Source organism: Pezoporus flaviventris, unplaced genomic scaffold (assembly GCF_033815535.1).
Source record: "Pezoporus flaviventris isolate CSIRO_AGI_PZ_B2104156 unplaced genomic scaffold, CSIRO_AGI_Pfla_v1 ptg000035l, whole genome shotgun sequence".
NCBI lineage: Eukaryota > Metazoa > Chordata > Aves > Psittaciformes > Psittacidae > Pezoporus > Pezoporus flaviventris.
In genome coordinates this window covers 4,211,246-4,273,526 of record NW_026892583.1, presented here as the reverse complement: position 1 = coordinate 4,273,526, position 62,281 = coordinate 4,211,246, and the positions used below count along the sequence as shown (strand labels likewise).

Here is a 62,281-nt window from a genome sequence, read left to right as displayed (position 1 = left end):
GAAGGACACACAGAAACATAAGACCAGCCAAAGGCAAGGGGAATGGTTCCTGCAGGAAGCCTGTTAGATAGGCTGGGATTCATCCACTGAAAACTTCCCAGGTGAAAGGATAAAGGTGGGTAGAATTGTGTGACAAATGAGTGGAGGACAAGTGTTCACTGTTTTCAGTAACGTTTAGGACAGGGCATGTGCCATTGCACTACAAGCTGGCAGTTTGAACACGGCTGCACCTTCATTAGTTTTTGCAGTAACTTTTCCTTAGTTGTGGCTGCTGACAGTTGAAGTTGAAAATCATGGGGAGAGAAAAAGCCACCAGGGACCATTAGTGAAGATACCATCTTTGTTTTAGGAAGGAGCAGAGGATTGGTGCAGGCTGAGATGGAGGAAGCGGCATGAAATGGATGCCAGTCTGGGGCTTTCCATTTCCTGGGATAATGGCCTTTTTCTGTGTCTCAGGGCTAGGTGGCAATATCTGACCTGAAGCAGGCAGTGTGAGCTCTGCCTGGGAAGGGGGAGAAGTAGTGAGAGTAGTGGCTTTCAGGACGTTTCCCAGGGTGATGTGGAGGCTCCTTTCAACTGAGGGGGTGAGCACTTGAGCGGGGGAGTGCTGTGAAGCTGTGGGTCGTGACTGGTGTTAACACCAGCCAGCCATTGAGTACCACTCAGCTGCTCGCTCCCTTCCACTCCCCAGTGGGATGGAAAGGAGAATCAGAGCACATGTAAAACATATGGGTTGAGATAGGAACAGCTTAATAATTGAAATAAAAGTAAAATATAATAATTAGAGGAAGGAATAAACATCACCCCCTGAGAACGAAAGTGGTGCATAGTACAGTTGCTCACAGCCCATTGACCAATGCCCATCTCAAGCAGTGATTGGTGGCTCCCAGCCAACCCCCCCTCCCACCTCTGTTTACATACTGGGCATGATGTGCTGTGGTATGGAATATCCCTTTGGCTAGTTCGGGTCAGGTGTCCTGGCTGTGCTTCCTCACGGCTTCTTGTGCCCCTCCTCACTGGTAGAACATGAGAGACTGAGAAGTCCTCTATCGGGGTAAGGGCTATTGAGCAACAACTAAACCGTCAGTGCATTACCAATGTTATCTTCAGGCTAAAGCCAAAACAGCACTGCACGAGCTTCTAGGAAGAAAATTAACTCCATCCCATCTAAAACTAGGACACGTTTGTCAGCAATTGAGCTTTTTCTCTTGCAGTTCTTAAGCTAACTCACGAACTGATACTAAAATCACCATGACTTAGCAGTCTAGTAACTAGCTAGGACACAGTTGAAGTCCTGCTTGTGCTTCCTGCCATCCTCCTTGGTGCTCCTGTGTGTAGACCCAGTTACTGAACCCTATTTTTTTCTCTTTGGAGAATTACCTGAGGTATGTTACTTTCTTGGCACCCAGCAAGACTTTAGGAAGTGCAAATTGTCCTGCAGTTTCTTGTCCAGGTTTGTCAATGGGTCTGATCCAGAACAGCAGCACGAGAGCCTCAGCTGGGTATGTCCAGGGAGCATCAGTCTAAAGACCAGCTAAGTGGTTATTGCAAACATCTAACAAAGCCAAGACACAGCTTAAAAGTACTTCATGTACATAAGCATTGAAAATTTGGAGTCTGCTTTGCTGGGCAAGTTTGAGATGCAAAAGGGAGGTTTTGGAGATGGTAAGTTCAGGTGTTTCAAAGAGGTGCTGGAGATAAAACAGTATGCTTGTCTGTGAGAATACAATGTGTGCAGTGCGCTGGTTAACTGAGTGGGGCTGGGGTCAAGGCTCTTGCTGTTGCTGAGCTGTTGTCTTATCAATGGCAAGGACCTTGTGGGCTTGAGGAAGTAACACTTCAGTGCTTGAAGTGGCTCGTGCATGACAAAAAGCCAGTGCTATGGAAGATGGAGAGGCAGGATGATGGCAAACTCAGTCCTGCTTTCCCTACCTGGAGTGTAGTAACGTCAAATAGACCTGGAGAGGTTGGGTTTGAAGCAGCCTGCACTGGCCAGAACATCTGTTCTCCCTGTCAAAGGAATGACGGTGATGCGGCTAAGGATGGAAACTGGCTAACCTTGGATTTCTAGCAGAGAGAGATGGCCTGCTGCCTGTGCCGGTGGTTGGGGAAAATCCCCCTTGTTCTCTTCTGTCTGCACAAAGAAGGAGCTGGAGCAGCTTTGGGAGGGGTTAGGTGAAAGGTTTGGAAGTGGAAAACACACCTGGATGTGAAGAGATGGGAGCTGGAGCTCTGGAGGGGAAACTGGAGCAGTGAGCAGGATGGCTGATGGAGAGAGCAGAGTGCTGGTCTGGTATCACAGCTGCGTCTAGGGTGAGGTGAGGAGGTTCAACAGGTGGGGAGAAGCAGGAAAACCTCTCTGCACACATAATCTCTCCTCAGACTTAAGGCTGAGAATAGTTTCTATGAAGTGAACTTGATGTTCAGTTGGACAGTTTGAAAGAGACAAATAAGATGGGAGATGCCTTAAAGCCGGGAGATGCCTTGTGAGCAGAGGCGGGGGCTAGGACAGAAGTGTGGTCTCTGCAGGAGATGGACATGCGCTCTCGCAGAGCCCATGGGCTCTGCTGTGCACGTAAGGAGATGGATGTGACCAGTGATAGTGCAGCCAGAAAGGCCAAAATGGGGCTCCTGGCAGGCCAGGGCTGGGATGAGAGGCCTGATGACCAAGCTGGGGGGAGCTCTTGGTGTCCCAGCGGAGGATAAGATGCATTGGTGGTGATGTGGCTGCAGGGGGAGGAGGCAGCCTTAAGGCTTCTGCCTTCAGCTTCTGCCCCAGCTCAGAAGCCAAAGCACAGGGGAGGCTGCAGAGGAATCATGGTAGCCAGGGTTTACACTTCGAGATGGAGCTGTGTCAGAGCCCTGGAGGAGCACTGGTGTGTCTCTTGAGTCCTGCATGCAAGACAGTTCACTGTGTGTGTCCAAACTGCACAGGGGACACCTCACCCCCACCCAGGATGTTGCCCCTGGTGCTGTGTGTGGTGACCCTGTGGTGTGTGCTTGTTTCCACCCTGACCCAGGACTAACGTCTCTTTCAAGCTAGTCTGGCAGGAGACCAAGGCTCTGAGAGAGAGCAGGGCTGTGTGCCTTGGAGGGCTCTGCTTGCTCTCCTCTGGAGGACCAGCTGACGGCCTGGGTCTTGGCCAACGACTAATACGATTGCTCAATGACAGCTCTGTGCTTTGAGAAACACTGGTGTGATCTGCTGTCTTTAAACTGTGCTAAAGCAGTGCCTTGCTCCCTATCCAGAACTGCCGCAGCAGCATGGTGGGCATGGAGGGAGTACAAAACATTCTCCTGTTCAGGCACAAGAAGTGGCCTTGGCACCTAAAAATACCGATGTTACCTATTCCTGTGCACAGCACAACCTGTACTCTTCTTCTGCCTGCAAAGGATGTGGAGGAGAGGCAGGGGAGGGAAACCTGGTGCGGAAGAGTAGCAGCAGAGAACCTTCACCCAAGATGAGATGCTCCCTGGGACATCTCTGGATGCCTGTTCTGGGAAGAGACCTGCAACCTCGAGACGTGCATTTCCCTGCCTCATGCCTGTAGAACGTGTGTTCAAGCTGCTTTTCCACTTCCCCTCGCGGTGCTCGCAGCCCTGACAAGCTTCCTCAGGGACAGGGTCTGTGCCGGGGCTGCAGACCTGTTGCCAGCAGGGTGCTGCCAACCCGCGATGGGGGGAGAGCGCAGCCCGGGTTTCGCTCTGCACCTCCCGCCTCGGGCACGTCCCCGCTGCGGAGGAGACCCTCGACAGCGGCCCTGAGTGTCCAGCCCGTGCCTGGGGGAGACCCGGCTGCAGTGGGTCCGCTGAGGCACATCTGCCTGCGGGGCTGTGCCTCCAGCTGCGGACACAGCCGGGGGGGGGGGGGGGGTGCGGGTGTAATTCCAGCTGCGGGCACATCTGCCCCGCCGGCCCCGGCGTTTCCCATGGCCTGCGCGGGGGGGAGGGGGATGCGGGTTGTCGCCTCCAGCTGCGGTCACATCTGTCCTGCAGCTGCCGCTGGGGGCCGCGGAAGGAGCCCCCCCGGCCGCGCCCCGCGCCCCCCCCTCTCCCCGGCGGCAGGTATGTCCCTCCCCGCCGGCACCACAGCATCCCCCTCCCTCCATCCCTCCTTCCCTGCCTCCCTCCCTCCCGCCCGCCCTCCGCCTGCATGGAGAGAGCCACAGAATGGCGGAGCGAGAGAAAGGAGCCGCATCCCCGCCCGCCTCCTCCCCGTTCCTGGGGCTGCACCTCGCCTCGCCCCCCAATTTCAGGTACCGGCTGCATCCCCCCACACCCCTCCCGGGACCCCCGCGGGCTGCCCCCTGCTCCCCTTCCCCAAGCACCGCTCCCCATCTGCTGCAGCACCACCCCCCCCTCACCGCCCCACACCGCCGCGCCGGGCCCCCGCTGCCTCCTTGCGCATCCTTCGCTCCCCACCCAACCCTGTGCCCCCCATCCCGGGCACCGCTGGACCCCACCGCATGCATCACTCCAGCCTCCCCCCCCCCCCCCATATGTTGCTTCAGTGTCAGCCTCTCCCCCCCATTCGTTGCCCTCACCCCACATACCACTGCAGGTCCCACCAGACCCCTGCTTGTCCCCCTCCACCCCCCGGCCTCCTCACCTGGCTGATCTGCTCTTTAAACACCTTTTCCTCATGTGAAAACCCTTCATTTCTTTCCCACCCCCAGTAAAGCCTTTTTCTAGCCCTTTCCTAGAAATCTCAGGTGTTCCCCCTTCCTCCCCACCCCTGCGAAACCAGAATCCCGAGTGAGATGATGGGAGAGTGCCAGGATTGATCTGCTCGGCAATGCTAAGCGCTCCCATCGATTTGGGATGCAGGGGCTGTGTCTCCTCCAAAACCCAGCAGGGCTGGTCACAGGGACTTCCGATGGCAGGAGCCAGGCCAGGGATGGCCTGGGGCTCTGGAGGCTCCGGCTCTGGGACAGGGATGCACTGGGTGGGTAAGGGGATGCTGTGCCCGGTGTTGTTTGCTTGTCATTGGTGTGATGCTCACTGCTTCTGGTGCCCGCGCCATCAGCCGTCGCTCTCTGCTTGCCTCTGGCACCCAGGGGTGCTGTAGGGGAGCTGGCTGAGATGAGGGGATTGGTACTGGCTGCTTTATGTGGTGAGATTTTGGGCAGGGAAAGGAAGGGCTGGTCCACACTTGGGGCCACAGCTAAGCTGCCCCTTACCTATAGCAGGCCCCATCCCCCTGTGGTGTGGGAATCAGCAGATCCCTGTGAGGAAGCGGGAAGGTGCAGTCGAGCTGTGGTGGCTTTCAGGCCATTTACCCCTGATGGGCTCTGCTCCTGGAGCCCTTTTCTGTGGCTCCAGGGCTTCAGCATCTTCCTCCTCTTGCAGAGCTGCCTGCAAGAGCTGCTGGGAGCTGCTACAACATGGCTGGTGCATCCTGCAAACCCAGCCGTTAAACACTGCCTCTGGCAGCATCCACCATGGAGAGGGGGCTTGGCCACTGAGCCAGGGGCTGGAGCTTGAGGGCTGCACTGAACAGCAGCTCCGGGCCTGTGAGAGGGTCAGGCTCATCACACAGCGCTGTCCTGGATGCTGCGGCCGTCCCCAGGGCACCCTCCTGCTCCCCAGCAAACAGTGATGCTCTGGGAGGAGGATTAGGCTCTGCTGCTTGCTGTGCTCCAGGGGAGAGGCAACCTCCGTGGTCCAGAGCGCTGGGTACTCGAGGCAGGGGTGCAAGAGCTTTCCCATGCACCCACCAAGCCTGGGGTATCAGCCTTGAAGTGGAAGGAGATGCCAGTGATATCCCTGAAGCCTGGGGCAGGGTCTGGTGGATCAGAGGCAGTGTTATGGCATGGAGCGTGGTGCGAGGAGGGAGCTCTGCTTGTGAACTGGTTGTGAGCTGGGTTACAGTGGTTGTGCCTGTCTCAGGTCCTGGGTCCCTGCTCAGCGAGGAGCCATTCCCCATGGACAGCAGTGATGAGTGTGGCTCAGGGTGAAGGCTCAGCCCGTGGCTGGTGCTGAGGTCCTGGCTAAGCCCTCCACTCTGCTTCTGCTTCCTGCCTGCAGGACAAGGGATTTCAGGTTTAATGCTCTCTGGTACGTTTGCCTGCCCATCCAGCTCCCTGAGTGGTGATGCGCTGGCACAAGTGTTAGATGGTTTGAACCAAGAGAGGACTCGGTCCGGTCCTGGCCAGCAAGTATTCCAATGGGGTCTTTAAGCTCTGGGGAGGCCAGGAATGGTGGCCTGGCAGGTCCTCATTGCTGGTGATGGTTTGGTGCTGAGATAAGGGGAGGTCTTGGATGCTGCTGCATTCAGAAGGTGCAAGAGTGGGCAGCAGGAAAATCTCCAAATGTGCACCAGACAGGCTGGGGGTTTATGTTGTTTATGGTCAGGTTGGATTGGGATTGGAGCAACCTGCTCTAGTGGAAGGTGTCCCTGCGCGTGGCAGGGGGTTGCGACTGGATGAGCTTTAGGGTCAATTCCAACACAAACCATTCTATGATTCTATGAGGCAGGAGGAGAAGAATGGTGAGGTCCTTTAGCCATGAGGACCTCCAGAGGTGGCTGCTCATCACAAGAACAACAGCACAGTAGTAGACAGCAACATAAATTTCTTCTCACCCAGCCTCCCTGTTGTCCATAAACCTCCCAAAGGCTCCCACTGTGGGCTGCGCCTCGCTGGGACTCCTTAGCATCTTCCTCTGGGACACTGTGATGCAGCTCCTCACCCTGCCAAGAAGCGTTGCCAGTGCTTTGGGGCCAGGCTTTCCTGCGAGAGGCTCTCTGGGGCTGGGGGTCCCTCTGCCCCGCACAAGAAGGGCAGGGAGGGTTGGCACAACTGGGGTGTGAGCAGTGCTTGTGCTGCCTGCTCCACTGCCCCCAGGAGTGCGGCTCTGGTGTAGCTGGGACCTGTGTGTGTGTCTGTGAGCACATCCGCCTTCTGGTCTCCCTAATGAAAGCAAAGAGCATCCATGGAGCTGCTGAGGCTGGAAACCTCCTCAGGAAGGAAACGCTTAGGGAGCTATTTGCATGGGTCAGGAGAGAGGGGGAATTACCTCGCTCCTCTGGGAGCCCTATGGGAAATCACAGCCCTTTCCATGCCATTGCTGGGGCCTCAGGAGGGGAGGAGGTCTTCAGGGGAAGGAGAGGCCTCCAGCTCCTCAGAAGTTCAAAGCAGCACCTTCAGGCTGATGCACAAACCAATGCTAGCAATGTGGGTTGTTTTATGTGTCTGCTGTGCTCATCTGAGCCATCAGAAGAACCTGTTTGGAGGCGATGAGCTGGGTTTTGCAGTAGGGATACCTGTCTTCCTGTGAGGGGGAATGAAAGGGCTGTCTTCTGATGGAGATGGAGGCAGCTTCTCCTTGGTTCAATTAAGAGCATCTCTGGGCTTTCCCCCAGGGCCAGCCCAGTGTAGGGTAGTAGTATTACTCCCACTGATGCTGGTGACAGCACTTGCACATAGCGCTGCTGGGAGCAGAGGGTTGGAGTGCTGCCCGGGTACCCAGGCTTGCTGGAGCCCCAGCTCCACCACATGTGTTGCCATGGCCCGGTCCCTGTGTGGGAATCCCATGCAGCGGCAGTGGGCTGGCGAGGTGATGCTGCAGATCCCCTCTCCCCTGGCAGGGGATGGAGATGAGGGAGGCACAGCAGCCAGGCTTGGTGCTAAGGCTGCTATAAGCAATGTGTTCAAGCTGCTCCTTCTGTAGGTGGATAACACCCATGTGTGCTCCATTGCTTGTCCCGAGTTTATCAGTTCTCATGTGCTCAGCAGGGCTGCAGCCTCTGGGTGCCTCTTGGCACATCCTTCGTAACCTCTGCAGATACAGGGCTCTTCCATCCTTGCGTCTGGGGCCAACCTCCCATGTACCTGCCATGCTGTGATGCCCACCTACAGGAGCACTGTGCCTCCGTTGCTGCTGCTGGTGAAGGATGTTGGCCAGAATACCCACGTAGGTCCTGCTCAGAGTTGTACTGGCAGAGATGGAGCTGAGGGGAGTCAGAGCTGTTGCATTTTGCTGGTATTTTTAGCCTCTTTGAGAAGCAAGAGAGAAAAGCAGGGGTGTTTCCAGCCCTGGGAGTGGGGGGTGCTAAGGGAGAGCCTTCCTTGTATCTCCTGGGAAGTCCTGAAGCATCCATATGAGAGAAGAAAAGGGGGGGAGTAATACGGAGATAGAGATTTCTTTATTCATAGCATTAAGCAAGGAGGTTTCGAGCAGACGAGGTGCCTCCAGGCAGAGCTGATAGGGAAGATGGAGCCCTGGATACCGTTATCGGGTACAATGAACACAGTATCATGAGTGATGATGGTGGAGGATGATAGTCCACTGTGCCAAGTTTGTTGGCAACACTTGGCAGCCTCTCCTGGGAAAGGTCCTACCCTCCTTAGGCAGCAGGAGAGGGGTGGGAGCTGGCAGAGCAGCTCACCAGGTATTTCTCTGCCCCTTAACAGGGGGTAGAGGTTGGGGAAGCTCCTGAAGCAGGAGCAGGGGTAGATGGGGAAGGAGCATCACTCCCAGCACTGCTCTGTGCCAGCCAGGCTTGCCCCTTGGTGAAGGTGCTCCTCTTGCTTCCCTCTGCTCAGGGAATGCAGCCAGACATGATGCCAGTCCCGCTGCTGGAATCACTGCGGCCCTTGCACTGAAAGCATCCCTGCCCTGCCTGGCGGGAAGCCGGACGGATGCTCCCGTCTCTCTCAGGATCTCATCACATCCCTGCAGTGGGGCAGAGAGGAGCAGAGCCCCTTGACCCTGGCTTAGCAAGGGCAGGAGGAGGCCGGGCAGCATGGGCGCCCGTGCTGGGGTAAGCAGATCCCGCTGCGGGTGCTGGGGAGCGGTGCTGGAGCAGGACCAGGAGCCGGGCTGGCTGGCTGGCAGGGAGGCAGTCAGCATCCCCAGCAGAGAGCAGGGACTTGGCACTGCCCCAGTGGTGAGGTTATGGTTTTTTTCCCCTCCAGGACAGCTGATTCCATCTATTTTTAATGAGCTTCCCCAGGTTGCGCAGTGAGGAGACAGAGCAGTGCCGGCAGCCACAGACTGCGACGGGGCAGGCGGACAGGCAGCGGGCACCCATCACCTCCTCACTCCTCCCTGCCCCAGGCACGGGGGTTTGCTTATAGGGTGGGAGCGCGTCCCTCAGCGAAGGGGGTTCCTCCTCAATGCAGCTGCCCTTGAAAATGGAGTCGAGCACCGAGGAGGAGAGCTGGCTGGAAGATCAGTGGGAGAAATGGTAGGGGACCGGCCGGGGGCTTGGGGATGAGGGGGGCTGTCCTGTGGGTGTGCAGGGTGATGAGGAGCAGCCCTTGGGCACATCACCCTTCTCTGAGCGATGGCCACAGGACAGGAGCAAACTTGGCACGCAGCAGAGCCCAAAGTTTTGCCTGGCTGCACAGGGAGCTGCGTGGCAAAGTGGTCCAGCAGCATCTGCAGGTAGGACCAGCGCTGGAGACCTGCGCATCCCTGGAAGTGCAGGCAGGGCTGCTGGTCCCCGTCCCGGCGTGGGGGGCTCTGCACACCAAGGCAGATGGAGTCCCTGAGCATCATCGACTGATGATGTCCCACCCTGGTGACCTGTGTAACCGGAGAAGAAATCGATCTGTGCTTTGCAGGCTCGTCATGAGCCTCCTGCTCTGCAGCAGCAGGAGATGGGCAAGGGGGGGTCAGGACATCCCACCCTGTGATGAAGGCTGTGTCCCTGCCCATCATGGGGGCTGGAGCCCATGGCCACAGTGGTTTTTGCCTCCCTTAACCCAAGGAGCCAACCATTGATGGGGTCATTGGAAACATGGATGGGCGATGCTGCTCCCCCCATAGGCTTCTCCTGCTCCTTCCCTACCTCTGAGGACCAGGATAAGGAAGTGTTACCTTTCCATGGCACTGGCTTGGTGCCGCTGCAAGGGGGAGACCTAGGGTGTGCGAGTGATGTTTGAAGTGAGGGTGGGAGCTCTGCAGGTCACAAAATACCCTCCTCCTTCCTTCCCTGCCAGTGAGGGCAAGGCCAGAGAGGGGTGATGGGCTCAGCATAGTGCTTTCACCCAAGCATCTCCCAGCCCAAGGAGCTGAGAGCAATGGAAGTGGTGGCACACAACATAGGTTAGCAGAGGACTTTCAAGCTGGGCTTCTTTATTTACCCCATGGTAATGAATAAGCAAGAGGATCATTGTGGTACCACCACGGAGAAAGGTTTTAATGCTCAGAAACCAGGAACTCCCTGCTGGTCCCCAGGGATGCGATCAAGCACATGAGGAACTCACCCATCAGCACATTTCCAGCTGCTAGAAGGATATCTCTAAACTTTCTGAAGGGGTGCAATGAGCCTGTGCAGCTCACAGCCATAAGGGACCCCAACCAGGCAGGCTTGGCAGCACCAACGGCCATGGGGATACCCACAGGCACCCCAGGGAGTGATTTGGGTGCTGCCCTCTCCTACTGCAGTACCTGACCCAGGACACCCCTCCCAGCCAGAGCTTGAAGGTTGGTTGTGCCTCCTGCTCCAGGACATGGGCAAGGAAGAACAGGGAGAGCCTGGGCTCGTGGGCTGTGTGTGCTGAGGGAAGGAGGGGTAACTGGAGGCAAAACCAAAGGCAGGTTTGTGGTGCTTGCAAGGTCTGTGGGTCTCAATGTGATCACTACCCCAGCTGGTCCATCCTCCAGCTGTGCCCTGCCAGGACCCCGAACCCTTCCCTATAACACTGGTCTTTGCCCTGTTGGGTGTCTGGAACAACCCCAGAGCTTCCCTGGGATGGTGGGAGCCAAACATCCTGGCTTGGGTTTGGCTCTGCTGCCTGTCCCATGCTCTCCCAGCCTGCACATCCCTGCTGCCTCTGGGACCAGTGGCTGGCTTGGGGCACTTTCCTCCTGCCTCCCCACAGCTGCAGACCATGCCAAGCTCAGCCATTCAGTGGGGACAGACCCATCCCCTCTGGAAGGAGCCCCCTTCCTGGTCTTTCTTCCCAGTAAAGACCTGGAGAGCCTCTCCAAGGCAGGCAGTGCTGCTCCTGCCCGTGGGCAGCATGCCACCCTGCACATCCTGCCCATGCCCCATGCAGTGGGTGATGGCACCATCTCTGCTCCCTCCAGGCTCACCCATGACATCAGCCTCGAGGAGTTTGAGGATGAAGACCTCTCCGAGATCACCGACGAGTGTGGAATCAGCCTGCACTGCAAGGAGAGCCTGGCCACCCGGGTGAGCGCGATGGGGATGGGGACAGCGCTGGGGATGGGATGGGCAGAGCGTGCTGGTGGGGATGGCTGGACCATCAGTACCCATGCAGGAATACCAGGTCTCCAGGCTGGTGATGCTACCTCAAGGTGCCCATTGTCACAACCGCAATGCCCTCTGCTTGGCAGTGCCCTCTCCTCTCCATGGCACAGCACAGACCCTTTCTGAGCCAGCCAAACAAGGGGCATAAAAAGCGTCTCAAAGACAGTGCCTTTTGGTTCCCATTGCTCTGGGGAGGTTTGAGTTTGTTCCTCAGGGATGCACACAAGGATTTGGCCGTGCCCCCATTTGAGTAGGATGACCAGCGAGCTTCTGGCACTTGATGAGCATCCTTGGGAAGTGAGGACGTGTGAGGTGGCACCGAAGGTCCCACATGGGCTGTGCCTGCTGCTCCCCACATGCGTCCCTGGGTCTGGAGGTGCAGTTTGGCTTGGCATGGTGAGATCCCTCCTCCTCTTACCCAAAGCATTCCTTCTGGCTTGTAAGGGCTGAAGGAAACTGGCCTTTAGAACGTGTTTAGGGGGTGGGAGACCTGGAGGCTGGAGAAACAGGGATGGAGGAGGTGGCTCTGACCACAGCAGGTGAAATAAAAATGGGAGCTGGGAAATCTATGCAGGTGCTGTAGGAGGATCTCCCATCCACATTAAGCACCCTGAGGTACATTGTGGAGACCCAACAGGGTTCACACCACTATTAGAACTGCACAAGGAGGCCACGGGAGCAGAAACTTGGAGATAAACCGAGAACGACGCTGGATTTGTAAATACGCAGGGATTCTGCATTTTACCAGTGTGTTTCATGCTAAAGGGATGCAAATGCTGGAGGAGCAGCCAAATGGTTTGGGAATAATTTCATCCCTCAGGAGAAGTGTTTCCTGTGCAGAGCTGATGAAGGCCCAGCGAGGAGGGGCGAGGCACAGGAATTTGTTGCAGATTTAAAATTAGCAAGTGAATTTGTGGTGTTGGGAATCCCCCGTTGCCGGCAGGAAGGCACAGGCAGATCTCATCCATGGAGTCCTGATGTCTCCTGGGCTGATTCGGGACCTTCCCAGCAGAAATTCAGCTGCTTCCAGAGGTGCAGCCACTGCTCCGCATCTCTGCTGTGGCCACAGCCTCCTCCTGCTCCCACCCCTCTACTCTGCTCTTGTGAGACCTCACTTGGAGCACTGTGTGCAGTTCTGGTGTCCTCAACATAAAAAGGACATGGAACTGTTGGAACAAGTCCAGAGGAGGCCACGAGGATGATCAGGGACTGGAGCACCTCCCGTATGAAGACAGGCTGAGGAAGCTGGGGCTGTTCAGCCTGGAGAAGAGAAGGCTGCGTGGAGACCTCATAGCAGCCTTCCAGCATCTGAAGGGGGCCTATAGGGATGCTGGGGAGGGACTCTTCATTAGGGACTGTAGTGACAGGACAAGGGGTAATGGGTTAAAACTTAAACAGGGGAAGTTTAGATTGGATATAAGGAGGAAGTTCTTTACTGTTAGGGTGGTGAGGCACTGGAATGGGTTGCCCAAGGAAGTTGTGAATGCTCCATCCCTGGCAGTGTTCAAGGCCAGGTTGGACAGAGCCTTGGGTGACATGGTTTAGTGTGAGGTGTCCCTGCCCATGGCAGGGGGGTTGGAACTGGATGAGCCTTAAGGTCCTTTCCAATGCTAACTATTCTGTGATTCTATGACTTTATGGCCAGGGAAGGACAAGGAGAGCCTGGGCTCATGAGCTGCGTATGCTGAAGGAAAGAGGGATAAATGGAGGCAAAACCAAAGGCAAGCCCAGTGCCGAGTCTCCATGTGAAGGCAGGGCAGTGGGAAGATCCTCCTGCCTGCAGTCGATAAATCGGGCAAGGGCTGTGTCCAGCCATGCTGGACTCTTCCTGTTGGGCATCCCAGCTCTCTGCTGCCAATAGCACCACCAGGCTCTTAAGGACAGGATTTCTTTCTTCTTTATGGGCCACCAGCCCTTTGCTGAGGTTTGGTGAGGAGGGTAAGGCTGGAGGAGACAGCTTGCAGCTCAACTGCTGCAACCCTTCATGGACAGTGAGTAGAAATAGGCTGTTTGCCTATTTAAAGCAGTTTACTGAGGGGTTTCTGTGTTGCTGCAGAAACCTGACCCTCAGTAGACACAGGAGACAGCCCCAGGGTGCTCTGCGTGAACGCCTGGGTGCACTGAGAGCGTGCTGGTGTGGAAGGGGGATGCGCGGCTGCCCCCTGGGAAGCAGCGAGTTATTCATAAGCACAGCAAAGGAAGAAGCCTACCACGCTCAGGGGAAAAAAAGTGCCTGCTAAAAATATGTCTGAATGGTTTATATGGGGTGTGGAGGATTGCCCGAGGAGCAGGAGCGAGAGTGGTGACAGCAATAGCAAAGAGGGGGGTTTCAATCCCTAACGCCGCAAGAACCAGGGAGCTTTCCAACCCGATTGATGTCTGGAGCGAGTTGGAGGTGATGGGAGTGCAGGATCTGCCTGATGGATGCAGCCAGGCCCAGAGGGAGCAGTTGGCTGGGTCTGTGCACAGCGCAGGGGCCAGCAAATCCCTCCTGACCCGCGGCCGGCGTCAGCAGCTTATTGCATCACATGGGGATGGATGGCTTGGCAAAGGGGGCCAGGGCTGGGGGGGGCCCATGATGGAGTCCTGCCCATGGTGAGCTCTGGTGCCAGTGCTGCAGAGCACCCGTGGTGGGTAAGGGTTGGTACCTGCTCATTCCAGAGTGATGGGCAGCTGGTGAGAGCCCTGCGATGGAGAGAGGGATGCAGGGGTAGAGCGGGCTGGTGGCTGCGGGGTCACACCGGAGCGGGAGTGATGGGGAAAGGGGAAGCATGGGCTCCGGGGAATGTGGTGAGCTGCTCCAGGCTTCCTGATCCAGCAGCAAGTCTCCAGAGAGATGGGCAGAGCCAGCAGCAAGCAGGAAAGCAGCAGGAAGGAGCAATGGGACAAAGCCTGCTGGAGGGATGGGAAGGAAGCTGCTGGGTGGGGGCAGCTTCCAGGATCCAGGCAGAGCTGCTCAGCAGCAGAACCCTGTGTCAGGAATGGGTGGCTAGTGCAGAGGTCAACCCCCAAACAGAGATGGGGTTTGGTTTTTTTTGGGTCCTGGAAAAACAAAGATGATTTCACCAAGGGCTATTTTAACAGCTTTCCAGAAATAGTGGCTTAGACACATAGATACTGCAAGGAGGCGTAGACTGATGTTTGTGCAAGAGGGAGCTATCCGTGGATGAGGACCGCACCTCGTGGATGGGAGACCACGTGTAAGAATGAGGAATAATTGGAAGCATGGCTTAAATACAACAGGAAGTCCTGGGTGAATGAAAAGTGGGAGTGAAGTGAATGAGAGGGCTCAGTGGAGGAGCAGAGCTGCCTTTAGGGCTGTTAAATGGCAGAGCAGGAGGATTCAGAGGTGAGGGATGTCACCTCCACCTCTCAAATGGCAGTGTTGAGATGGACAGTAACACAGAAGCTTTGGGTTTGGCGGCTTGGAAGTCTGGCGTGACAATCCCTGGTTCCAGCAAGATGGATCCCGGCAGACAGCCAGGCTGAGGCTGATAAAGGCTCGGTGGTTCCTCATCTCTACTGCAGAAGCAGTACCCTTCCTGGAAACACCTGAGAGCACGAGAACAAGTGCAAATGGAAGGAGATGATGTAGGGCTCTGCTGAGCCTTTGTGGTCCTCTGTGAGGGTGCTGAGGTGCTGGCACAGGGTGCCCAGAGAAGCTGTGGCTGCCCCACCCCTGGCAGTGTTCAAGGCCAGGTTGGATGGGGCTTGGAGCGACCTGCTCTAGTGGAAGGTGTCCCTGCCTGTGGCAGGGGTTGGAAGTGGATGAGCTTTAAGGTCCCTTCAATTCTATGATCCTATGAAAAGGCCTGAACCAGCCATGAAGATATGTGCAGAAAAAAAGCAAACCACTTTGTTTTCCCAGCATAAAATGACTGCTGGGAATGCCAGGCTTTCTCTCTTGATGTTCATCACCCCTGATCCAGTGTGCCGCTGGCAGCAGATGCCCTCAGAAGGCCAGCAGGACCCACTGCAAAGAGGAAAGTGGCTGCCATGAGCCAGCCAACCCAACGTGCTGATCCAGGCACTGGCAGGGATCCGGCTGTATGGACTGGGAGCAAAGGCTACAGCAGCGAGGTTGTTGCTTATTTCAAAGGCTGTCCCACGAAGCTGCCTCTGTGATCCATCGCCAGACGTGGCTGCGCCAGGCTGGGGCAGAGAGGCTTCTCTGGTGCTTAGAAGCTGGGAGGAAGCAGTCACATCTGGGTGGTAGGGACAGGGGACACAGTCTCTCTGCTCAGCAAGTCCCCATTGCTTCCCCATGCTCCTGAAGTGCTTTTCCCAGCTGAAGGTTTTGTCACTCCTCTTCGACATGGAGTGGGAAGCAGGGAAGAGCCTTTCACCTGCTCAACCTTAGTGGGTACAGACTGGGGTCACCCAAGCAACACCCTGTGTATCACCCCACTCCTCTTGACAGAGCCTTTCGTTCCTAGGGGAGCAGCAGCACCCATCCTTTCCTGGGGTTAGAGCACTCATACTGGCTATTCCCCTGGCTAAACCAGTGCTCCCAGTGGTGCTCCCAGCACCTCTCAATTGCAGCAGGGCCCATGCTGCTCCAACCTCCCTGGAACCCACGGGCCGCAGCACTGGGACCATCAGAGACCAGTTGCTGGACACTGGGAATTCTTGCCGTTGGGATGGCACCCTGTGGGTTGGAGGCAGCATCAGCAGGAGCACACCAGCATCATGTCTGTCCCGGGGATGGCTCTGCAGTGGAGGCGTGAGCCTCCCCGTGACTGCATTGGGATCCAGGTGTACAGCTTGTGTACATCCCACCACACGATTCAGGCACTGGTACTGCTCTCCCACATGCCTTAATCTCCCCCACAGGCTGAAGGGACTTTAGGAAGTCACCTCACCATTGCATCTGTGCTAAGGCATGAGTATACTCAAGCTGGCCTTAGGTACCATTACCTTGTTTCTAGAGAGCTCCTGATGCTGTTCTGGTGGGGCAGCATCCTTCCAGTTAGAATGGCTTCCCAAAGTCCAGTCCGTGCCCTCACTTTGCAGATCACCACAGGTTCCACTTGGATGGAAAGGTGATCTATGGCTATGTGGCTTCAAAAGGACTTTGTTGTGCTACAGGCCATTAATAAGTACCTGCAGTGGCTGTCGTTTCCTCCTAGCTATTGAACCAGGAATAGTGCATCCCTCCTAGGGTGTGCTTTTCTTCAGAGCAGGGACTGTTTTGCTTTTCTGAATCCTTCTGGGACTTCTCCCTCTGAGTGATTGCTGCAGCTCCAGGATTACTGAGGCAGCATCATTAGCAGCCTAGGCTGAACGTAACCAGCTGACTCAGATATATCTTGCTTAGGTATAATCTGGTATTTCCACCCAGTTCTCTTCCTGTGCCTTGGTTTCCCTGTTAAAATCCACGTGATTTGCACAGGCAACTGGTGCCACAGAAACACAGAACTTGTATGAAGGCCATTGGTGAAAGCAAGGAAATTAAATGCTTAAAGCCTCAAGAGGACGGGTGATGGGTTTTGGTGGCAGCAACAGGGACACTGGGGTGAAATGTCCCCCCTAGAGGGTTCATCCTGTGCCTGCAGCAGGCAGAGCCCTTGTGCTGGCTGTAGTGTGACAGTTTAGGAGCTGGTAGCAGCAGGAGCTCTTGGAGGGGCTGCCAGAGCTGCTGGGGCTGTTTATTCCTCATGGTTCAAGGAGCATCCTCCGTGCAGCTGGAGACACGGATAGCATCAGCTGCTAAAAACCTCCCCTCTCCACCTCTGCCCACTGACGAGCTTTCCAGTCACCACAAACAGCTGATAACACGGGAATTCAAGTGACTAATGCCAAGTCACAGCCATTAGTGCTGCCTGCAGCGGCTCGTGCATGTGCAAGCTCCGGTTGTGCGAGGAAGGAGGCTGGGGAAGGAAACCACTGACCTTTAAACACCTGGAGCAGCAGGGAACATTGATGCCTCTTCACACAGCAGCAGCATGGTGGCTCAGCGCTGGAACCCAGCCTTGATGGTGCAGTGGGGCATCTGCTGCTCACAGCCCTCGCAGGCTGTGGTGGCCGCCCTGCTCCAAGAGTGAAGGGTGGAAAGGGAAAGAGTGGGGCTGCCCTTGGCCAGAGGACAGCCACCATCAGCTGGGGCTGAAGTGATAGTGCCTGGCCAATGGCTCATCAGGCACCCCTTCTGCGTGGCTGATATGTGCAGATGTAGGTGAATGAGAAATAGCTTGCTCAAGATTTCTTCACTGAAAGGGTGCTCGGGCATTGGAACAGGCTGCCCAGGGCAGTGGTGGAACCACTGTCCCTGGAAAGTGTTCAAACAACATGTGGATGAGGCCTTCGGTGACATGGTTCAGTGGTGGCCTTGGCAGTGCTGGGCTTGATGATCTTAAAGGTCTTTTCCTACCTAATTGATTCTATGATTCTAAGATGAGGAATCCAAGGGGAATGTAGATGCTGTTCCCAGCTGCCTAACAGGCATTACAGGGAAGAAGGAGCCAGACTCCTTTCAGAGGTGTGCAGTGAAAGCTTCAACCCCATAGAGAGAAGTAGTAGCAGCACTGGTGCCAGTACCCAGCGTGGTGGTGGGTTCTCCATCCCTGGGGATATTCAGGCGTTACAGGCAAGACCCTGAGTGACCTGCTCCAGGCAGGGGCTGGACCAAACCTCCAACCAACATGATTGCTCATTTGTATGAGTCCCAGCTGCCAGGACAGGAACCAAGAAAGGGCACAGCCTGCCTTGGAAGGAAGAATCATAGGGCAGCCCAAGCTGGAAGGGACCTCGAAAGGTCACCTGGGAAGTTGGTCACCTTCTGTGGGAAAGGGAGCCTAGATGAGATTCTCTAGCACCATATCCAGTCGCATCTTGAGAGCCTCCAGTGATGAGGGCTCTACCATGTCCCTGGGAGGTTGTTCTGCCAAACGAAGGCTGCTATGAGTTCTCCATGCAGAGCTCATAGCAGTCTTCCAGTATCTGAAGGGGGCCTACAAGGATGCTGGAGAGGGACTCCATCAGGGACTGTAGCAACAGAGCAAGGGGTAATGGGTTAAAACTTAAACAGGGGAGATTTAGGTTGGATATAAGGAAAAAATTCTTCACTATGAAGGTGCTGAGGCGCTGGCACAGGGTGCCCAGAGAAGCTGTGGCTGCCCCATCCCTGGCAGTGTTCAAGGCCAGGTTGGATGGGGCTTGGAGCACCCTGCTCTAGTGGAAGGTGTCCCTGTCCTTGTGGCAGGGGGTTGTAAGTGGGTGATCTTTAAGGTCCTGTACAACCCAAACCAGTCTGGGATTCTCTGATTGTTTGTTCTCACTGTAAAATATGTCCCTGTTATGTCGAGATGAAACCTGGATGTGCACACCTCATGGGGAACGTGATGGTCGCATGTACCTACAGCCACCTGCTGGGAATGGGGTGCCGGGGGTGCCCCATCACCCGGGGGCGATCAGCAAGGCCGGACCCCAGCGCGGGGCTGCGCGAAGGGTGCGCGGAGCTCCGCAGCCTCGGGAATAACATCCCTGCCCCTTTAAAAGGAAGAGGCCGCCGGGTGCTGATGCGGCTGCCCCGGCGCCGGCCCCCCCTTCCCTCCCCTTCTCTTCCCTTCCCTGGTCGGGAGGCGCGGAGCGGGCGCTGCCGTCCCGGCGCGCTGACAACGGGCGCTGCTCCCGCAGGGCCATGTGAGCCGGGCGGGCGGCGGGGCCCGGGCGGCGGGCGGCGGGGAGGCCGCAAGGCTGCAGGCCGAGATGCTCCAGCTCGACCTCATCGACGCTGCGGGGGACGCGGCGGCCGAGGAGCAGACGGCGCCCGAGCCGCTGCAGAAAGAGCCCCCGGCCGGCACCACCGATGTCTACCGGCCCAAGAGACCCACAACGCTCAACCTCTTCCCGCAGGTGCCTCGCAGCCAGGTGAGGACGGGGCGGGGCGGCGGGATTCGGGATGCTCCCGCCGCCGGGGGCTTTTTGTCTCGGAGGGATGGGGGGGGAGCACGGATGGAGGGTGGCGGGAGCCCCGCTGCCCTACGCTGCCCGCATCCCTTACCGCAGGGCTGGGCCCAGGGCCACCCGTACGTGCTCGCTCCCAGTCGGGCCGCCCCCTCGAACGGCTGAGCCTGCCCGGGCAATGCGCTTGGATGGGGGCTTGAAGAGCTGGGTGCGTCCTTCTTCCATCCCTGCTGCAGAGGTGGGGTGGGAACAGGCCGGGAAGTGTGGTGAGAGCGAGCTGTGCCTCCAGCAGAGCCCGTGGCGCCTGGCAGAGAGCTACGGGGCAGGGAAGGGACCCCACAGGGATGGAGAGCAAATGAGCCATGGTGAACGACGCATGAATGAGCCATCACGGGACAGGGCACCATGCCACGGGGCTGGCGAGCCCAGGGCCAACATCTGGCTGGGTTTCAGCTGCCCCAGGGCAGGAGGGTGACACAGGGTGCCCAGAGCCCGGCGGTGGGGACTTGGTGGGCTCTGCTCCAGAACAGCAGCATCTGGCAAAAGAAGCATTAATGTCAGCACCCCGTGCTAAATCGGAGAGACAGAATAGCAACGCCCAAAATGGTGGCCAGGAGGACAAGGGGGTTCTGTTGTCTTGTTCACGCTCGGGTTTTGGGTGGTTTTCTCCAAGCCTACCCACCCCACCAGCATTGGGGTTGCTGTCGTTCCGGGGCAGGCAGTATTTCGGTGCCCCACATGCTGACCCTCTGAGCAGCATCCAGAGCCCCTTTGCCCCATCGCTCTGGCAAACTTCCTGACGCCAGGCAGGCTGCGCGATGCGCGGGGCTATTTTTGCCACCCTCCTGCGTTGAGCCCTGCCTGCTGCCAAGTAGGAGGATTGTCGTCGCAGTGACGCTGAGCCGAGGAGCACTGAAGCGAGAGGCAGGTGTCCCTGTGGGTGACAGATGGGGAGTAGTTGGAGCTGGGTGTCACCAGCCCGGCACTGGCAGCTGATGCCAGCTCTCTGCCTGAGGCCACGGCTGGGAGGAGGAGGAGGAGGAAGGCACAGAGCCAGGATGGGCACCCTCGGGGCAGCTGGCACCAGGGACAAAGGCAGCAGGGCTGGGGAGGCGGGGGGAGCCCCACTGAGTATAATGGACAAGGAGACAGCAGCAGCCTGGTCCCACCCTGCGCAGGGACCCCAAGGAGCAAGTGGCACGTGGAAGCACATCCAGCTGTGGGGATGGGGACTGTAGAGCCCTCCTCCTGGGCAGCTGGTCCAGAGGTGGCCACAGGCCTGTGGAGGGGGTTTTGCACAGGCGGTGGGCTGGAGCTGATGGTCCCCTTGCAGGGCGATGGTGGAGCCTGTGGGGTGGCACCAGGACACATGGGCATAGCTGAGCTGAGGACATGGGGAATGGGAGATAGGGGCTTTGCCGCAGCTGGCACGGGGAATAGGGGCTCCAGACTGGGGCATGGCCAGCCAGGGAGGGCAGTGCTGTTGGTGGCATCTAGTGAGAGACGGGCTGGTTGTGATGTGCATGGGGTGCCTGTTCTGGATGCCTACCTAGCTAAAGGCAGTTTTTCCATGCCCATGTGTGGTGCCCCATGATGAGGACAGGGTGCAGGGTATTCCTTGGAGATTAGCCTGAGATCTGCCTTTACCTGTGCCAGACCGTCCGGGCCTGCTCAGCTCTCTCCTCCTGCAGGTGGGAGGGAACACAAGAGGGACCATGGCCATTCGGCTTCTCTTGCATGCCTCAGCAGATGGCCTGGAAACAGTGAGGGGAACATCCCCAGCTTCCCAAAGGGGAAGAAACAGCTGCTGTGGCTGGCTAGGTTCATCCTCTAAGACCTTGTGAATGCCTCTCCACCCTGGCTGGGCATTGCAGACCCCTGGCCCTGCAGGATGGATGGGCTTTGTGGGATCTGCCTGCGGCATTGCTGCCTCCCACTCCATGCAGCCAGGCTGGCTGGTGTGCTGGCCCTTTGGCACGCAGAGGCTGTCACTGTGGCAGCTTGCCTGGCCGCATCGCAGCCCATCCTTACCCTGGGTAAGGCAAGCAGAGACATGCTGTTATTAGCCTTGGCACAGGGGGCCTCACAGAGGCCATGCTGGGATGTTGTGGTGGGGGTCTCTTCCCCCCCTGCATGGAGGCAGGGATCTGGCAGCCACGGTGCAGCAGCATGCGACGTGATGGAGTTTCAGGGCAAAGGCTTGCTTTATGTTGGTGGGGAAGCAAAGCAAGGATGGGGCAGCTCCTGCACTGCTGGCCGAAGCTGCAGGCTGGTGATAAGGCTGTGAGAAAATCCAGGGGGTCCCAGCAGAGCTCAGCAGTTGAGTGAAAATCAACGGCATGGAAAATGCCATGGTTGTAGATGGGGGACAAACACCTGGTGCTCCACAGGAGGCGCCAGGGGGAACTTGGTGGGGGTGCAGGAGAGGATGGGGGCTATAGCAGGTGGGATGTCATTCCCTGCTGAAGCAGGCAGGGAGGACTTGTCCTCTATAGGGGACCTGGTGGCCTTTGGTCCATGGGTGTCACAGTGAAGCTGAGCACGTTCCCCTGTGCACACACGTTTGCACATGCGTGACCAGCCGCACAGGGCACAGCACCCACAGAAGCTCCATCAGGATTAACGTCTGCTAGTTATCCATGTATGTGTGCGTGCATCCTGGGGAGGGATGGGTGCTGCTGCTGCGCCACCACGTGCTGTTTACTGTCCGGGCTACAAAGCATCTTTGTTTCTCTCCTCAGGACACCCTGAATAACAACTCTCTGGCAAAAAAGCACAGTTGGCAGGAGCGGGTGTCCCGGTCATCATCCCCTCTGAAAACGGGTGAGTTCTCAAGCTGTTGGCCAGGGGCAGCTCCTTGCACTATTTTGTGGGTCTCAAGAGCCTGGGACAAGTGATGCTGGTGCAGGAGGTCAGGGAAACCATCCCACATGGATGCAGGGTGTGTCTGGGTGGCATCCCCAGAAGGGAGCATCACCCTCTATGGGCCTGCCAATGCTTCTCTTCTCCCCCTGCAGGTGAGCAGACCCCTCCCCACGACCACGTTTGCCTGAGTGATGAGGTCAATCACCAAAACAGCACAACCTCCACCAAAGACCGGGGCACATCCACGGAGAGCCCGTGCCGGCGCACAGCAGCCACCCAGATGGCACCCGCCTGCATCGCCACATCCCGGCCACCTGAGAAGCACCAGGCCACCAGCCGGCCCCCGCCGCACGGTGCCAGCGTGGTGGTGGTGACATCCAGGGTCCCTGAGGCCCACCGGGACCGCATCCACTATCAGACAGATGTAAGGCTGGAGGCCACGGAGGAGATCTACCTGACGCCCGTGCAGAAGAACTCGGATCCTCTGGAGACTGACAAGCCATTCCTGTCTCAGTCCAGCGAGAACCGCATGTCCATCAGCTCCGACGTCGACACCTCTGGCTACTCGGCCCTGGCAGGGAAAACCAACCCCTCCATCAGCGAGGAGGATGAGGTGCTGGACTACATGTCCTCCCCTGACAAGATGAACCTACCCAGGGCTTCCTGCGGTGCTGGGAGCAATGGCTCCCGGCCAGGGCACAACCTCCAGAGAGCCTCGGTGAGCTCGGACACCAGCGCCCTGTCCTATGACTCGGTCAAATACACGCTGGTGGTGGACGAGAACGTGCAGCTGGAGCTGGTGAGCCTCAAGCAGTGCTACTCGGGCTACAGCGATGAGAGCGACTCGGCCACTGTCTATGACAACTGCATCTCCTCGCCCTACGAGTCGGCCATCGGCGAGGAGTATGAGGAGGACGCGCTGAAGCGCGACTCAGTGTGCCTGTCCGAGGACTCCACTCCCGAGGCAGACATCCACTTCTCCAAGAAGTTCCTCAATGTCTTCATGAGTGGCCGGGCACGCTCCTCCAGTGAGTGCGGGGCACGGGGGGAGCTGAGCAGCAGGCACTCGGTACAAGGCTGAGGGCACACTCAGTACGTGGGAAGCCACCAGCAGACAAGAGCCCCAGTTCTTGCTGCAGCCTTTGTGGCTTTGTTCCTGGTGGCTGGGGAGGCATGGGGGGGCTTGGAAAAGCCTTGTGAGCCTGAGGGGTTTCAGGATGCTCTTTTGCCTAGCCCAAGGTATGTCCATACTGAGGGGGAGGTTAAGTGGTCTTGCAGGGGGATGGCACCCTCCTGGAGTGCTGCCCTTCTCCCCAGCCCCAGAGGAGCACTGGTGGTGGTGGTGGTATGTCCCAGAAGCAGGGCTTCCTGTGGTTCAGCTGGTCCCACAATGCTGGTGACACCGCATGGCTTTGTCTCTTCTGCCTGGCCCATGCCCATCCCTTGTCTATGGTGCTGAGACGTCCCCCTCTGCCTTCATCCCCAGGTGCTGAGTCCTTCGGGTTGTTCTCCTGCATGATCAACGGGGAGGAGCAGGAGCAGACCCACCGTGCTGTCTTTAGGTGAGCTTGCAGGCATGAGCGGGGCTCCCAGCCTCTTACAGGGGAAAGCTGGTGCTGCCCTCTCACTGCAGTGTGGCCAGCCCAAACCCCAGTGTTTCCACCATGGGAAGCCCCAGACCATTGCCTGTAGCTCGTGCCCTGCTCAGGAGCAATATCAGCCCAGGCTGCTGCAGGGGCAACACCTCTGAGGGCAGCAGGAGTGGTGCAATAGGGGTTATCCTTGCCCTTTTGAGTCTCAACCTGCTCCAACGCTTTATTTAGCCTGGGCCAGTGGTGGGATTTGTGTTGCCACCAGTGAGAAGGCCCCTATGCTGCTGGCCAGCCAGGCACCAGTGCCTCTCTACCCAGGTTTGTGCCTCGCCACGCGGATGAGCTGGAGCTGGAGGTGGATGATCCTCTGTTGGTGGAGGTGCAGGCAGAAGATTATTGGTACGAGGCCTACAACATGCGGACGGGCGACCGGGGCATTTTTCCTGCCTACTACGCTATTGAAGTCACCAAGGACCCAGACCATATAACAGGTACCAAGCTTCTGCTGACATCCCAATCTTGTGTCCAGCTCCTTTCCGCTGAGCAGAGGCTGGTGCCGAGCAGGGGGATGGAGGGAGGACCAAAGGCAGCCAGCATGGAGTGATAGGCAGCTTCTGGTGTGATGCTGGGAGCTGGTACCCAGTGTTGCAGAGCCAAGGGTGGGAATATGGAGAGGTAGATCTCAGCCTGAGCATTAGAGATGGTTCCCCCTATGTGTTCTCTCTTGCAGCTCTGGCCAAGAGCAGCGACTGGGTGGACCAGTTTCGGGTGAAGTTCCTTGGCTCGGTGCAGGTTCCCTATCACAAAGGCAATGACGTGCTATGTGCGGCCATGCAGAAGGTAATGTCCCACCCTACCAGCAGAAGCAGGAGCTCTTCCTGGCAGCAGGGCAGAACCTCAGTGGGGACAGGAAGGGGTGAGCCATCACCATTGCTCATGAGTCCCAGGCCTTTTTCTCTCTGTCTTTCCCCCAGATTGCCACCACGCGCCGCCTCACTGTGCACTTTAACCCACCTTCCAGCTGCGTCCTGGAGATCAGCGTGCGTGGGGTCAAGATTGCTGTGAAAGCTGATGACTCCAAGGAGCACAGCAAGGTAGTGCCCTGCTCGCCACTCATCCCATCCCTTCCCCAGCTTCTGCTCTGAGCACCATCACTGGGATGGTAGGCCCACCATCAGGGTCCTCTGTGCATCATGTAATCCTGGTTTTGGGCCATACAGCTGGCTGATGCCCTTGCATCTCCCAAAGATGTTGCTGTGCTGGGATGCTGAAAGCTGAGCTGTACCAGTAATCTGTCAGCTGCTCCTAAACCTTTCTGCTACTATTTTGAGTGGTGTCCTCCAGATCTGCCCTGTAATCCCTTTAGTGAGGGCAGGCTGCTGATTAGCATTCTGCATAAGCAGCCTAGCAAAGCATGTGCTGGGCAGACAGCTTTTGCAGCAAGCTGTTGGGAAACCTCCCCTACTGCCAGGGGTAGGATTAGTTTATGGCTCTAAGTGCTGTGACAGAGAGCTGGGCTGAGGTTTCTGCAGGTCTTGCCTTTATCTAGAGGATGCCACCAACTTAGTTGCTCTTTAAACTCCTGTAAGTAAGTTCTCATTTCTGGCTGGGGCCCTTTGAACACCCAGGCTTGAATGGCTTAGTTCCATTCACCTTCTATCCATTTACCTCAGTTATCCATTCACCTTCTATCCACTGGCATTTAGCGAGGAAAGACTGTGTGTGCTGGGTGAACAGCAGCACAGGCTCGTGCCAGAGTCTAACCCAGGGCCTCCAGGAGCTGCTTAAGATAGAGACAGCTGAGGTGGATGTTTGGGACCATCCTGAAGCTACTGGTAACAGCCCTGGATCAGGCTCTAGTTCATTTCAGTGCTCAATCCAAGCACATATTTCCAGGTCCAGAGCCCTGCTGCCCCACAGGGGAGTGGGGAGGAAAGCTCTGACAGCTCATTTCTCTCTCCCCAGGTAAACAAGTGTAGCCATTTTTTCCAGCTGAAGAACATTTCCTTTTGTGGGTACCATCCAAAGAACAACAAGTAAGTAGTGAGGTGCTGGGCAGCCCTCAATGCCAGCAGCTCAGCACAGAGGCTTTGCTGCCTTCTCACTGCCTGGGAGCAGCACAACTGGGGCTGGGAAGGGAATTGCATCACAGCAATGGGCATGGGCCATGGCTTGGTGGGGTTTGGGGGGTCTCAGGTCCCAAACCCTTATACTCAAGGGGATGCCTATTTGTCTGTTGGTCCAGTCACCCCCACTCTGTCTGCCCTCAGGTATTTTGGGTTCATCACCAAGCACCCTGCGGACCACAGATTTGCCTGTCATGTCTTCGTCTCGGAGGAGTCCACGAAGCCACTGGCAGAATCTGTAGGGTGAGTCCTCGCTGGGCAGGGAAGGCTTGATCCCAAAGGGCAGGAGGAACAAATCTTGCCATCTTCCCGTACATGTGGGGCTTGGAACTGGCCCCAGGCTGGCACCTCTTCCTTCAAGCAAGAGGCTTGGGTTGACAGCCAGGGCTGACAGAACTACAGGCACCATATTCCTGACAGCACTGGAACACATCCCATTGCAAGGCTTTGCAGGCAGACGGCTGAAAGTCATGTGGATGTGCAGGCATCAGGGCAGGGATGATCTGATGGCAGCTCTGGGTGCTAACACAGAAGCTGGGGGGCTGAAGGGTCAAACTGGCTGCAGGAGCAAGGGTGAGAATGGAAGCAGGGGTCTGTAAATGCCTTGTAGAGAAGGATACTGCTCAGCTTTGCCCCGTGCTGTGTTGCAGGAGGGCTTTTCAGCAGTTCTACAAGGAGTATGTGGAGTACACGTGCCCCACGGAGGACATCTACCTGGAGTAGGGGCTGGCACAGGCACCTCCTGCACAGCCAGGGCTGCAGTGTCGCCCCTTCCCCGTGTCGTGCATGGACAAGAGCTGCTTTGAGCCTGGAGGAGGAGCAGGCCCGGGGCAGGGCTCTCCGGGGCACAGGGTGCAGCCTCTTTTCGTGACTCCCCTTCCTTGGGCTGGGGGGGACGGGAGGGGGGAGGGCTGGACAAATCGTGTTTATTGTACAAAATACTCTTAGTTTATTTTATTGGAGAAGTACCTGCTGGGGGCCCTGCCTGTGAGCGCCGGAGCTTGCTCAGGCCCTTTCCTGCTGCAGGCTGGGGTGACAGCATCTCCTCCTTGTGACCATGGCCCAGCTTCCCGTCACATCCCTCTGGGGTGACTTTTAATGCAGAGTCAGATTCCTGCAATATGAAGACACAGCAGCTACAGCAAACAAAACCCATAACGCTGGCTTCTGCCAGGGGGATGGGCTTGCCTTGGGCAGGCATCACCTCCCTGCCATGCCCTGGGGATATAAAGGCTGCTGGGCAGGAATGACAGAGGAAGCCCCACTATCCCCTCTGCCAGAAACAGCACCAGAATGAGCTGAGACAGCTTACCCCTGCCTCTGCCCCCATCCCTCCCTTCTTGTATCCATGCCCAGGGGGAGAGACAGAAATGCCCCTCTATAGCTCCCTGCAGTAACTACACTCTCAGGAGGGGAGACTTTCTCTGCCCCTTTCTCCTCTCCCCCTGGCTGCAGGTAGCAGAGGCAGTGGCAGAGCTGGGTGCCTACCAGACACGGGGCAGGGAAGGGCTACAGCCTGTAGGGAGCTGAGCAAAGCACTGGGGAGGTAGAAGAGCTCTCCCGGTCCCTGCAGCCAGAGAGCTCTGTGCTTCAGCTGGATCTGCTGTGATGGCAACAACTATTAAATATGATGGTTCATGGAGCAGGGCTGCTGTGCTGTTTGTGTCCCACTGCAGTAGGTTTGGGTCCTGGCTTCCTTCTCCTGGGACCTCAAGAGGAGCTAGCTATAGAGCTTCTCAGATTTGGGCTGAGAGCCCTAGTTGCCTGAAGTCCAGAAATCATTGTGTGATGATCAGAAGGGATGGCTGGAGGTGACCTGCTCCAGTCCCCTCCCAAAGCAGGGTTTACCCTTACCCTACACCTACGCTGTCCTGCAGCGAGGGGTCCCTGGGGCCAGGCTGTGGTGGGCACACTGGTTCACATATGGGCATCATCATAGTACTCCTGCAGGTCGAGCTCATCTCTCTTGCTTTTGCCAGCTCTTTGCAGCCACTCCGGCCGCTTCCGTCCCACCCGGGTCCTGAGACGCGGCTGCTTGGGCTTGATGCCGTAATCTGCAGGTGGAGTGGAGAGGTTGGGCTCAGCCCCGGGCTGCTCACAGTGCTGGGGACAAGCACCAGCCTCGAGGGTGAGTGCAGAGAAAGCGGGATAGGGAGCATGCTGTACCATCCACCAAGCCAAAGTGCTGCTGTGGAAGCTCCAGGAGAGCAGAGAAGTCCTCGGGGACTGAGTAGCTGGCCCTGTGAAGGAAAACCAGGGGTGAGAGTGAACCGAGACCCTACAGCACTCACCCACATTGAAATAAAAGCTCCTACACACCCTTTGTCCTGACCCAGCCCAGTCAGGGCTTGAGGGCTTGGTGCCCATGCCAGGATCCCCGGGGTGCCTCTGCAGGTACCAGGGCAGCAGAGAGGAAGGGAAGGAGGAGGGAAATGCCATCACCTCTCATCCAAGGGCCGCGGGATGGCACCCCCCAGCAGCAGGGCGAGCAGCAGCAGCCACCACTGCATCCTGCACCCTGACTCTGGCTCTGCACCGAGGTCACAAAGGAGGCCCCGGGACACCAGCTGGGCTGGCAAGGAACAGACCCCCACCCAGGTGCTGCTGCCTCCCCCTCCTGCTACATCAGCTTCTGGTCCTGGGCTGTGTGGTCCTGCCCAGGTTCTGCTCACTGTTCTGTTCTCCCTGCACTGGTGCACATCCCTCCCGTGCAGCCACAGCTCCAGGGCTGTTTCCCTTTCTATGTCCCTCACCACCACCATGTTCCTCCCTTGCTACCCCTTCAAAAGCAAATCCCTTCATTTCATCTCAGTGCCTCCATGTCCCCAGGAGTGACCCCCTGCAATACCCAAATGAAGGGAGCACAGTTCTTCACTCACGGCTTTTTTACACTGCCACATTACAGGGAGGTGCCAACACAGAGCCCACTGCACTGTTGTCACCAACTGGCCCATCAGGAGGGTGTGGGCTATACCCCCCTATTTCTGAGGCAGAGAAGCTGTGATCCATGCAGGCCAGAGTCCCTGGATGATGGTTCATGTAGGAACCACTCCTGTCACCCGCTTGTGGCCAAGGCATCTGGCACTCTGCAGGTCTGCACAGTGCCACCAGCTGGCTGCCCTTTTGTCCTGGCCAAGGGAGCCTCCACAGCAGCGTGATGCCTCAACTGGCCCTCAGCGGAGCTGATACAGAAATGTGGCCATGGCAGCCCAGGCTTCTCTTTGGCCCTGTATTTAGTGTGGAACAGCAGTATTTGCTGAATTAATCTCTTCATTTCTCCTCTTCTCTGCCCTTGGCCAAGCCCATGAGCATTGGCTGGCAGCCATCCTGCAAACCCTTTTAGCACAGACAACTAGGTGCTAGGAACACAGCCTTCAAACCGAAGCTCTTTACCCCCAGGGGAGGCCCAGGAAACTGAGGACTGAACCAGGCACGTGGAGTTAGAAAGGCTGCTACAGAGGCTTCTAAAGGACAGTATAACCCAGGGTAGAAAACTGCAAAAGCTGCTCTTTCTGAGACAGACCCACACAGAAGGGGATCCCACACAGAGGGAGAGGTCCTTCACCTCAGTTCTTCCCATTCAGTCAGTTTATTGACAGACAAGCCCGCTCCAAGCAGATTGCCCAGGCAGGGCCAACACAAGCAGGCTGCAGGTCAACCTCAGCGCCACGAGGTGGGAGACAGTGCTCTCCAAAAAACCCCTGTGCTGCCTGCCTTTACGATAGCGCAGCTGTACAAAAGGAGAAAAATCAAGTGCTTAAAAAAAGAGGTTGTCCCATCACCATCACTGTAGCCACAGAACGGTCCAGAGAAAGAGGTGGCCAGGGTCCCTCCACGCATGTAGTGTCCATCATTCACAGCTAGATCTGTTAAAAATATGACATACACCCCCCTCCCCACCCTGCAGAACGGGAGCTTCTCATTGATGGTTTGAAAATTAGACATTATCAACATCCCTCCCAGCCTGCTTGCCCTCCTTAGAAATGTCCAGCCACAATCTTCACAGAGAACAATCATCATCTTCTCATCAGCCCCAGTTATAGAAATAGATTTTCTGCCAAGCAGGCAAGTAATCCATCAGTGGCCCTGAAACAAGAGAGCAGAGGAATCACGCATAGAAAGGCAAGAATTTCAAGCTACATATACAAGCTATATATATATATATCCCCTCTCATTATGATACCAAACAATCCCAAACCTCCAGCCTAACCCAAGAATAGAACAGTTACTTTTGTCAAGATGGGAGACAACTTTGGGATGTGGTGGCAGAGATCAGAGCAGCACCAAGTGGGGTGTGAAACATGGCCATGGTGTGGGACACCACTCCCTCTCAGCTGACACATCCAAGATTGAGTGGGAAGGGGGATCTACAATGTGCAAGGTGAAAACCTGGATGCAGTGAGTCAGGAGGACACTGCTGTGGCACAGGGAAGACAACTCAGCGATAACAAGCAGGTGCAAACACAGAAGCAACTGCTGTAGAGTGAAAATGCTTATGTAGCACATGGCTTAATACAGGCTTCAAAGCCTCTCTGAAAGCACTAAGTGGAAGGAAGCAGCTCCTGAGCTAGCCAACTTTGTGACCTCCCAAAAGAAAGGACAATGCCATGATGCCAGGCTGATCTAAAGCCGCATCACTGTCCTGAATCACTCCACAAAAGGCTTCACATCAGCAGTGAAGATGGGGAGGTGGAATTCTGGCCCATAATAAAGAGATTCTCTGGTGAAGGACTAGAAAAGATAGACCTGGTTTGGCCCTTTAGTTGCCTGGGTCAGTACCCCAAGGCACCCATTTACCCCTCATGTCTGCACTGCAGACTGGGAACGGATCAAGGGTTCAGAAACAGGGCTGCAAAGCAGGGCTCTGGTGAAGTGCAGAAAGGGAACCCAGGAGAACAGGCCTAGGTGACAGAGACCAAGCTCTGCAGCCTGGGAGGGCACACAGAAGTTTACCACTGCAGTCAAGTCAGGAAGCAGTTCATCCTTTCCTGTTCCAGTCTTAAACAGAGTGCACCTGTGCTAACCATCTAAGGGATTTCCCAATTCCTTCTTCAGGTTGGAAACCAATTGACAAACATTCTGCCCCTGATTTTTTTCCACCCAATAGGAGCAGGGATATAGCAGTGGGGCCCACTTACGTGTGACAAAGCCAACTCCAGGCACGTAGTCAGCCAGCAGGCGCAGGAGAAGGAGGATCCTGCCCCTAGGAAGGGAAAGAGTATGAACAAGTCCAGCAGGACACCTCCTGCCCCGGCTGTTGAATGCACAAACAGCAATGGCAGCTGTTACACAAGGGCTCAGATTAACCTGGTCACAGGCACCCAGACCTCTTCAGATCTACTCACCCTGTCCCTGATGCTATTTCTGTTAAAAGGGAAATTTTCAGCAAAAGCCCAGCAGGGGCCCCTTACTCTGAGTATCGGTCATAGAAAGGAGATCTCAGCAGGTAATACAGCAGTAGGATGGTTCGTCGCCTCAGCTCCGCTCGCTCTCGCCTGTTCAGGTCTTTCAGATCACTCAGCAAACTCAGACTGGAAGGAGAAAGGCACAGAGCTAACTCACAGCAACAGCAGCCAGCAAGGAGAGAGCACGTTTCTAAATGCTCTCCCTTCTCCGCTCCATGCAGAGCAGGCTGCATCAGCTCAAAGCAGAGAGCACTCTATGTGTTGCAGAAGACACCTAAATGTGTCAGTCTCCCAGCTAAAGACCAGCCCCTGTGTGTATTTCTCTCAGTGGGACCTGCCCAGGAATGCGGAACAGGGGAAAGTGTGATGCTCAGCTACCACCAACTTCAAGCACCCACAAAGCCTCTTCCTCAGACTGACCTTGAGATGTCCAGGACTGCTGAGAGGAGCCAGGGTTTCCACGACCTCTGGCCCCACACTCCTAAACTCAAGACTAGGAACACACAGTCAAGGAATGGAAAGAACCAGAGACACCTAACAGGAGGCATGAAGACAAGCACCCCATGGGTGCCAGCAAAGTTTTGCTGAGTGCAGAATACACTAAGGCAGTTCGGGGTGGGGGCAGGCAGGGAAGGGGCTGGAGGACTTGCATCCACAACTCCAGCAGCTGAGGCAAGCCTCTCAGGTGTAAAAGAAGGCAGGAGTCCTGAGGCCCTGCCTAGGCAGAGCAGGGCAGAGAGAGAGGAGCCTGGCACGGCAGTGCCCTGCACCAGGGCTTGAACCCATCCGTAGCCAGGGCAGGATACGATGGAGCAGAGGACGGGCAATGTAAAGGGATTCTGCGATGGTTTCTTGAAGACCCAGAGGGGTGGGAGGCTGGTTCATCTCCTCTGCTCTTCGGCTCTGCGACTCCTCCCTCTGTTGGGGGGACCCCCAGTGCCGGGACTGCAGGGATGGGGCTGAAACAAGCACATCAGGTCAGTAACACAAGCAAAACCTTCCTCCCATGCTTTCCTGAACCACCACTCTGCTGCTTTCTGCACTGTCAAAATGTGAAATGGGAATGCTTGAAGAGCTGAGCACACAGCAACTGTTGTGGCTGACCTGCACTCTCACAGCCTTGCCACCAGAGGGGACAGAACAGGGAGAGGTACTTGCAAGGTCTGTGCTTCCTAAAGCATAATCAGGCTGAAGGGCTGTTTCCCTGTTGCTTTCATATCCCCTCATCCATAGTGACTGACAAGGTATGTCCTAGTAGAAGGTTCTGCTCTTTACGGCCCACACCCAGGTCACACATAAAGGGCACAGAGCAGAAACAGCTCAAGCAAGGACAGAAAACAGGCTCAGCTACTTACTGCTCTGAAGAGAGCGCACAACACGGCTGGAACGCTTGCCAACATAGGTCTGATCCTTCCCTGAGGAGTTGTCTTCCATGTCTGCAGGAGAAAACAGCCACAGGGGTGAGGCTTCAAAGGAAAGTGCCTGACCCCAGAGCTGGCAGAACCCCTTCCCTACACTGCCAGGCTGAAAGTTTGATCTAGTGCAAACCAGACTATGCTCAAGGGGCTAACGCTACACATGGAATGAAATCTAAATCTGCCTGGCATCACCCAGGCCTAGGATCTCTTTCCTCACTGCCAGACCAGGGGACACACAGCTTGACTCAGAGTTCAGCCAGGGGCTCACAGTTCCAGCCTTAGACTCCTCAACCCCCTCCTTCCTGACTGTAGGCCAACCCTGTCACTATGCTAATTCGTGCTCTGCAGAGGGTGGAAAGTTCAGTGTAGCTCAGCTCGTGTACTGAAGTCTTACAGCTCCTTGTGCCACACAAACTGCTGCTTTGATGAGTAATTCCCAGCAGAACAAGACATGTGGCCCAGCGAGGCACCAAGCCAATGATGGAGCTCCCAGGGCTCACCTTGGGGGTGGAGAGGCTGCTGCTCCCTGTTCAGCGGCACGATGGGAGGAGACATCTGGATGCCACCTTTGTACCACAGCAGGAGCAGGAGGCGAAGGATGGCTCTGTGAGCAGACACGTGGAAGCCTTCAATACCAGGCTACGGAGGTGGGTTCCTGGTGCGCTGGGAAGGTGGCTTCCACAGAAGAGGGAAACACTCAGGTCTGCTCAGGGAAACTGGCAAGGTGAGAGGGGGAAATGTCCCCTTCTGTGGCACAGTACCCACCAAACTGTGGGGCTTCAAATTCCCCCAGCCTCAGGGACTGCCAGCTCAGTCCTGCTTGGGCTTTTTCCAGGGGTACTGCTGAGACCCCTCCAGATCCCCTTACCGAGCACATGCTGCCCCTTCCCCTCCGCCCGAAGCACTTACTTAGCCAGCTGGATGAGGACAATGATGGTCCACCGGCCCATCTCCCCCCACACCCTGGCTGTCCCCATCTCTGCAAAGACCTCCACGCATTCTAGCACACTCAGCCAGGTCAGCAGCTTCTGCTGGGGCAGCGACTGCAAAACACAGAGGGGAGGAGGGGGACAGGATGCAGGTTCTGCAGGGGAGTTAAACAGGGCAGAAGTACACCCAGTCTGGTGGGACCCTCAGAAATAAGCACAAGATGGGCTTGGAAGTCACAACCCCAGAAACAAAAAGTGGTGCCCCCACTTGCAGCCAGTCTATGCAAAAGCCCAAGACACCACAGTATCACACAGAGCCACTACCCTAGAAATAGGGAAAACATTACAGCTGCATCTTGGTCTGCCTTCTACCCCAGCTGGGACAGCAGGACTGTCTCCTGGGTTGTGGCACTGTGCCCAAACTCCACAGCAAAACTTTCCTCCTTCTTGTCCCAGAGCTGGATTACACAACGAACCTCCTTTCTTGTTAGAGTTGATGAGGGTGTATGGTCAGAGTAGAGGGAAGGGGATTCAAAGTCACACCAGAGTGAATGCCTGCTGAATACAGCACCAGTCTAGATTCCAGGCATGAACCACAAGACAGCGAATGCTTTTCCAGTCTGGGTCCCTGCTTCCCACACAGGAACTTGCTGGTGCCACCAACCCCAGGAGTAACTCATTGAAAAGCACCAATAAAAGCAATACAGCTGAACTTCACACCAGCCTTTCACAACTGGAGAAATAAATCTTCCACACTGCTGTTTGTTACATGCCTGTCGGTCCAGCGAAAGAGTTGCCTACACCCAAACCCACACAGCAGGCAGGCTTGCAACACAAGAAGCCTGTCTGGGAAAAAATACCCTCCTCCTCATGCCCGCAAAGGGTCTCACAAGTGCTGGGAGCCAGCCTGGGGCTTGCAAGAGAGACACAGAAGCAAGGTGCTTCCATTTGGCTTGCTCAATAGCATATGTAAAAGAACAGTCTAAGGGACAGAATCAGAGCTTCAGCGCTCCAGAGCCACTGCTCTGGCACAGCGACAGTTATGTGGCAACACCTTTGCCCAGCTCAAGTTCTGCCCTCAGAAAAAATAACAGCAAAGTTCCCAGTGCAAGTCAGGGACTGATTCTGTGGTCCAGGGAGTGTTCTGGCCACTCCTCCAAGCCGTGAGCTTGGGTAGGGCATTCACATGTTGCCTCCGGCCTCTACATACCTGACAGCAGAGAGACCACAGCAAAACCTGTTAATTTCTACAGACACTCCCTGAGATCCTCTGCAAGGAAGAAAGCCATGTGGCCCAAATCCTCCTGCACATTGCAGCCTTACCACGGGCAAGCTCTGCTGCAGGTCCTTTCGGATAATCCAGTCGTTTAATAGCACCAGGAGGTTGGAGGCAGAGTACACTAGAAAGGGAAGAAAGGCACACCACAGTTATGGGATGCACAAACCACACACCAGCCGGGCACTACTGCCTCTTCCCTGGCGGGGGACGAGAGCAGAAGAATAGCGAGCTGCGCAGAGGCTGCGGGAGGAACACAGGACACAACAGCGGGCTGGGGGATCGGCTGCCACCTACCCAGCTCCGACAGCGCGTGTGAGTCCGAGAAGCGACCTGCGAAGGGAGGACAGCGGCTACCAGCCCGCTCCCGGCCCCAGTGCCCCGCAGCGCGGGGCAGGCGCCTCAGCCCCGGCCCAGGCCCCATCCCGCACCTGGCAGCAGGTAGGACAGGCCCCGCACGGTGCCCTCCAGCTGCGCCGTGGCGGCCGGGTGCCGCCGCACGTACTCCTGGTAGCGCTGGCACAGCAGGCGCAGCCACCACACCGGACCGCGGCCCCCGACCGGCTCCGCTACTTCTGCTGCTGCTGCTGCTGCTGCTGCTGCCGCCGCCATGGCTCCCTCAGCACCGCGCTTCCGGACACCGCCACCGCGCCTGCGCGCCAGGCCCGCCCCACTCAAGCCGAGACAGCGAGCCAGGCGCGGCAGTCGAGCGGCCGATGGGCCGCTTTAAAGGAGCCGGAGCGGCCCCGCCGGGTGGGTACGTGTCGGGCTGCGGGGCACCCTGTGTAGGGCCGCGCTCCGCGCTGTGGGGCGGCCTGAGTGGGGCCGTGGTACCGCAGGGTGAGGAGCCGGGATGCGGGTCAGCTCTGGGGGCCCCGGAGGGACGCGTGGTTCGGGCGCTGCAGCGGGGCGGGGGTCGGTCCGTGCACGGAGCCGCCGCTCCGTGGGTCTGGGAACCGGTAGCGCTGTGTTCGGGGTGCGGTGCGGTGAGTGCTGGGTGCCCTGTGGGGGTCGGGGGAGGTGGGCTCGGAGGGGGGGATGTGATGGACATGGGGAGTCCCGTTCGGGTGGCCCCGGCACCGTGTGCCTGCACCTTCGTGTCGGGAAGCGCCCGGTGGGACGGAGCGGGCAGCGCAGCCCCGCTGGTGAGCAGGCGGAACGCTCCGTGCTCCCCGGGTGTGCGGGTGGGAGAGGGGGAACTGCCCTCGGGGCCGCAAGCTGCGGGCAGGGAGTGGAAAAGGATCGGGGAGGGACGCGGGGCTGACAATGTCGCGTTCGGTCGTCTTCTGTCGTGTGTGTGTGGTGTCCCTGCCCGCGACCTGGGGCTGGAGGAGGCTTCGGAGGGCAGCGAAAGGGAAGGAAGGAAGGAGGGAGCGCTGAAGGGGGAGCAGGGAGGCAGCCAGGACCGTGCTATCAGCGCTTCCCGGCTCCTTCCCGGAGCCCAGCCCCAGTCACTCTGCTCTCTATGGCTCTTAAGCACTTCCCCCCGTTTTCCAGGAGGGGGGCAGAGGAGTGTGACCTGCCTGGCTGCAGCCTGGTGCGAGTGAGGGCTCAGACCTGTGTTCAGGCCACCCCTTCCTCCTCCCTGCCGTGCGGAGTGGTGCTGGGCTACATGGACTCCATCCAGCTCTGCCTTCCCACTCACCCAGGGAGACTTATCCTGGTGCCCTCCCTGCCGTGCACTGCTGTCCTGAGCTGGGCCTGGCCCCTCGGCACACCTTGCAGTGCAAAGATCATCAGCGGTTGGCGCACATGGACGCGGCTCCGTGCCTCCCTGCCGCACCTTTAAGGGTGAGGAAGGTGTTTCGTGGCCTCTCATAGAGCACAAAAAAGAGCTCTGCCAAGCTGCCCCTCCTTCCTCCTGTCCGGTTACCTCCGCACAATAGACCCAGTGTGTGCCTGCAGGTTCCTCGGCAAGAATTACAGTTACATGGGCAGGCACTTTATCCTTTCTGATCTCGCCTCTTCTCTTCTCCCCCCTTCCCCCGAGGGTTTGTTTTCCAGCAGGCTGAGTTCAAAAAGGGCACGAGATACTGCTGGCAAACAGTCTGGCGCTAAGCAAACCTTTCTGGTCAGAATCACATGGATTGCACCCAACTTTCCATTCACACGCAGCGCTACCTGTGAGCTCCTCTGAATGTCACAGAGGTGGAAGTACCGGCGTGGGTGAGATAGCACCTGAAGCCTGTGACAGAGGTGTGAGCTGGCTGGGGATAAACGTGCACTGACAATGACTCTAGGGGCATATCCAGTGCAGACTGCTGGAGCTGCTCTCCTTCAAGGAGGAGCTCTGGCAGACAGCAATCTGAGAGCTGGCCGCCTAGGAGACTGCCAAAGACACCTTGTCTTCAGCCAGAGGTGAAGCTTGATGCACAAAGTCCTTGGGCTGCTCTCAGCAGCAGAGGCAGATAGTGCAGTTCCGGCCCTGAGTGAGAAGCTTTTTGGCTGATGTTTCCTCTTATCCCTTGCCCACAGCTTCCCTCCCACCCATTGTCTGCCCTGTCCCTCTTTCTGCACGTCTCCCTCCCACAGTGAGTGAGTTTGGAGGACAGTTTGAGTAGCATCAAGCTGCCTTTTTATGGTAAATAGGCTGTGGGGGAGCACTGTAGCAAGGGTGGTGTCTCAGAGCAGCAGCAAGCCCATGAGACCGAGAGAGACTTAAATCGCCTTGGCTCATGGTGCCAGCACTGGGAGGGCAGGAGGTGAAAGGCTGGGATGAGGGGCTAGTTTCTGTCTCCACTGTACCCAGAAACATCTCTGAGCAGCTCTTTTATTAGCCCTTACTGTCAGTCTGGGTGCCAAGGGCTCGTGCTTACTGGAAATCCACTGGCTGTAACCGAGGCCAAATAGTTCCTGTGCTCTGATGACGAGGGGTGCAGGCTCAGCACTAATGGTAGGAAAAAGAAGCAAACCAAAAAAAGCAATCACTGTGCCAGCCCATCACTGGGTACAGTGCTTCAGTCCAGCTTGCTTGGCTGCCAGCATCTCACTCTTAGCTGAGATCTGCGAGATCACACTGTTCCTGGGGAGCCTGATTCCAGGCAAAGCACTGCTGTGGGTCTGAGGCAGCTCATCCTAAGGAAGCCTTGCTCCAAACGTGCCTTGCAGGGTGCTGTGGTACGTGAGGATGTGTTGGAGCTGGGGAGTGGGATGCAGAAGAATAGATTCACTGTAACTGATGCTCCAATCTGTGTTGGGAGGTTGGTACTTGTGGGGGAAGTGGATGTTCTCCCCAAGCATGTTTCACTGCTGTCCTTCCACTGCTGGAGGAAGGAGCCTGCAGTGTAAGGTGAGGGAAGTGGCTCTTTCCAGCTGTGGTTGGAAGGGAGCAGTCCTGGTGTAGGATGCAGTGGCCTTCCTGGCTCTGTCTCCTTGGGGTATCCCTTCCTGCGCTGTTCAGCTCCCACACCATGCTGTGGCCGTCTATTTTCTTGCTTCTGGATGAGCTCAGCCAATACTTTGGGATAAATTGTGACTCACTCCAGATAACCTGTAGACAAGGCACATCCAGGGAGTATTTTAGTCCCTGACACATGAGCCCTGCCTAGAATGGAAGGCCTGAATCATTCACGGTGCTGGAGGCCAGCACCTTTCAGGAGAGCTCCAAATCTCTGTCCAAATGAGGAGACAAGGGCAATGCAGGCCCCGTGCATGGCATTGCTAGCGGTGGCAGCTTGTGCCTCTGATCTCCGACAGCCCTCCCAGGGCCTGGGAAGGCAGCAGCTGGCTGCGGATGTTGGTGGGGTAGCCCTTGAGTTCCTGAAGTGTTGCTGACAGGTCTATTGCTTGAAGCAGTAGCCTGAGGGGAAGGGAAACCCAGGTCAAACAAGGTTAAGGGGCCTTTTAATGCGTATTTTGACTTGCAGGGGTTTTGTTGCTGTTCTCTGTCGGGGTGTCCCTGCCCTTCCCGACTTAGCTGAGACTTGGCATCTCAGGAGAAAGGCTGGTTTTGGCTTCCCAGGAGGAGCAATGCACCTGGCAATGTGTGCAGAGCCCTGCTGCGGGATGGTGACCGCCTCCTGCCTCCTGATGCCTTTTCCAGAAAGCCGTTTAGAGCCCCAGGGTGTTACTTGGATAATTCCCTTCCCTGATTCATCAGCAATGTGCCTTCTCTCCTGTAACATCCCAAATCTGCCTGTGCTAAAGGCTGAGAGGGAGAGGCCGTATCTTTTAATAACCCTGTGATGCACTTGGAAAAAACTTCTGGACATGCAGTTCTCTGGTGGCTTAAGTCAATGGAAACACTCCAAGGCAGAGATGCAGCTTGGCCCTGAAGGAGAAGCAACTGCTTTGGGGTGAGGGGGGCAGCTGCTTGTGGGTTCTCATCTCACCTTGGCTTCTCTGACCCTGCCTGGAGAAGGCAGCAGACACAGATCAGTCCTACCACGATGCAGGTCTTGCAGGTCCCTTGTGCTCAATAGCTGCTGGTGGCTCATACTCGCTAGGTATTGAGCCACTGAAGGTGAGCTCTCCACTGTGGAGGTGGTGCTCTTGCCATGTGCCCATAGGATATCTGCTTTCCTGTTGATGCTGGTAACTGTGCTGTGTGGCGCAGCTCCATGTGTGGCAGGCACATGTCTGGCTGTTCCCACTCGGAATTAGCAATGCTGAAGGTGCTTTTGCTTTTCCAGCTCTTTGCTTCTGAAACTACCCAGCCTTGTTGCTGGCAGCTTTTGCTTCCTATCCCAGGTGGGTGCCAGGGGCTTGGCTCTTACCTGCTGAACTGCTCCCTGGAAATACAGGGCTCTAGTAACACCACAGGGAGGGTTGTGACTGCAAAAGGGATGTGTGCCAGGCAGCACACTGGTTTGTATCCTGCTTCCCCTGCTCCAGAGGGGAGGTTCTCCCCTTAGACTTCTTTCATCTGAGGTGGGAGCTGACAGATCAGGACAAGCAGAGTGTGGATGGATGGAATAGATGTCTGTTCACTGAAGTGTGCTGTAGTGTCCGTACATGTCCACCTTGTAGCCAGATACTGATGGAGACTCACAAAGCAGAAGTAATGTCAGGTTTTGTTGCTGGAGGAGTGTTTTGCTGTGCAGTGGTGGTGCTCTACTGCTTCGAGTTGCTGGGTTTCACTGTTCAGGGAGCAACTCACAGGCTAAATGTTGTCAATGATTTCCAGCCCTTGTTGGGATTGATGCTGTCTCCCTTGTTCCATGTTGTGCTGTACCAGGCTGACCCAGGTCTGCTGTGGCTGAAGGGCTGCAATAGAGCTGGTGCCCAGCACCCTGCATACATACTTCTCTGCTTAGGGTTTTCAAACAGGTGGGGCAGACCAGAAAGATGGTTTTGGTTGGGTTTACCTGCTTTGAAGGTCCTGTTCCTCCTGCATCTTGGAGCGATGATGTGTGGATAGAGGGGCTCTAAAGCAAAACTCCCAATTCTTTGATTCCTTTGCCCAACTTACTTGCATGGCTCTGTCCTTCTGGTTTGGGCTTTCTCTCCATAAGGAGGTGATAATCCTTGCAGCCTCCTGGGAGAAGGGATCATCCATTCCAGCCTGCATGTGCAGGCTGCAGCACAAGCTGCATGGTGGGTTTTGCCTGCCTTCTCTCTCCTCTGCCTTTATCCTTCCCCTCTCCTTGTTGTGCATCTATCTGGAGAGGCTCTCTCGACTCCCCTTTTGGGACTGCCCAGGGTATGTCACAGCACTCAGGTTACTGGACATGATAGTTAATCCCTTCATTGCCTCACGAGCTAAACACTTGCTACTGCTATCATGTTTGGGAGGGGGCCAGGGAACTTGGATCCCTGCCCCAGCTCCTTGTCCTGCTGCAGTCAGTGTGAGGACTTGTGTGTTGTGATGGACTGTGTGTGTTGCACACTGGTTGTGGCTTTGCCAGCGCTCCTGGGGACACGTGTGCAGTCCTTGCATGGCTGGGGAATGTGCTACAGTGATCTGGGAGTAGGAACATGCAGCACACATGGGCTGCCTGGGTAGCCCTGTGTTGATGCCAAGCTGTGCTTTGTAACAGGCTGGAGAAAAGGACAAACCCAAGGTGCTGGGTGCTGCTGATCTATGACATTCTTGGCTGTGCAAGGGCTCGTACCCAGAGCTCTCTTATGCAGTAGCTCTTCATGTGACTGTCTTTTGGGTTTCAGGTGACAGCAAGCTCCCTCAAGTGCAGCTGAGATGTGCTATCTGCCCTTCACGTTGAGAATCCCTGGTTAAAGGGTGGTCCTCAGCCACCACCAGGCCCTCCCAGCTTCTCCAGCTATTCTCAGCCACCCCTGCAACATTGGCAGCCTCCAAAGGTCAGTTATCTTGCTTGTTAAATAGATGGTTTACATGTTCTTGCTCCTTTCCTGGCTTAGTGTTTCTCTTCCCAAATTGGTAAACTAGGGATAATTGCATGGCAGAAGGTCTTGATTCTGTGGGTCTCCTCTCTACTGGGTATTTGGGACCTGTGGGGAGGGTGTGCAGACAACACTGGCAGTTGTAAGCCCCTTTGGCCCAGTCCCCTGGAGGGAAAGGCCAGATTCCTTGCCTGAATCATTGGAACAAAGCGAGGTTCCATCTCCAAGGGTGTTTCAGTTGAACTTCCCTTGACCATGCAAGTCTGGATCCTTCTCCCCAGTCACTACTATGGTCTATTGCTTGTTTCTAGTGTCGTGGGCAGTAGGTGGCTGGGACCTGGGCTGAGGAGCTGGGACAAGCTCCCTGGGCCAGGGGAAATGGGAGCTTGTGCTGGCATTGTTCTGCCCTGGAAGCTTCTTTTCCCTCTGTCCCTTATACTGAGTGTTTCTTGGAGGGGCACTGCTCACAGCAGCCACCTCTCTTTCTCCTCTGCCCCTCATTAGTGCAGGGCTTGGCACGCCAGCAGGAGGGGGCCTCAGCGTGGCTGCGCCTTGATCGGATTTGTCAAGGCTCCTTCCCTTTTCTTCCTGTTCATTGAAGGCTGAAACAAAGCAAACAGAAGAGAGGAATGCCAAAGAATAGGAGCGAGGGAAGAGAGGGATGCTGGAGTGACAGGCTGCCCCTGCACACACGCACCCCCCTCAGTCTCGTGGGTCAGAGCTGGAGGCAGAGCATTTCGGGAAGCGAGGCCATTCCCCTGCACTCCTGTTCCCAGCTATTCCTTGCTCCCTGTGCTGCAGCCCAGAATGCTCCTGTCCCCACTGCTCAGGTAGTTTCCCTGTTGAGCGCTGTCCCGAAGCAGTGAGGAATGGAGGCTCAGGCTCGCTGCCTCCTCCGCACAGGCACGTGGGGCTGAGCGCAGCTTGAGGGAAGCAGGGCATTGTTTGAACTGCTTTGTTTGTCATGGGCTGTGGTTAAAGGTTTCCCTCTTTACCTGTGCCAGGAAACCTTCCCCTGCCAGGAAGCCCTGAACGAGCCTGGCAGAGCTGAACATCCAGCCTGGGTGCCAGGGCAGCCAGGCACCAGCCCCTCCCCAGCCTGGAGCCAGATAAGAGCTTGAGCAGGGCTCTTCTGTGCAGACAGGTTTGTGAAGTGGAGACGAGCTTGTTCTGGAGCTTGTATTGTTTCCCAGGAGGCAGGGGAACCAAGAAGGGAGTCATGGCCAGCCAGGCAAGGCTGCCACAGGTAAAGCTTTGGCTTGATGGAGCCCCTCGCTCCCTCCTCTACCATGCCCAGGCCCTCATGCAGGTTCCCCTTCATCCCGCTATGGCTTGGACTGGGGAGGCAATAGGTTGCTCAGCACCCCTGGCATAAAGTACTTGAAGTAAAATTCATCCCTACCCGTGCCCCCCCTCCACCTTGCATATAAGCCACTAGGAATAGCCTTTAAACCGCAGCCTCTGTTTCCTTTCCTTCTTCCTCCTTGTTCTTCACCTTCTGGCAATCTCTGCCCTCTGTGGTTTAATTAGAGAGCACAGTGAAGTGCTTGGAGTCCAAAATGTACAGATTAGGAGGTTGCTGATCCTATCCCTAAATGGGTGCTCACATCCTGCCCGGTCTGCTATCCAGCTTCTTTTCACCCAGAGGAAACTCAGCCAAACTCAAGACCTCTGCCTCTCCCCTTGCTTACTGTGCAGGGGAGGGGGGATGAGGGGTGACAGGAGAGCTGTTGGGAAGGAGGGAAGTGAGCTGTGGATTTCCAGCGTTCTCAAGGTGGGTTTGTAGCTTGCACTGGCCATCTTTGCTTCCTGTGTCCTGGATGGATTTGATGCTCCAGGAGCAGCAAAGCAAGGGCTTGGTGTTCTGGTGTGGTCTTTTTTTGGAGTGCTGTCTTCCTGTTCTGATGGAAAACCCCTTTCTGTGGGAGGAAGTCACTGCTTCCTTGTGTGTGCGTTCGCATGTGTTTATATGCTGGGTGACTCGGTTCAGGGCTTGTGCCTTCCCTGTGTATACGCACCTCTCTCTGTGTTCCCAACTGTCTCTCCTGCACTCTTATTCCCAGTGTATGCCCAAGAGAGCTGTGCTGCAGCATTGCTGAAAGCACAGGGCTCCCTGCTGAGAGCAGGAGGCTGGAGCCTGGCAATGCTGTGTGAGGCTGGTCATAGCCTCATCTGTGGAGGCTTACATCCCTTTACGGGACATGCTGTCAGTGTGAAGGGGAAGGTGAAGTATTTGCTGTTCCAGATGGAGGCACCAGCAGGGAAGAGGGAGTAGAGAGGATGAGTGTAGTGGGAAGGATAAGTCTCTTCCTGGAGGTAGGAGGGAACCTTGACCCTGATGGTCACAGGATAGGCTGAGCTCCCATGCCTCTGTCCCACTCCTGGTGCAGGCTGGGTGCTGCACGGAGATTGCTGTGGATTGCAAAAGAGCTTTTGTCCTGAGCCACTCGTCTGCTGCTTGGCTGAGCTGAGGGATGCTGTTCCTTCCCGGCCTTTGTCCTTTGGTGTGCGAGTTCAGGGTTTAGCTCAGCAGTGTGAGAAGCCACGGGGATGAGAACACAAGGAGCAATGGGAGGGGAGAGTGCTGGGAATGGCCAGCACGAAGTTTGGCTGTTGGGAGTATTCCCCTTTCCACTGTCTGGCTTTGGGAAATGCCTCCCATATGGAATCCACTTCTCTCTCTCTTTTTTGCCCCCATCACTTGCTACTTCATTCCCAGTTTGCAAAAATGCCCCCTATGCTTGTTTGTAGTCCCTTAGGCTGGCCAGCAGCTCTTCCTCCACACTGTTGTAGGAGCCTATCTGCAAGGTAGGCTCTCTGTAGCTCAGGTGTCGCTTCAGGCCTCAGGAAATGCTCAGGGCACCCTGAGTGGACAGCACTATCACTGCCTGGGTCTCTCAGAGCCTGCCCTGAGCCATCCTCCTTTGCTATTTATAGCGCAGTTGTTCCATTCCTCTGTGGACGAGCTCTGCTTTCAGCCTTGCTTGGGCACTGAGGGCACCAGTGCCAGGAATAGCTCTGGGCAAGGAAGACATGGGAGTGGCTGCTCAAGCACAGATCCCAGTTTGGGCCAGTCCAGGCTGCATCCATGAGCTCTGGCTGTTGGTGAGCATCAGCCTCCCCTGTGGCACTGTTGGTTTTCATGCAGGGGAAGTGAGGGGATTGCCTTTCCTTGCCTGTGTGCATGCCTGGCTCCCCTGCGATCCTGAGAAGAGTTCAGTGCTGCAAGAGATGGCATCTGGGAGAGTTGCTCCAGGGTCAGGTGGAGTGAAGGACCTTGGTGTGATGTGCTTGCACTGTGGAGGACAGTTGGCATGGAAAGCCCTGCTCCTAGCGTGTCCTTCAAGCAGTGGCTTTGACCTCTTATGCATCCTGAACAGTGCCCATTAGGGCAGTTGCCTTGGGTGGTTACCCATTAGGGCGATGCCTTTTTGGTAGGGCACCAAAGAGGTCCTGCTCTTCTTCCCCCTGTGCTTGCTGGCCTCAAGGGAGTTCCAGATGAGGTCTGAAAGGAGCTTTAGCACAGAAAATACCACCACCGTCCTCAGCATGGCTGCCTGGGCAGAGCCACTCCGGCCCTTTGGCTCGTGATGCTCGCAGCTTGTCTGGAGAGCAGACCTGAACAAACAATTAATTGCTTGATTTAGTGCCCAAAATGAAAAGCTGGAGGGGAAGTAACCACAACCCAACCCAGCCAGGTTTGAGAGCCCCTTCATCTTTTCTTCTAAATGTAACATAGGTCAGCTTCCAGCAAAACAATGCAAAATGAGATTTTTTTCTGCTTGGAAAACAAAGCCTTTTGTTCCTGTCCAAAACTTGTCTGGAAGTAGCAAATAACTCTTGAGCTGTGTGCAAAGTGCAGTTTTCAATCGGTAACTATTCACCCAAAGCCACTCACCCAGCTCAGGGTGACCATGCATGCCAGGCACCTGAGGGCCTAGATCACAGCCATGTCCTTGGCACCTTCCCAGAGGTGGTGGGGAGGATGGTGTCCTGCCTCTTGTGGACTTTTCCATGCAGAGGAACTGGTCTGGAGTGGTTGGAGTCCCTCTGCCTCCTTTGCTATAATTAACCTGATTAATTTTGTATGAGGTGATGCAGCCTCCCAGCATCTGAAGGGGGCCTACAAGGATGCTGGGGAGGGACTTTTCATCAGGAACTGTAGTGATAGGACAAGGGGTGATGGGTTTAAACTTAAACAGGGGAAGCTGGGGTTGGATATAAGGAAGAAGTTCTTTACTGTGAGGGTAGTGAGACATGGGAACAGGCTCTGACCCCAGAACTGCGTCTGCCACAAGCCCACAGCAGTGGAAGCATCGGGAAATGGCAGGGTTGAACAGGTATTGATACCCGGAGCACATCCGGAGACCAGGACGCAGTGAACCTAATGGATCCAGAGCTCGCCATTAGCTGCAGCACAGGCGTCAGCAAAACTGCAGATATTAGAAACCTAACCCCAGCAAGAGGGAAGGGAGCTGGAGATCAGCCCAAATGCTCTTTCCTTTTCTGTTTCAAGAGGCAGGTGGGTCCCTGGTGGTGTTTCTGCAGAGTGCCCAGGCTTAGTCCCTCTTGTGCTGGCTGTTGGGTATGTGGAAGAGATTTGATTCAGAATGCTGCAATCTGTGTTAGTGTCAGAGCAGCTCTCCAGAGTTAGGCTTATGCTCCATCAGGCCCAGAAAAAGGCCAGTCAGCGTGAATACTTCACCTGCTGAGCATCCTCTTGGCATCACACAACCCGTAGTACAGGGAGGTAAAGCTGGAAGCAGTGTATTGAACAGCTATATCCTCCATCAGCTTATTGGGGGGGGGGGGGGGGTGTCTCAGCAGCACATTGGGGTGTTGGCATGTCTGGGTCCATGTCCTGGGTGTTGTGTCCAGTGTGCTGCAGCTATGATCACACAAAGCTTTCGGGATCTATCCTGCTCTTCCGCTGCTGCAGTGAGGGTCCAATGCAGCACATGCAGAGGAGTGCAGATCAGCACCCTGCTTTCTGCTGCCCTGGTGTCCCCACAGATGGCACTGACGGCTGTTGCCACCTGCATCCTTCCAGCTTCCTCTTGGTCCTAACAGGAACAAGAGCATTTAAGGACAGTGCTGCTCGCTGGGTGGCCTGAGAGCTGTGGCAAAATGCAGCTGCCCAACTTGTAAGCGTTGCAGTGTGTTTGGTAGAGTTAAACCTCCTACACAACACTTGGTCTGCTGTGGCCCTGGACTCCCACATTGCCCTGCACAGCCCCTTCTCCATCTGGGTTGCGGACAGGGAGGCTGGCTGCAGTGCTGCTCTGCAAAGGCAGCCTGTGTCTAGCAGGACCTCGTGATTGGAGTCCCTGCCAAGAGGAGTTGCTCCCTGGTGCATTCCTGGGGTTTCAGACATGGGGAGGTAAGCAGTGAGGCATGTTCCTGTGTCAGACCCAGCCTGAACTTGCTTGTTTCCTCTGGAAACAAGGAATCTGTCTGGTGACGGAAGTCCCAGCTTCAGCCAAGCTTGAAGCTTCAACCAACACCCTTCAGTGGCTGTTAGCTCCTTTCCCCGAGTGCTGTGCTTCTGTCAGAGAGGGTGGCCTCTCAGTGTGACCTTTGCAAATAAAAAGGTGAACCCTTGGAGCAGCAGAACCGTGTGTGGAGATGATCTTACAAGAGAGCTTGGTGCACGAAAATAAGCCATAACTAAGGCACAGCTGACTGCTGTCTCAGGCTGGGATTTTCTCTGTACCCTGGTGGTGTGGGGGCAGTGGGGAGTCAGGGACATCTTTTCTTTTACAGCTCATGTGTTGGTATCCAACGCCATGGCTGCTCCTCGATCTCATCTCTAGCATACGGTGCCTGTTTTGCCACAGGTTGCTCTTTCCAGGGAAACAGGAAAGTGGAATTCTCAGTGAAGCTTTGCTTATCATGAGACTGGGGAGGCAGGGGTGGTAATCCCGAGCATGGGGTTTTAATCTGCTTTCCTGGCTGAATTCCATTCCGCCTCTCTGTACATTCCAGCAGCTGCCCTGCTCTGCACTGCCTGTGTGGCATCCGCCGGCTGGCGCAGCCCCCCTCGAGTGGCAGCGTTTCAGAGGGGGACAGGGAGGTGACTGTGTCACAGCTCAGCACCCATCTGACAAAGTGCCTTACGTGCTTTAGAGGTGATCTGCTGAAGGAGGAACCAGCCTGTCCCCTCCTTGCTCTTTGCGAGAGCAGAAGAGATTGTTCCCGGTTGCCTTTTCTCAGTTCTCTCTGTGCAGCTCTCACCATGGCTGTCAGGCCCCTTCTCGCCTCCTGCGAGCCTATGAAGCTGCTGTGTTGTGCTCCTGCTGTGCCCCAGTCTAAGCAAGTCAGCTAAACTGTTACTGCTCCAAAAATGAGACCTGGGAGAAGGATTTGAAGTTTCTGTTGCCTACAGCTAGGTGAGACAACAGGCATGGCTCTGAAATCACTCCTCCTGGCTGCCCTGCAGCTCCTTGCTGGGAAGAAGCCAGGCCACCCCGTCATGTGTAATGGGGGGTTACATGTGTCATATGTCCCTGGGGGGACACAGTCCTGCTGTGCCTCAGCATCACCTCTGTAGGTGCATATAACAAGAGATTAAGATGCCCACTCTGCCATGGGCTTTGCTGCCAGATCTGGTGCTGTGGGAAAACAGAGCTGCTCACCTCTGTGCTTGCAGGGCTGGGGGAAACGTGCTGATTCAATGGAAAGCTCCCACTGCCAGCTCTCCCTAAACATTAACTGCTCACCTGATAGCTGCAGAGCCAGGGAGAGCGAAGGCCAGCTGAGCAGTGCTCCTAGAAAAAGCAGAGATCTTGGAGGAGCAAAGCATCAGCCCATGGACAGCCCAGGGGGGAGTCTGGGGCTGGAGTAAGAGGGGGGACCTCATTCTGGTCTGTTTGCCATGTCCCTGGTCCCTGCCAAAGCAGGTGCTGACCTGCTCATGGGAGATCGTGGGGGAGGAAGGAGAACCTGCTGCCAACAGCCCTTCTGCCCTGCGCTCCTGTGCTGGGGCTGGGAGCTGGCAGTATTGGGAAAGCTCTCATCTTACTGCTGGCTGCGCTCATCTGGTGAAGCAAGGAGACTGGGCAGGGAGGCTGAGAGCTGCAGCTGCAGGGATGGGTATGGGATCATAGAATGGTTGGGGTGGAAGGGACCTTAAGAATCATCTAGTTCCAACCCAACCTTGAACACTGCCAGGGATGGGGCAGCCACAGCTTCTCTGGGCGCCTCAGTACCCTCACAGGGAAGAGCTTCTTAGTATCTCATCTCAATCTCCCTTCTGGCAGGTTAAAGCCATTCCCCTTATCCTGTTCCTACATGTCCTTATAAAAAGTTCCTCTCCACATTTCCTGTAGCCCCTTAGGCACCGGGAGCTGCTCTAAGGTCTCCCTTTAAGGAGCCTTTTCTTCTCCAGGCTGAACCAGCCCAGCTCTCTCAGCCGGTCTCCAGAGCAGAGCTGCTCCAGCCCTTGGAGCATCTTTGTGGCCCCCTCTGGACTTGCTTCAACGCTTCCATGTCCCTCTTGTGTTGTTGCCCCCAAAGCTGGATGCAGGACTGCAAGGGGGGTCTCACCAGAGCAGAGCTGGGACAGTTGCTGTACCTCAGCTCTCAATACCCACTGCACTGCTTGCCTGTGAGGTGCTCCCAGACCTGCCCTCCACTTGCTGTGCCTTTAACATTTCACGGGGGAGGAGAGGCTATAGCTGCCTTCCTGCTTGTCATCTCCTCCCCACTGCCATAAACACCCTAAAGCAAACACCTCCACCTCGCCTGGGCTCCCCAGCAACCTACCTACTCCTGCCCGGGCTGGGGCTCACTGCGCCAGGGAGGGCAAAATAGGGAGGCCAGGAGAAGAGTGTGGTGAGGCAGTGGTGGTCAGCCAGAGCAGGAGCCAAAGGCCTCCCCAGGCAGTGCTGTTGGCAGGTCTGGGCTTCCCCAGGAGCATGGGTAAGCCCATAGCTCAGCTGGAGCACTTGGCTTATGCTGGATACCACGGGACAGTCCCGGACTGAGCTCCATGAGCAGGGGAGCAAAGGGAGGGTTCTTTTGGAGCTGCTGGCTCAGGAGAGCAGTGGGGCAGCCCCGGGGGTTCCCTCTCCATGCTGGGGCTATGCTGGGCAGGGAAGTGCTGCGAGTGCCTATGGTAAGCACAGCCCTGCCCGAGCGGGAGGTAGATGCCTCGCAGGGCAGGGATTTCAGCGCAGACCCAGCCTTCCCCTGCAGCTCGCGGGGTGCCTTTGCAAGCTCTGGGCTGGCGTTGCCAGGCAGGCTGGGGCTTGCTGCCGCAGCTCGCCCTTGGGTTATGGAGTGGGGGGCAATTTACATCGCATCTAAATTGCTATGCAGGCAGCTTGCATCCTAATCCCTGTGCCTGCTGCCGCGGTGGCCTCCTCCCACCGCACGGTGCCTTCTCCATGCACCCTCCAGCGGGATCCCACCAAGGCTGAGGCAGGCAGAGGGCTTCTCCTGCCACTCACTCAGGGATGGAGCCTGCTGCCTTTCCCCAGCCCGGGGGCCAGGCGTGGGGGAGCTGCAGGTAGAGCCCGTCTCCACATAGTTAACATTCCCAGCCTCCCGCTCCTCCTGCTGCCATCCTGCTCGCTCCCGCTGCCCTGGGCAGGTCCGGGGAACGCTGTGCGTTTTGGGGAGCACTGCTCTTTTGGGCTATCGGGGTGCAGGTCTTTCCTTTTCAAACCTTACACTGGCATCTGCACCGTGTCCAGGTGAGGAGATGATAGTGTTTGGGGGGTGGCTGATCTCTGAGCAGCAAGGGCTGCACCCCAGCCCTGCCATACGTGCAGCCCCTCTCTGTTTTGAATAGGATCACAGGTCGGAAAAGACCTTTAAGATCATCAAGTCCAACCTTTCCCCTGGGACTTACCCACTAAACCTGCCAGCCAAGGGCTCCACTGCCTTCCATATCTCCCTCCTGGGTGTTTCTCGATGTGGACAAAGCCTCCTGCCCTGGGAAAGAAGGTTGCAGGTGCTGGGTAGGGGTAAATACTCCCGGTGCTTCTCTTATCTCAGCAAAGGGAGGGGTATTTGAGTCCTGGGAGCGGGAAGGGGGCTCGGAGGGAGGGAGGATTCCTCCCCGATTTACTTGGGGCAACTCCGTGCCCCTGGCGCTGGGGGCTCTTGAGTAGAAAGCGAATTTAATCTCTTGTTTTGTTTGTTCTTTCCTCCTCCCAAAGGGGGGCCGGTGCGGGGGGAGCTTGGGTTTGAGAGCGGGGAGGAAAGGGGGGGAAGTGTCAGATCCGAAAGGGAGGAGTAACGGGAGGACGGGAACGGCAGCCCCGGAGGGAGCGGGAGCAGCAGCGGTAGGAGGAGGAGAAGGGGAAAGGGAAAGGCAGGTAAGGAAATCGCCTCGTGGGTGGTAGGTGAGGAGGGGGAGAAGGCAGGGCAGGAGGGGTGAGGGTGCTGAGGGGGTGTATGGAGTCCTTGGGTGCTGAGGGGAGGACGGGAGGGTCTTTGGTAACTGGCCTGCTGCTGGTCCCCCTAAACTCCTACCCGGTAGCATGCTCACATGCAGGATTGAGGATGGAGCGCTGCTCTTTTGGTGGGGTCCCAGGGGAGCAGGAGGGGTGCTGCTGTTTGCCACCACCTTCTCCTTCTCCATGCTGAAGTCCCTTTCCCATCCCTTGGCTTCCCATTCTGCTCTGTGCTGGCTGAACCTCCCTCATCCCGCCTCTCCCCAGCTCCTCACGCTGTGAGCTCCACAAAGAGTTTGGGGGATGCCCGGGAGCGGTGCGGAGCAGCCTGCGGGATGGAGCCGGGCTGGCAGCAGTGGGCAGAGACCTTGCTCATGGGGGGAAGCGTGCCTGGGCCTGGTGTGCTCCATGCGTCAGCTCCCTCTTCCCCGCCATGCCTGTGCTCTGTGGAGCGGAAAAGTGGGGAAGTGTTGGGCCCCATTGCAGGGAGCAGTGGTGCTGGAAGGATCACTTTTCCATAGGGAAAAGGGGTGCAGCCCTCCAGTGCTGTGTCTGGTGCCACGGGTGCATCCCCCAGTGTTTGAGGGTGACCATGCTCCTCTAACTGGCCTTGCAGGGCCTGTTGCTGCGTATCCTGTGCTCCTGGAGCACTTCCCATCAGGCGATCCCTATGGGGACGAGTGGTTGCACCCTGGCCCCGGGGGCTGCTCAGGGTTGTCTCCTCCCTGTCCCAGCCCCCAAGCGCGGTGGCCCCAGGGGCATCTGCACATCAATGGGCTCCAGTGGGTATGTGCAGGGGGGAGCAGACCCTAATCCGGCCCATTCATCCCGGAGGCAGCTTTTGTTGAGCCTCCAGATGTTGTGCGGAGGGCAGGGGCTGTGCGAGCGAGGTTGGTGTTGCCCTGCTTTGGGGGGGGGGGTCGTTGTCTCCCAGGGGAGGGCTCCCTATGGATGGGCTGTTCCGCGGCTGAGGCACGTTTCACTGGAGCGTGTGGGGTTTTTCCACCACACTTTGGCAGGGCAGGTGGCTGTGAATGGAGGAGGAGGAGGTGTTGGGCCTGGGGCAGAGCTGGGCTCGGGAGTTCCCCCTGGAAGGAGCCAGGATCCACCCCGGGACCGGCCACCCAGTATGAGGGGGACCCTTCAGCACAGCCTCCCTGCTCCCCTGGGAGCCCTTCACCCTTTCCCCTTTGCAGGCAGCAAGGAGCAGAGCTGAATGAAATCACTTAGAGGACTCCGAGTGTTTGAGGTCCCCCCTAGGGCTCTATAGCCGTGGCAAGGTGGTGTGGAAGCCCGGGTGGTCCAGATGCCCCAGCACAATGCAGGAGGGTGCTAGCCAGGAGAACCTGTTGCTGGAGAGGTGAAAGGCATCTCTCAGCACCGGAGATGGGGAATGTGCTGCTGGGAGATATGGAGGCACCTTTGGGGCTGCTGGTGACCCCACTCTCTGCTCCCCTTGTCCCTCGCAGGCTCTAGGATGCTGGGGCCAGCCGGGCTGGCGCTGCCCACCTGATCCTCGCTGCTGTGTCCCACCGGCGCACCATGTTTCGCTCCTGGCGCATGAAGCTGAAGGTGCTGCTCGCCACGGTGACCCTGGCCATCCTCCTCTGCTGGCTCTACCTCTTCATGGGCAGCCTCGAATGTGAGTGGGACCAGCTCTCCTTCCTCAGAGCAAGGGACAGTCCGTGACAGAGGGTAGCGGGGGCCTTGGAGCAGTTGCTGTGTGGCTGTGCAAGTTGCTGTGGGTGTATCTGAGCTCTGCATTCCCATGGCATCCCTGGGGATCAGAGCTGCGCACGTGTGGGGTGTGTGGGGACCTCTCCACTGGGGCTCACGTTATCCCTCCCTGCCGAGCTCTGTGCCCATCACATGCCCCGTGTCCCCTCCGCAGACGGCCGGTTCCTGCTGCTGCCGCCCTGCCTGAGCGAGCAGCCGGGCCGGGACGTGGAACGGGAGGCGCTGGCATCACGGGTGCGCCGGGTGGAGGAGGAGAACCAGCAGCTCCGCCTGCAGCTCAGCCAGGCCCAGGCGGAGGGCAGCGATGGCAGCCCGCAGTGGGGGGCCTCCGCCGAGGATGGGGACACCCCCGGGGCTGACAGGAGCAACCGCACGGCCTGCCCCAAGCAGCGGACGGTGCACAAGTGTGAGGTGGGTGATGGCACCAGCGGTGCATAGGGGATGTCGGGTGGGAGGCTGGGACCTTGGCTGACTGTGGATGTGAACCCACTTGGCACTGCTCACACTGTGCTCTGGCCATGCTGGGGGCTCATCCGGCCCTCCATGGTGCTCAGTAGGCCACAGTCGGTGGGCGAGGGTGTCTTGCTTTTCCGGGGGGGGAGGCTGGGCAGACAGATCCTTAGTCCCCTCTTCTGAGCCAAAGGATTCCCACCTCTGTCTGGAGCTCCTTCCCCAGGGTGAGGGTTGGGTTATGGAGTCTCTCCCCATAGGGAATTGCTGACGGGGCCCCTGCAAGGTGGGAAGTATCCAGGCTCAAAAAGGCACCGTTTGTCTCTGGGCAGCTCCTGCACATCGCGATCGTGTGCGCCGGGCACAATGCGAGCCGGGATGTGGTCACCCTGGTGAAATCTGTGCTCTTCCACAGGTAATGGGAAGTGCTGTGCCAAAGGTCTGGCTTGGGGTTCCCAGATGAGCTGCTGCAGGGGGGCAGTGCTGCAGGAGAGGGGCTCTTCCCCCTGTGCCACTGCTTAGAGAACCAGAGGGGGATTTCTTTCCCCATCTGCCCCCTCAGCTGATGTCTCCCCTGGCAGTGGTGGGAGGGATGGGGCCCATGGGGACCGTGGCTGGTGCTGAGCGCTGCTGCGCTTTGCCCTCGGCAGGAAAAACCCTCTCCACTTTCACTTCATCACGGACTCGGTGGCTCATCGGATCCTCCAGACGCTCTTCCAGTCCTGGATGGTGCCCTCTGTCCATGTCAGCTTCTACAACGCCGATGACTTGAAGGCAGGCTCTCTTTCCCCCTTTGCCCTGTCCCAGCCTAGTGCTCAGAGGGCCGAGGGGAGCAGGAGGGGGGGTTATTAACTCTTCCTGCTGGTCCCTTGCTTATCTGCTCCCCTTTCTGGGCTTGTTGCTGGTCCAGCTGAGAAGGGGGTACAGAGCTGATGCTGGAGGGGTGGCTCTGTGGTGGAGCTGGGTTCCCCACTGAGCGTTAGAACACTGGGGTTCAGATGGGAGTTCTGGTGTCTCGAGGAAGGGCCAAGCAAGGGTGAGAGCAAAGGAAAAGGGGACGGAGTCTGCAGGCACCTGGAGGCTGCCAGTGGTGCCCCTGGAGATGCTCCAGGCTGGGCTGGCAACACAGGTTCCTTGTGCCCCTCTGCTGGTCACTGCACGGGGTGCTGGGCACACACAGCCATCCTGCCCGGGCAGGGGAAGGGCATGAACATACCCAGCCCTGAGGCCGTGTCACCTTGCAGCCGGAGGTGTCCTGGATCCCCAACAAGCACTACTCCGGCATCTACGGGCTGATGAAGCTGACGCTTACCAAGGCACTGCCCTCCAACCTCTCCAAGGTCATCGTCTTGGACACCGACATCACCTTCGCCACTGACATTGCTGAGCTCTGGGCTGTCTTCGGGAAGTTTTCTGGTGAGGACAGGGCCCTGGGTGCTGGCCCCCCATCTGCCACAGCACCGGCGCAGTGGGTTTGCCTGGGCCCTCCGAACCTACAGCAAGACAGCATCACGTCCCTCTGTTTCCTCAGACAAGCAGGTCATTGGGCTGGTGGAGAACCAAAGCGACTGGTACTTGGGCAACCTGTGGAAAAACCACAAACCGTGGCCAGCCCTGGGCCGTGGCTTCAACACGGGTGAGTGTGGCTGCCGGGGTGGGGTGGTCGCATCCAGCTGAGGCAGCGCTTGGCACGTGGAGGATGGAAAGGCTGAAGTGAGGCAGGAGAGTGCTGGACATGCCCCAGGGGCTGAGGGCATGCGGGCTGCTGTGCCGGGTGCTCCTCGGTGACCCAGCACCCTCCTCCCTGGCACCCAGGGGTGATCCTGCTCCTGCTCGACCGCCTGCGTCGCCTGGGCTGGGAGCAGATGTGGCGGCTGACGGCGGAGCGGGAGCTCATGAGCATGCTCTCCACATCACTGGCTGACCAGGTAACGGTCCTTCCTCTGGGGTGGTTGGCCCCACTGCGTTCCCACTGCTGGCACGGGGGGGGGGAGCCGTGCTGCCTTCCTCACCCCCCTGTGCCATTCTCCCTCCTAGGACATCTTTAACGCGGTGATCAAGCAGGACCCGTCCCTGGTGTACCGGCTGCCCTGCTTCTGGAACGTGCAGCTCTCTGATCACACCCGCTCGGAGCAGTGCTACACCGAGCTCTCGGATCTCAAGGTTTGTGGGTTTCCTGGCGAGGGTCTGAAGGACAGCGCAGGCACTGGGATGGGGTCTTGGGGCGCGCTGGGTGCTGCTCACTCCCCCTCCCTGTGCTGACACCGCTGCCCTCAGGTGATCCACTGGAACTCGCCCAAGAAGCTGCGGGTGAAGAACAAGCACGTGGAGTTCTTCCGCAACCTCTACCTGACCTTCCTGGAGTACGACGGGAACCTGCTGCGCAGGGAGCTCTTCGGCTGCGCCAGCCTGCCCAGCGCACCCAGCCACCAGGTGAGGCGGTGGCAGCTCTGCCCCCCCAGCCCCACTGCATGGGGTGGGCACAGACCCCACGCAGCCGCCCTAGCTCTCCGTGGGGCTGCGGATCCCCCTCACCTTCATGGCGTTGCAGCTGCAGCAGGCGCTGGAGGAGCTGGATGAGGATGATCCCTGCTATGATTTCCGGCAGCAGTACCTCACGCAGCACCGCGTCCACCTCTTCTTCCTGCAGTACGATTTCCTGGCCCTTCTCAACCCCACCGATGTCACCCTCGTGGCACAGCTCTCCATGGACAGGTACTTGCTGGTGGGACCTCAGGTCCTGCCTCCGCTTCTCTGGGGAGGTTCGACACGTTGGGAGCTACCAAGGGTCTCCAAACATAGGTTCCGCACCCTCAACACCCTGAGCTGGGAGCAGCAACGCCTCCCGCTCTCCCCTGCACTGTCTGGCATGGGTCTCACTGGCAGACACCCAGTCTGCCCCAGGAGACACAGGGCAGTGCCCTCTGCTTCGCAGGTTACAGATGCTGGAGGCCATCTGCAAGCACTGGGCCGGCCCCATCAGCCTGGCGCTGTACATGTCGGACGCGGAGGCTCAGCAGTTCCTGCGCTATGCCCAGGCCTCGGAGGTGCTGAGCGCCCGCCGCAACGTTGCCTACCACATCGTGTACAAGGAGGGGCAGTTCTACCCCATCAACCTCCTGCGCAACGTGGCCTTGGCCAACGCGCAGACGCCGTACGTCTTCCTCACCGACATCGACTTCCTGCCTATGTATGGCCTCTATGAATACCTCAGGTAAGGCTTTTTCTGGATGGCTCTCGTGTGGGCTCCCCAAGCACCAGGAATTGCCCTGAGCAGCAGTTCTCAGCATGCAGAAACTGTTTCCTTTGTGTTCAGCCTTGGGATCCTGCCCATGCTTTCATGAGACATCAGTGGATGAAGGAGCTGTAGCTGTGAGGGCTGCCCTGTTCCTCCTGCCAAACGCTACAGAGTGTTCAAACCCATTAATGCTCTCCTAGAGCAGTGGGCAGGCTAGAGGGGCTGCAGAAAGGGGTTTGTGACCATGACTCACAGCCAGGGAGACCTCACACCCTTCCTATTGCCATCGTAGGAACTCCATCCAGCAGCTGGAGCTGCCCCAGAGGAAGGCAGCTCTCATCGTGCCGGCGTTTGAGACCCTGCACTACCGCTTAACCTTCCCCAAATCCAAAGCAGAGCTGCTTTCCATGCTGGACATGGGCTCCCTCTACACCTTCAGGTAGGGACCGGAGCTGTTCTGCTGTCCTTCGGGGCTGTCACACGCAGTAGAAGGCACTTTTGTACCCTTATGCCTGTGGGGCAGCTGGCTCAGAGGCTCCTCTGCCTGTCCCTCATTCCCGTCTCCCCCCCACAGGTACCACGTGTGGCCAAAAGGCCATGCCCCAACGGACTATGCCAAGTGGCGGACGGCCACGGTGCCGTACCGCGTGGCGTGGCAGCCGGACTTCGAGCCTTACGTTGTAGTGAGGCGAGACTGCCCCAAGTACGACCAGAGGTTCGTGGGCTTCGGCTGGAACAAGGTGTCGCACATCATGGAGCTGGATGCGCAGGTGGGGGACGCTGGGTGTTGCGGGGGGCAGAGACGTGTTGGTGCCACCAACCCGATGCTGACCCCGTGCTCTGCCCCCAGGAGTATGAGCTGCTGGTGCTGCCCAACGCCTTCATGATCCACATGCCCCACGCCCCCAGCTTCGACATCTCCAAGTTCCGCCTGAGCGCAGGGTACCGGAGCTGCCTCCAGACCCTGCGGGAGGAGTTCCACCAGGACCTGTCACGGCGCTATGGGGCTGCCGCGCTCAAATACCTCACTGCTGAGCGGAGCCTGTGATGCCTGGGGATGGGGGGCATGGGGTGACAGCAGCATGCTGGAGATGAGAAGGTGCCAGGATTCCCTCTGCCCCTGCTCACCGCGGGAACCAAGCCGCTGCACAGCCTCTTCAGCCCAGCAAAGGGGTGCCTGCAGATGAGATGGAAGATGCCAGCTGTGGGAGCAGGCAGTGCCTGCAGGTCACGCTGCTGCAGTGTATCCAAGGGTTTTGGAGCAGCAGAAGGAACCTCCCCATGCCAGGGACCAGGGGAGCAATGGGTGTCCTCCCTCCGCTGTTGTAGCAGATGTGGATTCCCAGCCTTCCTTAGCTCACCTCACCTTGGGGCCTGGGAGCTTTACCTTACCCTGCGCTGCCTCTGGTCTGTGGTTCCAGGTCCCAATCCCCTTCCAGGTCTCCCACCCCTCCAGGGCTTTGATAAGGGGGAGACAAGGTTGTAGAGCATCATTTTGCATCCTTTGTGGAGCAGGCTCAGAGGTGAGGCACTGGCACAGGGTGCCCAGAGAAGCTGTGGCTGCCCCATCCCTGGCAGTGCTCAAGGCCAGGTTGGACGGGGCTTGGAGCAACCTGCTCTAGTGGAAGGTGTCCCTGCCCGTGGCAGGGGTTGGAACTGGGTGAGCTTTAAGGTCCCTTCAACCCAAACTATTGTAGGATTGTGAAGCCTCCCAGATCCCTGGGAGGTGGGGCCAGGGAGAACCAGGAATTGTGGTGACTGGGTTCACGCCTGGATCGAGGCTGGCTGGTTAACAGGGCTAAGTAGTGTTATTCCCATCTGAATGGATGCAGACAGTGGGGCTGGCCCAGCACTGATGGTGTGGGAGTCACACAGGGCAGGATGAGCTCTCCGCTGTCCCAGCAGTGGCTGCCAGTGCCCCGCGGGGCAGGGCTGTGAGCCAGCCTCATGGGCCAGCTCACATTGGAGACATCCCCGGCAGGGCCTCCCCTGCTCCTCCCCAGCTCTGGGCAGTGCAGACGATGCCGTCGACAATCAGGGATGTGGCTGACACTGGACACGACCGTGGCGGATCCCCGTGCCGGGGGCACTGCTCACCTCTGTCACACACTGGAGCACAGAGGATGCGTCGCTTTCCTCACGCTATTTAAATTATTCAGTACTTTCCTCCTCAGAATGAACTGATTCGGGGTGCCCGGGGGGGGTTTAATCCTTTCTTCCTCCTGGATGATTCTGCCGGTGGCCCTGGAGGCTCTCCAGGCCCGTTGCTGCTGCAGTCTCTGCTCTTCTCTCCTTAGCGTTGCTCTGGGCTGCAGGAGCCAGCTCTGTGCAGGGGTGAGGATTTCCGTCCGCAGCGGGAGCCGTACCCAGGCTGTGGGAAGGGCACAAGCGCCTCTTGCTGAGTCTCTCTTTTTAATTTAATTTTTAAATTAAAGCTTTTTTATTCTTTTTCACATCCCTGTTGGAGCCGCCTGGTTATTCCGTCCTAATGCTGGGAGCCTGCGTGAGTGCCCCAGAGGGAAGGCAGCAGGAGGAGAGCAATGCAGCTGAGGCAGAGCATCCCTGGGCTCACTCTGCCTGGTGTGTTTGAAGCCTTTTCCCTTTCTGGCTGGCACCTCATGGCTGAAGCAGGTGTCACTTTAATCACACCCAAGTACAACAGATGTGGGTCCCTCCTGTGGTGCTGTGGCTCATCCCCAATACCACTGTGCCGAGCAGGACCTTCCGCTTGCCCACCAATGGGGACCGGCACCCAGCTCCATCTACAGTGCAGGCAGCAGGACCAAGCCAGGGCTCACACACTGCAAGACTTGGGAAGCAAAATTGGCTCTCACACGAGCCGCCAGCCTCACATCTGCAGGGAGGAGGAGAAGGGTGGTGTGCCAGGAACAAGTTGTTGAGGCTTTATTTGGGAGACATTGCTCACCAGTGAGGCCGGGTGCAGCTCCACCCGAGCAGCCCATAGCAGACAGCTTTTGTTGAGCACAGCCAACGCTCACCAGAATGGCTTTGCTTCTGCACTGAGCACCCAGGCAGGTTTAGATCAGCTCTAGATGGTACCTGAGCCTGCTCACTGCTGGAGACACAGCGCTGGGATGGAGCTGGTGTTTCTTCGGTGGTTGGTGGGTACAGAACCGCTGTCTCTGTGGGTGCTCTGGAAGGGGCACTGCTGTGCCTGCAGCAGCAGGGCTGGGTGCCATCGTTTTCACCTAATCCTTGCCAGCCTGCGCCGTCCTGAGCCCAAAACAAGGATTCAGGTACCCGGAGCAGACCCCACTCAGTGTCGGTCTCCATGTGCCCTCTGCCGGGCGGCATCAGCGGGAGACAACCACTGGGTCAGGTTTTCTTTACCCACTGATGTTCTTAACCCAGCACAGCCCCTGCTCGAGCTGAATTCATTTCTACTAACGCAGCACCCTTCTTCTTGCGCAGAGAGCAAGGCTGGAGCCAGAGGTGCCGCAGCCATTGCACAGAGCCACGCTCTGCAATGTCCCACGGGCACCACCGCCTGTGCCCCTGACCCTGCTGTCCCCGCCTGGTACATAGAGCTGAGGAGACGAGAGGTTTGATTGTGATTTATTTAGTAAAATGTGAAAATAAATAAATACAAATTGATCAGATGCTCTGTCCCCCATCCCCCCCAATTTAGTTTACTAAAATCTAAACACATCTGTACCAAACCTGAAACCACAAGGGACCCGAAGGCAGCAAAGAGACTGCGGAGCACTGTGAGCATCAGGCTATTAACAATAGAGATAGAACCCCCAAACCAGCTCACGAGTGTGCTCATGGTGTGAGTCTGTGACAGCACAGCAGCACCAGCCAGACAGGGTATTTTACACCATGGCTCTTGGAGCACCAGGCCTGGGGCTGGGGGCTCCTCAACTAAAGCACCCAGAGGAGTCGGGCAGGCTGGGGAGGGACCAGGGCTCAGACATGGTGCTCTCCAGCACCAGCTCCTGGTCCCATTCCAAGCCGGGATTCCCACTTTACAGCTCCGGTTTGGGGTGTGTGGGGACAGGATGAAGTGCATGGGGCGTGATGGTATCAATGAGGCTACTGAGATGCAGTGATTTAGGCCTGAGTGTTCTCTCTAAACAAGCAGAGCTGGTGTCACAACCCTCAGCTGAGGACACAGTGGGTGGTTGTAGGTTAGAGCCAGTCAGCCCCCAAAACACAACACACTGCATGGGGAGCTGCACCAGACTTGCCAGGCAAGCAGAGCTCAGCGCCACGTCTCTGCACCACAGGTTCCACCGCTGTTGATGCAGTGGAAGAAGCAGCAATTGGCACAAGCAGTGTTCCCCCAGCTCTCCATTACCTTGCTTTATCTAATGGAGTTCACAACCTGTGCTTTGCTTCTGAGGGACTGTGAGAGGTGGCCAGAACACCTCTGCCAGTGCTGGAGGGTGCCTGGGGGGCCCTGCAGCTATAACTGGTGCGAAGCAGCTCCTGGGACATGGCTCCTGTTGGCTCCGGTTGTGTGGGGCTGCAGGAGCTTACGTGGCATTAACCCTTCCTTAAGGAGAGCCTTGGCTGGCTGGCACACACGGCATCAGGGGTGACTCGGGGACAACGCACCTGCTGTACGGGAGCTGGGTAAGGCCCTGCTCCTGCCCCTAGAGTCGATCGCTGTTTTGATGCCAGTGATGAGGAAACACCTGAAACTGTGGTTTGATGTTACTCATCAGCCCAGGGCAAGCAGGAACACGCAGCCTCCTGCGGCACCCAACACGGGAGCACGCCTGTGCCTCTGCTTTGTGTCTGCTCCCACTGCCTGCAGCCCATGAGCAGCTCCTGCAGCGTCACGACTGCCAGTACCTGCTCCATGGAGGGGAATGGAGGCACGGAGGGGTTTCTTTGTTCAATAAGCACCTTCCCCCTCAGCTTTGGCATGTCCCACCTCATCCAAGGAGCAAGGGGAGCCCCTGCCCTTGCTTGTTCCATGCACAGCGACCTCCTCAGTGCTGGAGATCCCAAATCCAGGCTGGCCACTGAACACAGCCCTGTGCCAGTGCGGGACCTTCCGAAGCCACAGCCTCAGGCACCTCAAGGCCATTCTGGTTGCTCACTAAGAAAAGGGCTTTCCCAAAGCACAATCTCAGTTTCTTTTCCAGCACCAAGGCTAGAAGGCAGCAGGCGACCAAAGGGGCAGGGATGGGTCAAAGTCTGCATTTGCCAGTGTGAATTTAGGGAAAAAGGATGCAAATTCCTCAGTGAAAACTGGGCAGCAGCAGCAGATCAATACAGCGCCGTGCTCACTGCTGCTGCTGCCTTTCCGTACCACCTCTCCACCCAGATAGTGCGAGCCAAGCTTACAAGACCTTTGAGTGCTCCAGGCGCTCCTAATAGTAAACATGCCCCGAAGCACTTCTTCCTTCCTAGAGCAGGAACTGGGCTGTTTGAAGCCCTTGACATCTCTTGGATAGCACAGGGTGAAGAAGAACAGGCACTGAGCTTACTCACTGGTTACACAGGAGAGCTGGCACAGCCGCTCTGCCAGGACGGTGCCCATGGGCTGCAGGCCCTCAGCTCCTCAAGGGTTACGTTGAACTTACCCAGGTCTGGGTGCACTGTGAGGTGCCCCTCTGCCCCTAAAGAAACCAGACCCTAAGGAAACAGGGAGGCATCACTGCACGGAGCGGGTTTGGCACAGACCTGTTGGATGTGACGAGCAGGAGGGCAGGAATCCCCACGTACAGATCCTCCATGGGATGGCTGAGGAGTGCCTGCATCACGAGTCCTGCCCAGCATCACCTGCATCACTCACCCGGACCCAGGCCCTCTGGAGCTGGCACTGGTTTCAACCAGGCTGGTGATGATGGCACTTGAACCAGGGAGGTGCAGCCACGCTGGCAGAGCGGAACCTTCAGCAAGTCTTGGGAATAATTCCAGCCAAGACCCTTGTTACTTAATGTGCTCCTGACTGGAGCAGGCTCTGGCTGCTCCCAGGTCTGCTCGATCTGCCTTATCCCATGCTGTGGTACAGAAAAGCACTGTCAGGATGGGATGATGGCAGCAGAGCAAGGGATGACTTGGTGCCCACTCCTTCACTGAGCAGCTCTTTTCTCCCACCACACTTGGTGCTTGAGGAATACAGACCAACCCTGGTCAGAAACCCAGGCAGGACAGAGACCCTTTTAGTTCTGGTCTTCCCACTGCATTTCCAAGCCCTGTAACTGCAGCAATACGTGTCTCCTCACAATGGAGCCCTGTTTCACTCCCGGATTTTTCCTACCCTCACTTTCCCTCCTTCTCATCTCTTCCCGTTTCTTCCCTCTGCTCTGCTTTACCCCATATAACCTTCATGTCCTTTGATCCTCCTGCTTCCTTTCCTCCATCTCCAGCCCTATTCCCCTTCTCACTGCTCTTGCTTTTCAGGCTCCCTCCCTTTATCACTGCAGCACCCACCTCT

The 62,281-nt window shown here is 57.1% G+C and overlaps 4 protein-coding genes across 4 annotated transcripts; 2 read left to right on the top strand and 2 right to left on the bottom strand.

The window, feature by feature from the left end:
- The first annotated feature begins 4,114 nt into the window (after nt 1-4,114).
- Nucleotides 4,115-27,354, top strand: MAPK8IP1 (mitogen-activated protein kinase 8 interacting protein 1). Its single transcript, XM_061462255.1, has 12 exons — nt 4,115-4,256; nt 11,041-11,146; nt 18,860-19,093; nt 21,871-21,952; nt 22,147-23,022; nt 23,481-23,556; nt 23,905-24,077; nt 24,317-24,426; nt 24,561-24,680; nt 25,552-25,622; nt 25,857-25,955; nt 26,363-27,354. Exons 1-12 carry the CDS (start codon nt 4,171-4,173, stop codon nt 26,433-26,435), a joined length of 2,106 nt encoding a protein of 701 aa, XP_061318239.1. The 5' UTR covers nt 4,115-4,170; the 3' UTR covers nt 26,436-27,354.
- FREY1 (Frey regulator of sperm-oocyte fusion 1) lies at nt 26,638-28,276 on the bottom strand. Its single transcript, XM_061462258.1, has 3 exons — nt 28,155-28,276; nt 27,879-27,952; nt 26,638-27,766 (listed from the first exon to the last, which is right to left on the bottom strand). Exons 1-3 carry the CDS (start codon nt 28,220-28,222, stop codon nt 27,630-27,632), a joined length of 279 nt encoding a protein of 92 aa, XP_061318242.1. The 5' UTR covers nt 28,223-28,276; the 3' UTR covers nt 26,638-27,629.
- A 1,002-nt stretch (nt 28,277-29,278) lies between these two features.
- Nucleotides 29,279-35,368, bottom strand: PEX16 (peroxisomal biogenesis factor 16). The gene is made up of 11 exons (XM_061462256.1): nt 35,172-35,368; nt 35,038-35,073; nt 34,788-34,864; nt 33,445-33,578; nt 33,036-33,139; nt 32,473-32,553; nt 31,924-32,076; nt 31,538-31,610; nt 31,124-31,243; nt 30,851-30,915; nt 29,279-29,798 (listed from the first exon to the last, which is right to left on the bottom strand). The coding sequence occupies exons 1-11, from the start codon at nt 35,350-35,352 to the stop codon at nt 29,740-29,742; spliced, it is 1,083 nt and encodes a 360-aa protein (XP_061318240.1). The 5' UTR covers nt 35,353-35,368; the 3' UTR covers nt 29,279-29,739.
- A 192-nt stretch (nt 35,369-35,560) lies between these two features.
- On the top strand, nt 35,561-57,471 carry LARGE2 (LARGE xylosyl- and glucuronyltransferase 2). Its single transcript, XM_061462278.1, has 16 exons — nt 35,561-35,580; nt 40,846-40,998; nt 51,911-52,083; nt 52,333-52,589; nt 52,961-53,043; nt 53,279-53,402; nt 53,873-54,044; nt 54,160-54,264; nt 54,444-54,556; nt 54,666-54,791; nt 54,906-55,061; nt 55,180-55,343; nt 55,564-55,842; nt 56,159-56,305; nt 56,441-56,636; nt 56,717-57,471. The coding sequence occupies exons 3-16, from the start codon at nt 51,984-51,986 to the stop codon at nt 56,912-56,914; spliced, it is 2,220 nt and encodes a 739-aa protein (XP_061318262.1). The 5' UTR covers nt 35,561-35,580; nt 40,846-40,998; nt 51,911-51,983; the 3' UTR covers nt 56,915-57,471.
- Nucleotides 57,472-62,281: the final 4,810 nt, after the last annotated feature.

Coding starts and splice junctions, on each gene's coding strand:
- LARGE2 (XM_061462278.1), top strand. CDS start 51,984: ATGTTTCGCTCCTGGCGCATGAAGCTGAAGGTGCTGCTCGCCACGGTG. Junction 55,344..55,563: donor GCACAGCTCTCCATGGACAG/GTACTTGCTGGT, acceptor TCTGCTTCGCAG/GTTACAGATGCTGGAGGCCA. Junction 56,306..56,440: donor GGCTCCCTCTACACCTTCAG/GTAGGGACCGGA, acceptor TCCCCCCCACAG/GTACCACGTGTGGCCAAAAG.
- PEX16 (XM_061462256.1), bottom strand. CDS start 35,352: ATGGCGGCGGCAGCAGCAGCAGCAGCAGCAGCAGCAGAAGTAGCGGAG. Junction 33,579..34,787: donor TGCAGCAGAGCTTGCCCGTG/GTAAGGCTGCAA, acceptor TGTGTTTTGCAG/TCGCTGCCCCAGCAGAAGCT. Junction 31,244..31,537: donor GCAGTCCTGGACATCTCAAG/GTCAGTCTGAGG, acceptor TTCTCCTTCCAG/TCTGAGTTTGCTGAGTGATC.
- MAPK8IP1 (XM_061462255.1), top strand. CDS start 4,171: ATGGCGGAGCGAGAGAAAGGAGCCGCATCCCCGCCCGCCTCCTCCCCG. Junction 11,147..18,859: donor AGGAGAGCCTGGCCACCCGG/GTGAGCGCGATG, acceptor CTGCTCCCGCAG/GGCCATGTGAGCCGGGCGGG. Junction 23,557..23,904: donor ACCCACCGTGCTGTCTTTAG/GTGAGCTTGCAG, acceptor CTCTCTACCCAG/GTTTGTGCCTCGCCACGCGG.
- FREY1 (XM_061462258.1), bottom strand. CDS start 28,222: ATGCAGTGGTGGCTGCTGCTGCTCGCCCTGCTGCTGGGGGGTGCCATC. Junction 27,953..28,154: donor CCGCGGCCCTTGGATGAGAG/GTGATGGCATTT, acceptor TTTCCTTCACAG/GGCCAGCTACTCAGTCCCCG. Junction 27,767..27,878: donor GCACTTTGGCTTGGTGGATG/GTACAGCATGCT, acceptor CTCCACCTGCAG/ATTACGGCATCAAGCCCAAG.